Source organism: Dermacentor andersoni, chromosome 6 (assembly GCF_023375885.2).
Source record: "Dermacentor andersoni chromosome 6, qqDerAnde1_hic_scaffold, whole genome shotgun sequence".
In the NCBI taxonomy this organism is placed as follows: domain Eukaryota; kingdom Metazoa; phylum Arthropoda; class Arachnida; order Ixodida; family Ixodidae; genus Dermacentor; species Dermacentor andersoni.
The window spans coordinates 136,476,211-136,548,299 of NC_092819.1; the positions used below are offsets into that span (position 1 = coordinate 136,476,211).

At 45.6% G+C, this 72,089-nt stretch overlaps 1 protein-coding gene and 1 non-coding gene across 2 annotated transcripts; one reads left to right on the top strand and one right to left on the bottom strand.

Moving 5' to 3' along the window:
• Positions 1-12,092: 12,092 nt before the first annotated feature.
• TRNAL-CAG (transfer RNA leucine (anticodon CAG)) lies at positions 12,093-12,176 on the bottom strand. The gene has a single exon. It is a non-coding gene; the product is annotated as a tRNA-Leu (tRNA).
• A 711-nt stretch (positions 12,177-12,887) lies between these two features.
• On the top strand, positions 12,888-54,409 carry Chmp1 (charged multivesicular body protein 1). The gene is made up of 6 exons (XM_050172173.3): positions 12,888-13,111; positions 26,005-26,102; positions 27,494-27,709; positions 31,803-31,954; positions 39,878-39,953; positions 53,619-54,409. Exons 1-6 carry the CDS (start codon positions 13,093-13,095, stop codon positions 53,658-53,660), a joined length of 603 nt encoding a protein of 200 aa, XP_050028130.1. The 5' UTR covers positions 12,888-13,092; the 3' UTR covers positions 53,661-54,409.
• The last annotated feature ends 17,680 nt before the right edge of the window (positions 54,410-72,089 follow it).

Genomic DNA, 72,089 nt, shown 5'->3' on the forward strand with positions numbered 1-72,089 from the left:
CTTTCCGCCAAGTAACGCAGAACCTACAACCAACACACAAGCAACGCACGCACGATTACATGAGCAATGTTGAACAACGCGCGGTCCAGAGAATGATCACGCCGAGGACGAACACGCCACGGCGTCATAGAATACGGCGTCGCTCGGCGCCAGCATCGCGCCTTCTAAAAAATCTCTAAATAATGCTGTCCCTAGGCACCTAGGATCAGGTCACGTGAGGGATTTTTGTACGACAAATAGACGCACGCGGGAAAGTGGATGGCCAGCGAAACCCGCCGTGGTTGTTATGATGACTATCGTGTTGGTGTGCTAAGCACGAGTTCGCGGGATCGAATCGCGGCCATGGCGGCCGCGTTTCGGTGGGGTTGGAATGCGAACACACCCGTGTACTTAGATTTAGGTGCACGTTAAAGAACCCCGGCGGTCTAAATTTCCGGAGTCCCCCACTACGTCGTGTCTCATAATCAAATCGGGGTTTTGGCACGTAAAACCCCAGAATCCAATTCAATTCAACGACCAGCGAAGCTGTGTATAATGATGACTACATTGATTTAATATATGGTGATTACTATATTGATTGAATAAAGACAGACTTATCCGACTTACCGGCCGCTGCCTGGCACGCTGGAAGCGCCGGACTCGGCCAGCGATCAGACCGACCAGACAACTACCGCCATCTGTAGCAAAGTATGATGACTAGCTGAGACTTGGCACGGCCGGGCTGCGTATTTAGAATTGCTCGTAGGTACAACGGGGCGTGCCACTTTTGACGGAGCTCGACGTTTCTGCGCAGGCGCGAGTAAGAGCGGGCGCGAGAGAGAAAATCTGGGGGCTTTTGCTCCTTGAATATATGACTCAGCCTAGGCATTACGGAGGAGGTTTCTTAGATTGCGTTGTATTCGTTTGTCCCCTGACATGCCGGCATTGCCGCCGCTGGCTGCCCGCGCGGTGAGGCAGTGGGCGCGGACGCCGCTTGGTGATCGCTGTGTCTGAAGGGACAATGTTCTGACTGGTGTTTTATAAGTCGCGGGTCGAATTTTTCGTCGCACGATAGATCTGATTTTTTACAAGCACTGCTCCAGGAGGGCACATGTAACCGGCAAACGGAGGCCTCAGGAGAGCACCTGAGGTTATATTAAAGCAGGCGGCGCAGGATCTCCGGGGCACCCAAGCGGTAGCGGGGGGATCAAAGCTGGAAGCCGGGCGGCCCGTGGGTTGGGGCCGCAGAGGCCGAAGCGTGCCTGGGGGTGTTCGCATTAAACATTGGCTGTCCGCGATAGCGGACAGCCGATCTTATACTCCCCTGGCACGCGCAGGCCTCTGCGAGCCCCAACCCACGGACCAGTCCGGCTTCTAGCTTTGATATCCCCGTTGCCGCTTTGGTGTCCTGGAGGCGCCGCCAATAATGCGAAATAATGACACGTTGTTTTCATTAGTAAAAACATGATCGATTAAATATGATTGCGTCGAGCCGCCAACTTGCGATGCTAAGTTCAGCACAACCGCGCCCCGCGACTTCTGCTGGCACGGCGCGCCTAGGGACAAGCGCATACACCGCGCCCCAAGGGACTCCTCCGTAGTACCTAGGCAGAGTCGTATTTTCAAGAATCAAAACTCCCCACATTTCCTCTCTCGCACCCGCTCTCACTCGCGCATGCGCGCAAACGTCCGTCGTCTCCGCAAGTTCCACGCCCCATTGTACCTACGAGCAGTTGGAAATACGCGGCCGGGCTGCGTATCTCCAATTGCTAGTAAGTACAGCGGGTCGTGGCACTTCCGGGACCACGGACGTTTGAGCGCATGCACGAGTAATAGCGGGTGCAAGAGAGGAAATGTGGGGACTTTTGCTCCTTGAATATACGACTCTGCGTAGGTACTACGGAGGAGTTTCTTGGCGCGCGTTGTATGCGCTTGTCCCTAGGCGTGCTGGCAGAAGCCGCAGGGTGCGGTAGTGTTGAACTTAGCATCGCAAGTTGGCGGGTCGACGCACTTATATTTATTCAATCATGTTTTTACTAATGAAAACAAGGCGTCATTATTTCGCATTATTGGCGGCGCCTCCAGGACACCAAAGCGGCAACGGGGACATCAAAGCTAGAAGCCGGATTGACCCGTGGGTTGGGGATCGCAGAGGCCTGCGCGTACCACGGGAGTATAAGATCGGCTGTCCGCGATAGCGGACAGCCAATTTTTTATGCGAACACCCACTGGCACTCCTCGGCCTCCGTGGCCCCAACCCGCGGGCCGCCCTGCTTCCAGCTTTGATCCCCCCGCTACCGCTTGGGTGCCCCGGAGATCCTGCGCTGCCTGCTTTAATATAACCTCAGGTGCTCTGCTGAGGCCTTGTTGGCCGGTTACATGTGCCCTCCTGGAGCAGTGCTTGTAAAAAATGCGATCTATCGTCGCGACGAAAAAAGCGACTTTTACAACACCAGTCAGAACATTGCCCCTTCAGACACAGCGATCACCAAGCGGCGTCCGCTCCCACTGCTTCACCGCGCGAGCAGCCAGCGGCGTAGCGTATAAACTCGACCGCACTCCGCAATGCCGGCATGTCTACGGGACAAACGAATACAACGCGCACTAAGAAGCCTGCTCCGTAGTGCCTATAGGCTGAGTCATATATTCAAGGAGCAAAAGCCCCCAGATTTTCTCTCTCGCGCCCGCGCTTACTCGCGCCAGCGCAGAAACGTCGAGCGCCGTAAAAAGCGCCACGCCCCGATGTACCTACTAGCAATTGTAAAAAACGCGGCCGGGTAGAGAGGCTCGGCGCTAAATGTGCTGGAGGAGGAGGAATAAACATTTTATTTAAATAGCGGTCCGAGGTTCTTGCGGGTGGAGCCCCTGTTCTAGCTCTAGCGGCTCGTTCGGCCTGGTCCAAGGTTGCCTGCTGGCTTCCCAGGTCCTGCCGGGCCCGAGTCGCGCTTCCCACGACCTTTCAAATTCATTGCGTGTGACCAGGGGTGTGTTACCCTCTGTTAGTCTTTGTTTGCAATGCCAAGTGATGTGTTTGAGGAGTGGTGTGTCGCCGCACCAAGGACAGCAGTCATCGAACGGGCGTATTTTGCTCAGTGTGTGTATGTTTGGATATGTGTTTGTTTCTACCCGTCTCCAGTTCCTCGATTGCTAGCCTGGGGATTTAGGGTTGTGTGACGCCATCATATATCTGGCTCGTCTTTGGCTTTCGAGGATATCTCGTGGCAGCGTAGGTGTGAGGTATATACCTCCCGGGTCGCTGTGTCTGCGGCTCAGAAAATCAGTCCTCGAGCCAGGTGGTCCGCCCGTTCGCTTTCCTGTACACCTGCGTGAGCGGGACACCATGTGATCACATGATCTTTTCTAGGGTTGGTTCCTAGTAGGCCTAGGATGCTCCGAGGGAAGACATCCCTGAGAAACAGTCGGCAAGCTTCTTGCGAATCCGTGAGAACATGTGCAGATTGCCTCTTGCCCTCTGCCGCTCATATGGCTAGTGCTGCCGCTTCTGCCACGGCCACGCTCTTGGTGCAGATCGTAACCGACGTGATCGCTTGGTTCCGTCTAATGACAACCGCAGCAAATGCTCTCTGCCTGGAGGAGTAGGGACTCGCGTCTGTGTAGTACGTGTTTGGGTCGCTGCGTAACCGTTCGAGTGCCGTTGCTCTCGCTCGTCTGCGGCCGGCGTTAACCATGAGGTGCATGTTCTTGGGTATTGGGTCCGCGCGTATGCTTTCCCTGTCTTTTCTGGCTATTTGGTGCGTATCCTCCCCGCAGAATTCGGGTGCCAAGGGGTAGTGAAGCCTTCGTAGTAAAGCTTCACCTCAGGTTGTCGAGTTGAGTCTCTCTCTCTGCGCGATCAAGACTGCCGCGGCTTTTTCATCGTATGTGTTGTAAATACTCAGACTCTCCAAGAGCACTGTGCCACTGCAGTCGGGCAGGCCTAATGCAGCTTTCTATGTCATGCGTATGAGTACGTTGACCTGCTCTACTTCACATCTGCGTGAAAGCTGGTATGGCAGAGCGTACATAATGCTGCTGACGATGAAGGCTTGTACCAGTATCCTGGTGTCGTCCTCCTTCATGCCGTCCTTACTGCGGGCGATTCTGCTTATGAGTCTCGCCACGCTCCTGGTCGCGTGTTTGAGTTTGTCTAGCGTTGACGATACGCTACCCGTCCCCTGAATTAGCATTCCTAGCACCTTGAGCTCCTGCAATTGTTTGACCTGGCTTCCGCTGATCTCCAGATTGAGGACGAGGGAACGTGTCTGCCGGGTGTTTTTCAGGTCTGATTTGTATAAATTCTGATTTTTCCGGTGCGCATCTCATGCCTGCCCGCCTTACGTGTTCGTCAGTTGTGTTGGTCGCTCTTTGTATACAGTGTTTTGTCCCTGCCCGTAGGACTCTTTGATCGCCCAAAGGGTGATGTCGTCCGCATAGATGGCTATTCCAAGTTCCGGGTCTTCCTCCAACACTAGAGCCAATTTCCTCATCCCTATGGGGGAAAAGTAGTGGTAAGAGTGTAGATCCCCGTGGAGTGCCCTTGTGCGGCCATGTTAATCTTGTCCAATCTTAGGTGGCCCGGCCCTATGGACGCCGTTCTGTATTTGAGAAAACTCTGCACGTAACTGCATATCCTCACCCCACAGCCTATTTCTCGTAGGCAGGGGAGTATCGCGTCATGGGATATGTTGTCAAAGGCCTTCTGCAGGTCCAAGGCAAGCAGGATGGTTTTCATACTTCGGGATGGTGGTTTGAGAACCTCGTCCCGAAGGAGGAGGAATACATGCTGCGCGGAAACCCCATGTCGGAAACCGTACATCGAATTTGGTTGGCGTTTGTGGTCCTCTACGTATCTCCCAAGCCGTGTTTGGATGACTTTTTCGAAAAGTTTTCCAAGGCAGGAGGTTAACGAGATTGGTCGGAGTTTCTGGAACGATTTTGGTCTCCCTGGCTTAGGTATTAGAATGACCTCAGCCTTTTTCCATTCCAGCCTCCTATTTTCCAAACCTTATCGTTGAAGAGCTGCGTTAGTTTCTCTAAAGCTTCGGCGCCCAGGTTCCTGATCATGGCGTTTGGGATACGATCCGGTCCGGTCGCCGTGCCCCTCTTGAAAGCGTGTGCTGCAGCGTATAATTCTGGAAGGCAATATCGGTTCGTCTAGGGCGGGGTTAGCCGGTCCCGTGTAACCTGGTGTGGTGGTTGCGGTCACCCTTTCTCCTACGTACGTGCTTTGGAGCACGTGCGGTAGCTCCGCGTCTGAGCCTGCGTAGTTGTTAGCTGTGCACCTCAGGATAAGCGTCGTTTCTCTTCGTGTGGTTGCAGGGGTGAGCATACTGCGAATGATTGCCCACGTTTTCTTCGTGCTTAGAGTGCTGCGGAGAGGGTCGCACAAATTCCTCCAGTTCGTAGTGCACAGCTCTTGCGAGTACGCATTGACTGTCTCCGTGAGCTATGTTATGCGCTCTCTGAGTTTTCGGTTGTGCTGTTGGTTCTTCCATATTTTGGTAAGGCTTCTTCTTGCTTCCCAAAGGTGGCTCAGAATGTTGTCGACCACTGGGTTTTCCTGTGTGGTTTCAAATTGTCTGGTGACTTGTTCAGCCGCGTCTCGTAGATACCCCGTCAAGTCTCGTATCGTGTTGAGGTTTGGGGCTTCAGTTTGGCATTCCCTAAATTTGTACCAGTCTGTCAGACGTGCCATGTCTATCGGGTGTCTTTGATTCACTGCCGTTCAGGGGATTGCTCAGAGGGGCCACGATGAAAGTGCCACCAGTGAAAGCAAGGGAAACTTCGAAGAGTTCTTGAACTTGTTTGGCAAGTATGACGATGTTGTCAGAAGGAAACTGAATGGTGGAGCAGCGAAGGCGAAAGTACGTTCATCATCCGGTACAGGACCAGATCCTCGAAATTCTCAGCCACATCGCATTTAACAAATCTAAAGGGAGAGATGGAAAGCTCCAAGTGATTTTCACGTACTGTCGCTGAAACCAAAGACCTCAGCAAGACGGAACAATTATCAGTTGTAGCAAGGTGTTACATCAATGGTGCTGTCTTTTGAGAGGTTTCTTAGATTTCGCAACTCTGAGCCCTTGGATGCAAGGTCGCTCCTGGGCTACGTACGGGAAACGTTGAATCGCTACGGCATAGATACTCAGCTGTGCATTGCTCAAACATATGATGGTGCGAGGGTCAAGAGCGGTACCTCGTCCAGGCGCTGTTCAGGCAGGCAGTGCATGTCCACTGCATGAACCACCGCCTCAGCCTATGGCCATCGTGGATGTCTGCAAAATCATAAAACCGGTGAGGTATTTTTTTCTCTCTTTTAGAGTGCCTCTATGTTTTCCTGAGTAGATCTACAATTCACTCTATGTACGTAGATGTGCAGAAAAGGTTGTCTTGCCAGTGAAAGAGCTGCAGCGTCTCAGCGATACACGATGGGGCTGCCAAATAGCGGCTTGCACAGCGGCAATGAAAAGCTTTCCTGCTATCCTTGTATGTCTCGCCGAAGTCATCGCTACAAACAGCACCCGGGTAACGGAAGCTAGGGGTCTGCTTGAGCAAATGAACTTCTCGTTTCTCTTCCATTTAAACCTATTTACCAAGGTACTCAGCCGCCTTCAGGTTATTTCGGACCTATATAAAGTAGAGGCTGCAATATTAGTCAGGCATGCCTCGTGGCACAGATAGTCATTGATGAGTTCTCCGAAATGAGAAATTTCGGAAAACGCTGTCTAGAAGCAAACCTGCAGTATTTCTGAGGAGAACGGGGTGTCCCAAAGAGAACAACAGATAATAACGTGCCTTCCGCTTCATTTAGAACAGTATGCATTGAGCGAAGGATGGCCCCTTGAAGAAGATGTCTCCAGATTCAAAGGAAACATTCAGAGTCCAAGTTTTTCTACCCATTTGGACCTGATTACGGAGCTGACTAGATGGATCACGGAGAATAATGATGCAGACTGCGGTGTTAGCGCCTCCCACCCTCGGAGTGAGAATTTTATGGACACATACTTACTCAAGCCTTTCCCTGAGCCCAATGCATGCGACATCGAAAGCGTCGAGTTGTGTGCAAGCTGGTAACGAAAGTTCTTCAGCGCATCGAATCCGAAAAGAAGTGCAAGATACACTTCTGCAATTGATTGCTGTCTTGGGATAATATAAGCTAGCCTTCCACAAACTGCACAGACTAGCTGTTATCGCCGTGAAGATACCGGCATCGTCATCAACTAGCGTGCGCACACGTTTTCGTGCCTTCGAGGAACGAAGACTTATCTTCGAAGCAAGATGACGCATAACCGTCTGAGCGACCTAGCTGTGCTTGTGGTCAACCGATCTTTTGCCAATACGATAAACCTTCAGCGTGTTGTCAACATATATGATGCTGCGCACAGTAATCGACGTATAGGCCTGCACTAGTTATGCCGGTATATGCTGGGCTTTCACGGGAAAATTGTGCGGCACGGGCTTAGGACCGATAGCTATACCGATATCAGAACACCCGCTTCACCATCGAATAAATCCCGGCTGTGTTTTGTCTTGTACTGTCACAGCGCGGGGCATTGGCATCTGTGGTTATGACGACGCGTTCCTCTGTCCCAGTGATCGCTTTGAAAGAGACTACATATAGGGTGCTGTCCAAGGCTACGTCGGTGGCATAGCTTGTGTAGGGAACAGTGAATAGTCGAAGAGCTGCTTGGGTTTGGGAAACCAGTTGTACTGTATGGCCAAATGTGACACTGACTGAAATGCATGTTGCGTGCTCAATTTTTGCAGTTCTCTCCTCTCTTCTATTTGTTTTTGTTATTCTTTTCCCGTATACCTTTTTGTTGTTCTTGTTCCCATCTCCAACGTTTAGAATGACCAGCCGGCGCCGCAAGAGTGTATCAATTTTCTTATTTTTTTTTTTAATCTAGCGTGTCTTTACCGAAATTGGAATTGATATCCACATTGCTTAGAGGTGTTAGTTCTCCCTCCTGTTGTGAAATATACTATTTTGAAGATATATTGCTATCTAGTGAAGTGATTTTAGTTTGTTGCTGCTGGGTACCAGTTTCTTTTTGGTTTAGTTATTACTGTTCTTTTCTATGTGCTGCACCATGTATTAAATTTTTTTTTATTTTCTTAGCAGAATCACTGCTGTGTAAGTATGCTAAATTTTAATTTATATCGTACTGCGATACTGGAATAGCTTATTCACACTGGTGTGTTTAGAAGGCCTTCAGCCCAGTTAAACATAGTCAAAACACAACACCTAAGTTCCCTGCCTCCCTACCGCCACCCCCCCCCCCCCCCCTAATGAACTCGCTTGTCGTGGGGGCACCCTTAGCGAAAAAACCTTGGCGCCGCCCCTGGTGTTCCTACGCTAAGTACAACGCAGACCTTGGCTGCAGTGCCAACACCGAACGAATTTTCAGTGTCGCTGCTGATGCCTTCACAAGAAAAACATGGAAAATTACCGAAGAAAAATTTGAAAAGCATTTCTTAAGGACACAGCGAAAGCGCCAGCGCACTTCGTTCTACGTGCTTTATATGTTCAATGTTGATGAAAGTGGCATGAAGTAATCGATTACATTTTTAGTAATTGCTCTATTACCTTCGTGGGGCTGTCATCGGTAACCGTAATCAAGTACGTTTTTGAAAGAAGTAGTTGTAATTGTAGTCGGTTACCTTCTTTTTTCTCTGTAACGTGTACAAGTCTGGTCCTATGATACACAAAAGCCTTACCCACGCGACCTCTACTATGAGACCCACGTACCTGACCATGGATTACACAGAGTCCGGGATTGGGAGCCTGTGGGACACAAATGGGCAGTGACAGCAGCACCACTAACTTCGAGACTAAATAATAATATCCTTGTACTAACAAAAAGAAATTACGCTGCCTAAAAAATTAACAAAAACTGAGCAATGTGTTTTGCTGGGCTAGTTGTGTAGACACGAATTAAGGAAAGTAGCGCAATAAAATCAGGTTAAAAAATGACAACCATTTCATTCTGTGAAGATGGAATGGCAGCGGAAGCTGGCGTGTCAAAGCACTCAAACGAAAAGCAAAGTGCTTTCGCTGCCATTCCACCTTAACAGAGTGGGATGGTTGTTATTTTTTGCGTAGCGAGTCTGGCGTCGTTGCTCGTTCGAAATTGCCCGGTCTCGCGATTAATTGTCGTTTTCGTTCAGCATCGCGGGAACCTCCTTCGTCGGTAGTCGTTTCGCGCCGGCGCCGTTTACATTCGCGTTGCTGTTCCCTCCGGCGCTCCTCATACGCAAGTTGTTCCTCAACTGTACGAACTATACGTGTCCCCTTATGGATAATGCATGTTTTTAGCGCCAATACCTCTGCTGCGTATATACAGCGATTACCTTGACGTCACGCTATTGTTCACGGCGAGCGTTCTAATCTGTTCCGCATATTGAGATCTGCGCCGCCGCGCTGCACCAGCATGGGTTTGTTCGCTAAGTCAGCTTCTGTTGCCGGGCGCCGAAAAAGCTATGTTCTTACCCTTGTGCCCGTGGCCTCTTTGGGTCCCACGTATGAGAAGAGTAGTTTAAGGGCGCGTTACAGGTCCCAGACCCCACAGGGGCTTCGTATGTGCCATTGAGCTTGGACCCTTTCTGCACTATCACCAGGATATTTAACAGGGATAAGCGGGCTAGTTGGTGGTCGTTAATGGAATGCATCATGTAACCGCACTGAAAAACAAGGGACAAGGAAGGAACACACAAGACAGGCGCGGAACTTCAACTAAGATTTACTACGGGAAATCTCACATTTATACAAGTATCGTAATCACCTTTGCCAATCATCGGATAGCCATCACTCGACGTTGGCATGCGGGCGTGAGTGCCGCAAATTTGCTTGTAAATATTTGTATTCTTTATCACTCAATGATACTGAAGAACTGCTTACGCAGCTGCCAGATTGCATTTTTATACAGTAAGCTTCGTATATTTCACGGCTCAGTTGTGACGCAAACATCTTCAAGACTTTAGTGTCGCGGAACCTGGGCGCGCAATTACTACAGTGGCGACAATGGTCAGCCAGTTTTCCACCCCCCGCCAATCCTTCAACTCCTGCGCGGTGCTCCTGCAGTCTGACGTTTAGGCACCGTCCTGTCTGCCCTATGTAGCTATTGCCACAGGAGAGGGGTATCTGGTACACTACCCCTACTCTGCATGGGACGAACCTGTCGACGTGCTTGATATCACATTCATTTCTTTTGTTTTTACCCTGCACCATCTTGCACATGCCCGCCAGTTTCTTGGGCGCCGTGAAAACCACCGGTACTTCACATTTTGCAGCCACCTTTTTGAGACGGTGGGAGATTTGGTGGTAGTACGGGATGGTAACAGGTCTACGACGTTGTGGCTCTACGCTTGGGCGGAGCTCTGATGGGCCTCGCGCTTCCTTGGCAAGGGTTTCTAGCACCGAGGTGACCATATCATGCTGAAATCCTGCGCTGTGCAGTCTTTGCAACTGTAGGAGCACGCTATGTTGCATTTCATGCTGGCAGGACTTATCAAGAGCAGCACGCAGGCAGTTTTTTGCGATTCCCCTTTTTACAAGCTTCGAATGAGCTGACTGGTAGTTTAAAATACCTTTTTTTGATCGAGGCTGATACCTCCAGCACGCATGGGTTCCAGCAATAATAATGAAAATGTCCAGGAACTGCAGGCATCCATGTGTAGGCAACTCACAGGTGAAATTCAACCCAAACGCGCATTCTCGGGAAATTGCAAGAACACGCTCTACTGCAGCTGAACCGCCTCCCTCCCCAACCCCTTTCAAGAAAATGGCATAATCGTCAACATATCTAAATATCTTAGCCGAGTAGGCTGTGTCAATGCGTTCAGCAATTCGCTTGTCACAATATGATAAAAATATGTCACTTAATAAAGGGGCAATACATGAACCAATGCACACTCCACGCTTTTGGACGTAGTTCTTTCCTTCGAAATTAACGATGGTCGATGCCAAATAAAAATGCAGAATTTCTGCATTTTTATTTTACCAGTCAGCTCATTCGAAGCTTGTAAAAAGGGGAATCGCAAAAAACTGCCTGCGTGCTGCTCTTGATAAGTCCTGCCAGCATGAAATGCAACATAGCGTGCTCCTACAGTTGCAAAGACTGCACAGCGCAGGATTTCAGCATGATATGGTCACCTCGGTGCTAGAAACCCTTGCCAAGGAAGCGCGAGGCCCATCAGAGCTCCGCCCAAGCGTAGAGCCACAACGTCGTAGACCTGTTACCATCCCGTACTACCACCAAATCTCCCACCGTCTCAAAAAGGTGGCTGCAAAATGTGAAGTACCGGTGGTTTTCACGGCGCCCAAGAAACTGGCGGGCATGTGCAAGATGGTGCAGGGTAAAAACAAAAGAAATGAATGTGATATCAAGCACGTCGACAGGTTCGTCCCATGCAGAGTAGGGGTAGTGTACCAGATACCCCTCTCCTGTGGCAATAGCTACATAGGGCAGACAGGACGGTGCCTAAACGTCAGACTGCAGGAGCACCGCGCAGGAGTTGAAGGATTGGCGGGGGGTGGAAAACTGGCTGACCATTGTCGCCACTGTAGTAATTGCGCGCCCAGGTTCCGCGACACTAAAGTCTTGAAGATGTTTGCGTCACAACTGAGCCGTGAAATATACGAAGCTTACTGTATAAAAATGCAATCTGGCAGCTGCGTAAGCAGTTCTTCAGTATCATTGAGTGATAAAGAATACAAATATTTACAAGCAAATTTGCGGCACTCACGCCCGCATGCCAACGTCGAGTGATGGCTATCCGATGATTGGCAAAGGTGATTACGATACTTGTATAAATGTGAGATTTCCCGTAGTAAATCTTAGTTGAAGTTCCGCGCCTGTCTTGTGTGTTCCTTCCTTGTCCCTTGTTTTTCAGTGCGGTTACATGATGCATTCTATCACCAGGATCTGCCCATGATTTATTTCTGTTGGCGGATGCCGAAAAAAACTAAGGAAGGTGAGTCATATACAGCTTCCGCTGTAAATGAAAGGAGAGGGGAAGGCAGCGCTGCCCGGCAGCCTATTTTCCCCCTCGTTTATACTTTTATGCGCCACTGTTCATAAAAATCGCCTGAAAATACACGAAAAAAAAATTAATGTCAGAAGTGGGATTCGAACCCACGCCTGGAAGACCAGACTGCGACCTGAACGCAGCGCCTTGGACCGCTCGGCCATCCTGACAGAACGCAAGACGCCGCTACTCCGGCTGGTGCGACACTATGGTATCAAACGACCTGTAGTGGTCGCGGCACATTTCACCGTTGGTGCAGTACCTCGATATGGTGGTTATGACCTTTGTGTAACTCTGAAAAATGCCTTTACAGCAGCGTGGTATGACGCAGTAGGAGGTCGCTATCCCGGCTGGCCAAAGTTCTGAAGCAGGGATCACGTAATGGGTTACACGTTTCTACTGGTCATATGACATTAGAGTTAATCATTCCCTAAAAGGGAACTAAGTAGTTGCCTAGATTTTACTTCCATATCAGCCGGTCGTGTTCCATACGCCACACGGAGCTAGTAAGTGCTACTATGTACGGGTACTGGCGTTCAAGTGTACCGTAATTCCAGATCTGCTGTTTCTCTTTTTGCTGAAGGCAACCGTAGGAACGCGGGAAATTAATTACCTCACTAGCAAAAGGCGCCTTCGTCCGTCACTATTAGCGCCGTTAGACGGGTACCATTTCAAATCCGCGCCCGAGTGACGGTTGCCTTTGTGTAGCAAACGTGAATCTCGAAGGCTACGCGTTTGCACACGGCGGTGTGCACCGAAAGTGACAGTGGAGCCGTGATACGTCATGGCCGCCATGTTTTAGACTTTACTTCTGGCCACAGTTGGCCGAAAATTTAACTTCCATCCAACTATCGCTGCACTTTCGTAGCCATTGCAAGTTGCTATTTCAGCCGCTTTAGCCGTATGTTTTCGAAGCGCACGGTAACAGCAAGTTGTCACGGCTTCGCCGCTCGCTTGTTACTAAGTGTACGAAAAAGCTTAAAATTGCGTTGATTACATCGTCTTCTGTGAAGTGCTGTGCGGCGCTCCAGTTTCGCTGTGTTGTGAAACGTAAGAAACGCCTAGGAGATACTCATCGCCGAAGAAATGGCTACGGCCATGGAAAGTATCCTTTCTATGCTTTCGGTTACGTCATTCCTTTGCAATCGTAAGTTTCTGCCAGTTCGTTCAGTGGCCCGTATTGATTACGGATTGCTTCTTTTTTCGGGCGCTGTTCCGACCAAATCGCATTGTTAATGTCTTCGTAGCTTGTAAGACCGTTCGCGTCATTGGCGTAACAGTTTATCGATGTCATGGGCGTTGTATCAGATTCGTTCACGGTGACTTCACTGTTGCGTTGCCACTAGCGAAGGCGGTTCATTAAAACAAGAAACAATTTCTTCCGTTATAGACGACTGCCAGGTTGCATCACCCTACTTACCCTCGAAAACTGACACGCCAAGGATGACAAGGTTGCTTTTGACAAGGAGAGATCCACTTATCGAAACGTCGGCCGGCCTGTCTGACTTTATCCCTGTTTATTCAACTTCTGTCCCACAGTGATCAGCACACAGGCAGCCGTATGGCCTATTTGCTTGGTGATAGGCTTGTCATTGCACAGTATATTCGTGCTTGATGCTTAATTTTCCTCCTGTGATACCAAACCATGATGGTCCACACTTTCAAGTATCTGCAAACTGGTGGATACACGCAATTTAAAATTTAGTGTGCCATTAGCTAAGTAGCGAGTTCTGACAATTCACTTAATTAACATATGCTTACTCTAGTTCCCCACATTCAAGCTGAGCAGCACATTTATGTGGCTTTAAACAAGACGTGCAACGATGTTGTGACTACAGTCGAACCTGGATAAAAAAATTATTCTTGATATCAAATACACAATACTTGCTTACCTATACTCATATGCAATAACTACTGTATTTATTCTAATATAGGTTGAGCTTTTTTTTTTTTTCGGAAATGTTAAGCAAAAACGAGCTATCGACTTATACTTGTGAACAAAGCTAGCAATAGTATGAAGTATGAAAAATATAAAGCTAATGGAGTTCTCCCATTGCACTTGCTCTAAAGTCAATCTGGAGATGGCTTTAAGGAACACTGCTTATCTAATGTGCTGGACGGCGATGTGTGAGGACAATATTGTTTAGTGCCAAAGACACCTGCAAAGCATCCGACGAGGACAACTTCACTGGTAATTACAATGAGGATGCAGCTTTTGGAATGGACTAGTGAGATTCAGTGGCCAAGCTTACGTAAATACTGGTGTGTCATGTTCAAAGTTTTTCATCTTTATAAAAAGATATAGGTTAACATACATTCGAGTTAGTACTTTTTTTTTCAATTAATCAATCCGTCTATTTCTGGTTTTTGTGTACACGATACAACGAAAATAGATGGCAAGAGAAAAAGCTGCTTTGTCGGAGCTTGACTGAGCTCTAACCACACATACACCAGCAAATATACATATACAGCATTCTAAGCAAATAACTATATACAGCAGCCTAAGTTTTTCTTGCTACAGCTTCACATTAAGGACAACCATTTTGCAGAATGTATGAGTAGCATAATATGAAATATTGAAAATAATATACACACAAATATTAACAGAACCCACATTGAGACATGTATTGGGTATCATGATAAATATTATACAAACATTTTAGCATAATTAAATCAAAAAAAGTCTATTCAAGATATTAGGTTTTTCTTTACACTATACGAAGATCAAATATGTCCTTTTTCATTAGTGTTAGTATATCTACATCTCATGCGTAGCATTCACTCATTGTAAGTGGCATTCTCCGTCGAATCCTTTCTGTGCCATAATGTGTATGGGAGGAACGAATTTCAAAAGATGATTGATGCCTAAAAGGATACAACGCTGTTTTCCTTTAAATTTTCTAGGTCTAAAGACTTTTCAATTTTGCCAAATTGAGAATTCTTATACATGATTAGTAATTTGTGGATGTAAATTTCTCAGCCAATAGAATATAGAGGGGTCTACCTACATTCATGTTTTATTTATATTCAAGTAGATACGGTACCTTGTAACGAACTGGACATTGTAAATATCAAATTGGGGGAGTCCGATCCAAATGCCAAATGGTTGCTTACATGTTGCAAAACAGAGTGTTCCAGAAGTTATTTTTCTGCAATAGGTGTGCTTTCCCGGTACTGTGCTCGCATTGAGAGAAGTAGATTCAAGTGGATCTGTACCATAGGCGCTGACTAGGGGGGCTCCGGGGCCCGAGCCTGTTCCGGAGTTTTCCAGGGAAGAGCTGAGCCCCCCCTCCCCCTTCCCCCGGGCGATGGCAAAGCCTACCCCCTCCCCTCCTCTCACATCTAACGGGTCAATGCAAGAGTTTTGTCGCCCACATCATTTGAGGTTTCTTTTTACTTGCCTCGACCTTTTCTCTTAAAATTTTATTGTGGCTAATAGCTTACTGTATCATTGTTGGCGGGGACATGCACGGATTTTAATTCATACTTTGCTTTATTTCTGCAAATTCTTACAATAGGAGAACAAGCACATTAGGAGTACCAGCCATAGCTGCCTCATCCGTATTTTTTCACTTCAACATTGTTCTAAATTTCAACTGTAAACACCATGCAAATACACAACATATTTAAATATATACACAGGACAAAGTTTATTATATTTTTAAAGAGAAGGACACTGCCAATTAAACAATATTTCTAAAGGTATGTACAGCTTGTGCCTATAAAACGAATATCTTGCGGTATGTTCACTCGCTTCAAAATGCTTTGCATGCTTTTTGACCCTGAAAAAAAAAAAAAAACTGTAGGCTTTCGGGACCCCTTAGGCAGAGTCTTTTATCAACGGTGTATGAAATGTACTTGAATTATATGTGCCTCAGTATTGAATCTCTTTCCAGTAAGCAAAGCTAACAACTCAATAAAGAACTTCTAATAAACACAACATTTATTAGGGATGGAAACATTGTCACTTGCATGCAGAGGTCATAAATATATGCACAGTGTCCCAACTAACTGTCATGCACAAAGATTTAAAAAAAAAGCAATGTGTTACTTAAAAAAAACCTAGTGCATATTATTTCCAGTACAGTGGAGTAGCTGCCAGTAATACTTTAGTTACAGAGATTTAATGAGGTAATTGTAATTAATTCTGTAACTCGAGACATACTGTCATAATTATCACAGTGTCAATGGGGCATCTTGAGGCACAGCCAAGGCACATCTAACTGCGGTATATTCAGCGTTGTACTAATTGCGTACTCATTTTTTCTGACTGATAAATAAACCCTGCGAAATATGACGAATACCACAGGACTGTGCTCCCACCAGCATTATAAAGCAGCGCCCTCGAACAGGCTTCTTCCGAGTTGACCAGAACGAAATGAAGGAAATGATGAAAAAAGATATCCATCCAAGCACTCCGTACAGATGGTTAACCAGTGAAGCTGAAACCTGCGGCCCTGGTGTTTATGACTGGATTAATCCTGACACATCATGAAATGACGGCTTGGTAGGCTGCCGGATCCTTGGTACGCAGTTGGTGCTTGCACTCAGCTGCACGAGCCTGTTCTTGTGCCCGGGCTGTAACATCGGGACAGCGTCGACGAGCTCTTTCCCGATTCTGCTCGTGGCATTGCTGATCAAAAGGTGCCTGCACGACGAGTGGCCTACTCATTTCGTAGCCGGAGAGAAACTGCTACGCGCCCGCTCGGCTGTGACAGAGAGCAACGATGTGAATATTGGCGCAGCCAATCGCATGCCTCTCTTTCGTTTTTGTTTTGTTTTGTTTTGTTTTTCGTGCATTCGCATTGGGTTGCGCAGGAGGAGTTTTCAGCGTACAGGCGACAGCCGGTCGAATCGGCTAGCCATATGCAGCTTCACTGTGAAACATTGTGATTGAGCTAGTGCCTTATCTGACATGCCTCGGCCGAAGTAACACATCATGTTTGGTATTAGTAGTTGGAAACAAGCTGTGATAGCTGTTGTGTTCGCATAGGTAAAGTGCACAGGTAGTCCTTTTTTTTTGGGGGGGGGGGGGGCACAGTACCTATCACTACAAAAGCGAATTGACAATGTCAGTGCAAATGTTTAAAGGTGCGTTTTGTTTCATCCCAGTCACCGTGTCTTTCTCTAATGAGCAGAAGGTAAAAATGATCCTTGCCTTGGGAGCTGCATATGACAACAAGAGGAAGGCGGCAAATATATATCAGTCGTGGAAGTGTGGTGGTAGACCAAACGCATCGACTATCATCAGAAATGATGAAAACCTGAGACAAACTGGCAGCTTCAAGAAACAGCGGCATAGGATTCCATCTTTAGTCCTAGCCTACACACAGATGTTCTATAATTTATAGCTTCAAAGCCACAGACTAGTATGCAGGACGTGGCCTCCCAGGCAGCAATTTCCATGTCACCAGTTTGGAGGATTCTAAACAACGGCCTTTCACCTGTACCACCTTAACCAGCACCAATGCTTGGAAGATGTAAACCTGTAAAATCGTCTAGGTTTCTCGTATTGGCTCCTCACAAAAGCCTATGAGTCACCGGACTTTTTTTATGCAACATCATCTGCACAGATGAAGCCAATTTACACAGTAACGCCCAGGTAAATTTGCATAATGCACGCTATTGCAGTGACTACTGCAATGCATACTGGGTAAAGCGCAATCGGCACCACTATCGATGGTCATTCCATGTGTGGTGCGGAATTTACGCCGGTGCTATAATCAATCCCATCTTTTTCGATCACACACTGACTGGATAGTGTTATGTGGACAAAATCCTTGAAGGAGTGGTGGTACAGTGTCACATCTTCCACTTCTGTGGTATCGGCAAGATGGAGCACCAGCACACAGCAGCAGCCGAGCACGAAACTGGCTGGGTGTGACTTTTCATGCGTAATAGATTGGAAGGCACGGACCTCTAAATTGGCCGGCTAGGTCACCTGACCTCTCTCCACTCGAATTCTTTCTTTGGGGTTATGTGAAAGATCGTGCTTACATGATCCAGATGGACATCAGATGAGCTCAAGGCAAGGATAACAGATGTCTGTCATAGGATTTCAGCGTTGGTCATCATGAAAGCCAGAAAAGATGTGATAGAGTGGACTCCGTACTGCGTAGCTGCAGAAGGAGACCTATTCGAACACGTCCTCTAGGCAGCAGCTGGTGTCGAACGGCACTTACGAATTCATGATAATAAGGGCACACTGAAACCTGATGTTCTTTTTTTTTTTTTTTTTGTGCAGGATTGTCAATTCGGCTGATTCAGAAGTGGTTATTTACTTTCTTGAACTTATCGGTTTTGCCCTTTCTCAATATGAGGGTCGCTTCCCGTTCTGTTTATTTTGCTTTTATTTTATGCCGTGATCCTGCTTTTACAGCATGTATACACTCTCGTTAAAACTAAAACTGTCACTATAATTTCGCTTTGGTCCGAAGCATGTTTCTGGCACGAAATATAGCTGTGCGCACACTCTGTCGATGTGGCGCGAGCAAAGCCGGAATTTTGAAACATGCTATGCCTATTACATGGCCTTCAACATTTCACGCGTGGTCAGAGCGGCGAGAGAGAGAATAACTTTATTGAACTGGGGAAATGGGGATAGGGGATTAGGAGCTTGATGGGTGGTGCCCCAAGTCCAGGGCTCCACTGGCTTCTGCCGCTAGCCGAACGTGACCAAGAAGAGCCTTCTGCACCTTCGGGTCTGAGCTGGCGAGTTGTGCCTCCCATTGCTCCAGTGTGTTGGTTAGATTATACCTAACTAAGTAGGCATTTAAATTCGGCGGTCTATTTTGGCATCCCCATGAGATGTGGTACAAAGACGATGGTGAGTCGCTACACCACGGACAGGCACGCCCGTACATCGTTGGGAAAATTTTGCTCAATCTTAATAAATTTGGGTAGACCCCCGTTTGAATCCTGCGGAGATCTATTGCGTCTTCCCCTTGCAAAGATGTGTGGGGGGCGCCGTATTTTTGCCGCATGCCGCGCTGGTGAGCAAGAATATCGCGTGGTGCCATACGTGCCAGATCGTTATTCTCCTCCTCGCGACGGCTTCCCTGTGAAGTGGCGGGTTGTGAATGGGAGTGCGATGGTTGCTCCGCTCGGTTCGTGAGCTCTCGAGCTAGAGCGTCAGCCCTCTCATTCCCCTCCAGGCCTGCGTGTCCTGGACACCAGACCAGTCTGTATGTATTCTTGAGTTCCTTTCCCAGGAGGTGGCTAACATTGAAAGGGAGACGGCCGTTCATAAAGAAGCGGCACGCCTCCTGAGAGTCAGAGATGAGAGCGGCGAGGGACTTTTGTTATTAATGTGATCAGTCGGCCTTGAGAGGCGGATAATAAGTGACGTAAAGCGAAAAGAATAGCTGCAAAGCCGCGAAACCTGCTGTTGAGGCTCCTTCCATATCATTATCAAAGTGATGTGCTGTCTCTTCGGGTTTGCGACAGGCAATGCAGTTGCTTTCAATCAGCATATTTGAGGGCGCTGCTTTATGATGCAGGTGAGAGCGTAGTCATGGGGTATTTTTCATATTTCGTGAGGTTTGTTTGCCAGCCGGAAAAACATTGCACGCAATTAGTACGTCGCTGAAAACACAAATGTCATTTGGGGGTGCCTGCAGGTGCCTCATTGACACTTTTATAATTAGGACAGTACTTCTCGAATTAGATCATTAATTTTAATTGTCGTATTAAATTTCAGGAATGAAAGAATTACTGACGGCTACTCCACTGTACTGGAAACAGTAGGCGTTAGGTTTTCTTCGAGTTACGCAACTGCTCTTCTTCTTTAAGTGTTGGTGCATGATAGTTGGCGTACCCTGTATAATTCGCTCAGTAACCGAAATGAGGCCAAGCCGGATTCACTCGACGTCAGAATCAGCAGCAGTCATGCGCAGGAGCGCTTATACTTGGACTCACAGAAAGAAAAAAAAAAAAAAAGAAGACAGAGAGAGGCTGCAGTTTAGCTGGAAAGGTGAAACAGTATTAGTGATAGCATACGATTACACGAAGGAAGATTGCACCACCGGGAGGCGGCAGATTCTTGGTGGTGCAAGAGGACTTTTTTTCACAGGCTGTGAAATTGAACTGTCTCCTAATATGAGGTCTTGTAAATTCTCATATAAGGCCGTCACTTCAGCGAACAATTCTTCGAGGTCACACGAAATTTTGAATCTTCAAGTGCAAGAAATATACATGTATACATACACACACACACATACAGGAGGGGGGTTTGGGAAAGCTGATCAGGCCCCAGCCCCCCTCCCCCAGAAAAATGAAAACTTTCCACCTATGGTCTGCACAGTCCTGTGCAGCTTTCTTGCTTTGAACTTGGCTCGTCTACAGCATTTTAGAACATGCAAAACGGGGATGTGATCAAAGAAAAGACCTTGCATGCTGTAATGCCAACAAAGTCCACCGGGGTGGAGCAGCATGTGGCACACAGCTGGCCCAGCCTGATCCGCCACTCTCACATCGCTCAACCATGTGAATGAGGATGCCAACAAACCTTGCTGCTCCGGCTTGGCCAACTCATGGCCTCCAAGATTGCACCAGCGCTGATGTGACTGTGGAGGCCATGCCTAACTACTCCAGCCTGTGCGGTGCACCTCAATGAACGAAATATGCATGGAAAATACAATAAGACTTATGGACTTAGCTCTATGTGCACGCTAAAGACCCCCAGGTAGTTAAAATCATTCTGGAGGCCCACTCTATAGTGTAAAAGTAAAGCTCGCTGTACGACCTCTAAACACTGGTAAATTAACAGCGTTGTTGCAGACTGCTAACTGTTAACCCATGTGTTCGGCTTGTGAATATTTCCTGAGTGTGAGCTAAGTATAGGGCTTTAGTGTTTTGTTGGAAAACACGTTTACCTTACATTCTATTATACAACTACCACTAGATGAGCATAGTGATGTGAGGAAGAGCAGGCTAGTGACACATCTCACCAAATGAAATAAAATGTTTTCTGCCAAAATATATAGCTGCCACTTGAATGAAACCACAGGAAGACAGCCTGGAAACAAAGTATGGTTCCTAGAAGCTAACCAACACGTTCGCATACTAGAAGCCGCAGGAGGCCATAATCGTTAATTGGAGCACATTGATGAAACAAAGCTAACATTATGCACTTCTCACAAGCACGAACATATCAATCCAAGTTTGCTATGTGCATCCTCCTCATTACATCTGGCTGGTACAATTGGTTTAAGTAAATAGTGAGTGACAATGTGACAAACCTCTATGGGCATGCGATTGCTGTAAATCACATATTGGGTTTGAGCAGGCTTCTTATTGTATTGATTAAATTACTTAGCGAACACCTAGTGCTTCGAACAATTTATTAGACACTGTTTTACACAAAGACAAGAATTCAGACATCATGGCTTGCATGAACAATGCTCTTGTCCACCTTTTCCTGCATTTTGGGTCACAGGAAAATCTTAAGACTTAGGCGTCATTTTCTCTTTTGCTGGTGCAAAAAGGTGTGCATAAACAAAAAGGATGTAGTGTTTTTAGCTATAAAACTGTCATGCAGCTTTCATCTTATGTTTGCGAGCCCGAAGAGACAACTTGGCAAACACATCTGTGGCACTATGAGAAGTACAAGCACCAGGCAACACAACAGTACCGCACTGACTAATGCCTGCGCGTGTGCAGCCGATTCAACAGCTCCAACACAATATGGTGGCTGTGCAGCACGAGCATGGTCAAAGGCTGTCGCCACCCAGAATGGCGGGAGGTGGCGCTGACGTCTAGGCACACTAATTTTGGAGGCCACTCCTAGCTGCACCAGCCTGCGTGGCACAGCAGTGAGAGACAAGTGCAACGGCAATAATGAGCTTCTGTTTGCACGCACGTGCATTCAGCTACATGCAGTGGTGAGAAAGAACGTGGTTGCTTGACACATATCCTGCGCGGGGAGTCGAGAGTTTTGAACTTCCACACCAAATCTGCCAGACCCCACAGAAAGCAATATATTCGGCGTGCAAGAGTTGGGCCTTTCTTGCTTTCACACAAATATAGTTTGTTATATGCATTGACAGGAGTATTCTGTTTGTTGAAATGATGTTTTAAGTACATGTATTTCTACAAATATTTCAAGAGGTACTTAAACTTACTCTGTTATATCAATTATTTTCTTATATCCCATTTCATTATAATGAAGTTTTAATGTGTTCAAAACTACATGTTTCAATTGAATTAAAGTGTATTGGTTATGGACTTCACAGCAGTTGACAGCTATGCTTTTATATATGACTCTGCAGTAATACTCATTGTCTGCCCCATTTAGTTTGGGGTCGTCCTGTGAATTTCGCAGTTGGTATAGGTTACCAGCTATGTCTTTGGACAGCTGCAAGCGTTTGAAAAAAGCTTGCCCTTCTTATTGTATTATTCTTGAAAGCAACTGCTCACAATCACTGAGCATTCATAATGTGGGCATGTGACAGTTTCTTGAAATAGTGCATAAATTACAATATCTTTTGGAGACCATTGTCAACGTTAAAGTTGCACTAACCATTGATGAGTAAGAACATTTGCCCTCGAGTGGGCAACAATGCATAGGAAATGTTTTCCATAACAAGCCTTTTGAAAAGGTGGGGGGGATCAGCAGGCAACATCTGTTTGGAGTAATAAGATCTCTCTCTCTCTCTCTCTCTCTCTCTCTCTGTCTACCTATCTCTCCACGTTTTTGCATTCAGCTGCTTAGACTCACCACAACACGTGCCAGTGTTTGTAGGCCTTTCTGCAACTGAATACCTGTGTCCAAATTTTACATAAAAGCAGGTGCTCTTCCATTCCTGCTGATCAATTTTACAGCAATAGCTGTTGTAACTTTAAGCTCTTGATGTGTCCATGTGCCCATCTGTAGGCCATACCAAAAGCACTAGCTACCTTACATAATCACTGTAGTTGCTTCGGGTTTCTGCATGGAGGTTGTCTAAATGGTTCTCCAACACTCATAATGGTTGGAACTCACTAATTGTAGTAAAATAGAATTCCACTACAGGTTTATTTATGTTAACTTATTATTGCCAAGCTTGATTCTATGTTTGATATTCTAAACAGTATCATCGTCACAAAAGCAAACCTAAAATGTTACTGACAGTCTAGGGTAATAGGAACCAGAACCAGTCTAAGAGAAGCAAATGCACACTTCCATTGACCATCTTGTATAGACGGGAGGCCACACCGACTCATATCTGTTTAAATATGCTGTGTGAAATGTTCACACAATAATTTTGCTTACGTAATCTACCTGTGGCTTTTGTGTCTTTTAGTATGAAGTTGTGTAAGGCTTGTGCTTTTGTTCAGCCTCTATGAAGCTGCCTGCTGTATGAGGTGGCCAGCTTTCCCTCAAGCTGCAACTGGTATTTTTCGTAACTTTGTTATGGAGTAAATTCAGTACCACATACTGTAATTGTTTTATACCGCTTTTGGGAAGAAAGAAAGATGAGGGTCACCAAAGCAGGCATTAAGAGCCACTGTTAACAGCATAAGCCATTTCTCTACGTGACTTGAAGCTACTCACAAGGTCACCATAGCAACAAGTGATAGAAGAGGGCCTTAGAAAGAAACTATTGTGAAGGCCAAGCAGGAAAGTAGCTGCTGCCTAATAGTCACACTGAGGTTCTACTTCTCCCAGCCATAAAAATTTTTCAAGCTGGGTATTTGTTGGCATTGTCAGCTTCTATGTGGCTCCTTGCAACAAATGGCTGAACACTTCTGCAGACATGGCAGCACCCTTAGTGATGCCACCAGGCACAAACTGAGGTAGTGTATGCCTGCCTCGGTAGACCATTAACTGTTTGTTTGAATTTGTAAACTCCTTGCGATGCAACCAGCAATAATTCTGAGCTAGAGATCGATCAGTGTGATCTAAGTGCACAAACTTCAGGGGGTTGTTTCGTTCATCAGTCACCTGAGCTTTAGTAAAGCAAGTCAAGAACAGGTCTTTTGGCAAAATAGAAGCCGAGGATCTGGTATTGACAAAGAGGACAGGTGCTTCTCATTTGTCTCAACATCGACAAAAAGCCTGGTTGAATCAGAGACTGGCAGAACTAATTGACTGCCTGGACTATCATTTAATTAAAAGGCAAGCAACAGGCTATAAGGGCTGGATGACCTGCGTGCTCACTGACAATGTGCCGACAGCGACTGCAAGAAATGGCTACTGTGACACACCTAGGTAAAACATCCTTTCATGGAGTGCAGAAGCATGTTTTTCCACATACTTGGCAATTGTGCCTCGAAGCATGTCGATGACTGCACTTGAAGCAGCCAGCCTTAAACTGTTCACTGTGCCGAAACTTAGTGTTAAGTGAAGTTGCAAGACTGAGCCGTTCTTCCTTTCACTTTCTAATATTTTCTTCTAGACTTTCTCCTATCAGTCCATGTAGAACTTCTGTTTCTCTCCAATATATGTTCTCGGCAGCTATTGACGCTTATCACATCAGCTGGCATAAACACTTTTGGCTGCATGAGCAAAATGAGCATGCATTAATTTTTCATTCTCCTGCTTCTCACAACCGTAGGCTATGGAAACGATGCACAGCGGGCTGTTGGCTTCACCTGCTGGTCTTTGGTCTTATTTATCTTTTTAAACTTTATTGTGTGCCAAGTTTCATATAAAGCCCCTCAATAAACTTCAGTCATGTAATATCGATAGTGTATTGTTTCCTTTTTCTTTTTTTCCACACAGTAGTTATTGCAATAAACGCCTTGTCACACCCCCCTTTTCTTCTTGCGGTAATGTTGGCAACCCTACACATCCATGTGTTATTTGGTGCGTTTTATTCTCCTACAAGTTTACCCATGGTTTTTCTAACCTGCTATATCACTGTGAAATACAGTGAAAAAAAATTGCTGGTTGCTCAGGCTAATGCGTATGTGTAGACATACACATACATGACACTTCATCTGCCACTCTGGTTTTGTTATGATGAAATACTCTTACTTGCACAATTGTTTGCAACATAGTATGTGTGCTCAATATTGTGTTGCTGGTAGTAGCTCGTTCACATTTAAGGCACACTCAAGGCGAATACAAAGTTAAAGTGAAAAGCTAATTCTCAAAAAGGTCTAAATAAAGCATCAATATTATCGAAATGAGAGCTTAAGTAAGCGAGGAATTGAGGTAAATGTAGGACACGATTTGAGACTCTACCGGAACTTTCAAGTACTAGCCCTATGACATTGTAATGGCCCATTAAATGCTGTCACTAGTACTCAACCACTGATCACTGCATGGCAGTATAAGACTGCAGAAAATGCTACTTTCCCAATTTTATCCTGTTCGCAGAAAAAATAACTCATTGACGTTACCCTTGACAACAATGTGGATGATGAAAAGGTTTCATTTTCGCTCAACCCAGCAACGCCTGCACTTTCATGTTTTGCTGGTTTTGGTATTGCATACTGCAGTACTAGTTTTGTTCGCTCACAAAGCTCACACTAACTGCAAGCAGCAGAATATGTTACGTCCATATGATATCTTTGCTCGGTTTCTGGCCACTTTTTACGGGAAAACCCGTAGCGTCAGTTGTCTGGCACTGTTTTACTCATTGGCTGGAGTAAAGGGCAGTGATTGCATATCGGCATCACACCACCTTGCTCATGCTTTGCGTTTTGAATTTCACTAGAAGAATACAGCCCTCTCAGTCGCAATTTTGTCTGTAACTAAGTCTTGGCACGAAACAAGTGGTTAAAAGTTTCTCGAATGGTATTCTAACGGTCCACGTTGACCTAAAATCTGCCTCAAGTGTCCCTTTGAAATGTAACTGCTAATTTATTACCAAAAGGGAGCAATTCTAGGTACTGTTCAAAAATGTAACTCATCAATCACAAAAATGCAGTTCTTTACATACATGTCTGCTACAGACTGCAGTATGTTGAGTCAAACTCAGACTGTTCTTGTGAATACTTGAAAAAGGCATGCATACTGCTATGACGTCTGTCTCGGGCTCTAGCACCATTTCCTTGACGAAGTGAGCACAGAGCACCTGTTCAACCTCAAGTTTGCAGCCAAGGATCTTGAGAGGAATGCGAAAAAGTGTGAAAAGGAAGAGAAGGTGGAGAAGACCAAGCTGAAAAAGGCAAGTCATTGCTGTGACTCCTTACTGTGTGCGTTTGGCAGTTGCAATGGGCACTACCTGGCCATTGTGAGCTACAATGCATGCAGGAAGCAATAGGTTATTCATTCACTTGAGAAATAATTAAGACTAAGACACCTGAATGGCACCGAAAGCGCAGAAAAATATTCTTTGTGTCTGTTCTTCTCCTTTATCTTGTTCCTGTTTCACCGTAGCATATTGTGCTGGCAGCTAATGACACCTTTGACATTGTTATGTGGACTGATAGGGTATAGGCAAGCCTGCAGAGTTGACTTGCCAAGTCAGAGCCTAACATAGGGTGCGGATAAAAGGTTACAAATCCACTAACTAGTGTAAGCAACACAAAGGAACAGGATTTCACATATCCAAAAGCCACGGCTGTCTTGAAGGCTTTGATCAATAGCCTTGTCAGACAGGCAAATGTCATGTAACTTTGAACGAGTGCACTTTGCCGTTATTGTCATTTGCAGGTCGTCGCACCGAGAGGTTAAATGAAACTCGCTGTAGAAACACTTGTCTACGAGTGCCATTGTCAAACTCGCTTTGCCGTTTCGAAGTACACAGCCGCGATGGCAGTACTTCAAATGTACACAAAATAATACTCAGTGGACAGCTGGTGCTGATTCTGAAACCAGTATTTTTGTGATTTATAAATGTTCTAAGCATCCCTGCTTGCGAAAACAACCATTCTTTCTCTGCAAACAAAATCTGTGTTGTTTATCGTGCACCCAAGCATCACCACTGTCAAGACTTCCAAATGCGCAGGATGTCGCTTTGGTGTGGGATGCAGTGTCGTATGGTCCTCAGAATTGATTGTGTTAATGTTCCTTTTTTTGGAGTTATTACATAAAATAAGCATATAACATGCTGACTAATTTACCAGTTGACACTGCCATCAGTTCCAAATGCCACTTTCCTTTCTCGCCTAGCAGCATACCGCCAAAGTGACACTGGCTGCGGTGAAGTGCACTCACTCCAAGTGTCACTGAGTTTGCCCATCCGACTGTTGTAATTCACTGCATTCAGTCATGACACATCCGCTTCTTAGTCAGCTTAACCTAAACTAGTCTGTAAGAATAAATTTCTAAGTAAATTATCTAGCGTGCTTTGGCACTTACCGGTGAATCGCTTAGGTTTGCACTTTCATATACTGCAAAAGAAAAGAAAGAGAAATTAGAAATTTAATGTCAAGTACTCCTTCAGTACATTTGAAAGACCCAGTGCAAGTTGCGCGATAAGGGTTGCTGCACTTGCACACCTAAAACATTAGCAAACTTTCTGGCATTTTGGCACCTCAAGTCTTTGATTTCGCCATGCAGTCTGGTCGTACTCAAAAAGAGTGTCATACCCCCTATGCCACCTGGTCCACGCAGGCGATTCAAAAGAACAATCTCGAAGGTGCACGGATTCATGCGGAAAACTCGATCCGGCAGAAGAACCAGGCACTCAACTACCTCCGCATGGCATCGCGGATCGATGCCGTGGCGAGCCGTGTGCAGACGGCTGTCACCACGAAGAAGGTCACCTCGTCCATGGCGGGTGTCGTCAAGTCAATGGATGCAGCAATGAAGAGCATGAACCTGGAAAAGGTGGGCACGGTGACCAGGACTTTGCACAGCTAAAAGCATAGTAACTTGGCAACGTTGGAGATTGGTCCACTCGGTTGGTTCTTTGCGTTCTTTTAGTCTTTCATTGGCCTTGTGCCTGCTGCACACTGTGCACATCTACAGTAAGGTAGGTAGTGGAACCTGTGGATTGAATAGTTTTGCAGGGCACTTCATCTGTACCCTTTGCGTCTGCAGTCCATAAGGTTCCTGAACTGAATGGAATTCTTCAAATTGTCTGTCGCGGTGGCTAAGGGAATATGGTGCTGTTCTCCAGATCATGAGGTTACAGATCTTATTTCTGGTTTCTGGGGCCACATTCTGATGGGGGCGGAATGCAAAAACACTCACATATGCTTATGTCACATATTGAGGAATCCAAGGTAGCCAGAATCAATCCAGAGTCGTCCACTCATAGAGCGTGCATTGCCTTTGGATGTTAAAGCCTGTAGTACTTTGATTTTATTGCGATAACAATTCTAAAAACACTTGAGGTGCATTGTTGCCATCGGGCTGGCCCAGGCACAGTGAATCCTGTGTTAGAGGTCACGTAATCTGCCTTGGATGCCAAGCCAAAGGGCCAGCATGCAAGGGTGAGCCAGTAAGCCAGTAAGGCTAGCAGGTTCATGCACGCTGTCTTCCTGCAAGTCCGGTGTTGGAGGTCACTTGATCTGCTGAGAAATCTGCCGAGTACAGTCAACCTCTCTATATTGCTTTCGTAGATTATGAAAAGGGCTTTTGATTCTGTAGAGAAACCAGCAGTCTTGGAGGCTTTGAGTAATGAAGGAGTATAGGAGGCATACATGAATATCTTGGGAAATATCTGCAAAGATTCCACAGCTACCTTCGTTGTCCGCAAGAATAGTTACCTATCAAGAAAGGGGTCAGGCAAGGAGATGCAGTCTATTCACTGTATGCTTAGAAGAAGTATTCAAACTGTTAGACTGGGAAGGCTTAGGTGTGAGGATCAGTGGCAAATATCTCGGCAACCTTTGGTTTGCAGATGACATTGTCCTGTTCAGCAACACTGCAGATGAATTGCAATAAATAATTGAGGACCTTAACTGAGAAAGCTGAATATAATATTCGAAGGCGAATAAGACGAAAGTAATGTTCAGTAGCCTGGCAACGAAGCCAGAATGCATTATTGCCAGTCAGCCTCTAGAGTCTGTACAGCAGTACGTTTATCTGGGTCAGTTATTCACGGGGACCCTGACTATAAGAAGGAAATTTACAGAAGAATAAAAACGGATTGGAGTGCATACGGCAGGCATTACCAAATCCTGACTGAGAGCTTACCACTATCATTGAAAAGAAAGGTGTACAATCAATGCATTCTACTGGTGCTAACATATGGGGCAGAAACTTGGAGGTTGACAAGGAAGATCGAGAACAAGTTGAGGATTGTGCAAAGAGTGGTGGAACGAGAAATGTTACGTGTAACAATAAGAGACAGGATGAGAGCAGTGTGGGTCAGAGGGCAAATGGGGATAGCCAATATTCTGGTTGACCTTAAGAGAACAAAATGAAGCTGGGCAGGCCATGTATATGTAGAGTAGATAACGAGTGGACTTTTAGAGCTACAGAATGAGTTCCATGAGAAGGGAAACACTGTCAAGGATGGCAGAAAATTAGGTGGAGTGATGAAGTTAGGAAATCTGCAGGCACAGGTTGGAATGGGCTAGTGCAAGACGGGGGTAATTGGAGATCGCTGGGAGAGGCCTTTGTCCTGCAGTGGACACAAAGATATACTGGTGATGTTGATAATCTGCTGAGTTTTGGTGATGTTGATAGTCTGCTGAGTTTTGAAGGCACAATGCAGTCGAAATGGTGAAGGCAGTGGCAGCATGAATCGATCGCTTTAAGTCAAGCACTCCTGCCAGCACTCCTCATAATGCCTGAGTTGTGACTACAAGTGTTCGCAGTCATAGCATGAACACTGTTGATGTGCTTCTCTGGGCACGACACCACTCCTGTTAAGTTAGTAAACGAATATGGGAGCGGAACATTGTGGCATTGTGGCACTCACTCTAGCTCTCTTGGTTGTGTACGGCACTGCAATGCTGGGACACAGGAGTACCGGCACGTCACAGAGCACCAAGTGAGCTCGGTCAATTATGAAAATGACAGGATGTTCAACTCCCACGTAGTCACCTTCTGCGTCTTCACAACACACACTCCTCCTGGGAAACTAAACCAAAACTGATTTGCAGAAGAGATACTACAATAAAATATGTATGGCACTCGGAAGCTTTCCACTATTTTCTCTAGTGTCTCAATGTCCAAGACCTTCAGTCCATGCAGAAAAATGAGCAAGTCAGAAATGTACCAGTTTTTGTTTAATTGTTGGTTCCTCGACAGAAAGTAAAGTAGAAGCAGTCATTCAAATAAAGTTTCAAATTTTCGTTTGTAAATTTTTAAGAAGCCTCAAGGAAGACACTAAAGAAGAATTACTTTTGATTTTACTGCTACTTAAAAAATTAAGAAAATGTACAAAAAGCATATCCCTGCTATCAGTTTGAGCCTCTTGTTAGACTGTGCTATAGAAATACTTGTTTCTAGGTGGGCTTGAACTTAGCTGTTATGATGTCTTTGCTATGCAGTGGAGCACTAATGATCAAATCATCTTGCCTAAGGACATGTATGTCATTAAACTTCCTATTAAATCTGCACTGTGAATGCAAAAGTTAAACTTAATGCATTTGTGTAATTTATACACTTTTATTACGGTTAACAAAAGCATCTATGAAAGCTAGATTTGTGTAACTCTCATGGGATTTAAATTGCATTAGCAAATTTGTTTCTATCTCCTCTGTCTTACATCAGCAGCACAGCTTTCGGTAGCCTTGCTGCACCCTGAGCTAGCTGTAGAGCTTGTGGGTGTTGTGTCTGGCACCTCCAATAAAGAATAACGCTGTTCTCACAGCCTATGTTGAACAAGTGAAAGGTAAAAACTCGGGTAAGCTATTGTGCTGATGATATTGCCTTGCTTAGTACACAGTCCCGGAATAGAACAGCAGTTTACGATAGGTAGCAAGGCACTGGAAGTTGTAAGGGAATACATCTACTTAGGACAGGTAGTGACCGCGGATCTGGATCATGAGTCTGAAATAATCAGAAGAATAAGAATGGGCTGGGGAGCGTTTGGCTGGCATTCTCAGATCATGAACAGCAGGTTGCCATTATCCCTCAAGAGAAAAGTGTATAACAGGTGTGTCTTACCAGTAATCACGTACAAGGCAGAAACCTGGAGGCTTACGAAAAGGGTTCTACTTAAAATGAGGACGACGCAACGAGCTATGGAAAGAAGAATGATAGGTGTAACGTTAAGGGACAAGAAAATATTAGACTGGGTGAGGAAACAAACGCGAGTTAAAGAGATCTTAGTGGAAATCAAGAAAAAGAAATGGGCATGGGCAGGACATGTAATGAGGAGGGAAGATAACCGATGGTCATTAAGGGTTGCAGACTGTATTCCAAGGGAAGGGAAGCATAGCAGGGGGCGGCAGAAAGGTGGGCGGATAAGATTAAGAAGTTTGCAGGGACAACATGGCCACAATTAGTACATGACTGGGGTAGTTGGAGAAGTATGGGAGAGACCTTTTCTCTGCAGTGGGTGTAACCAGGCTGATGATGATGATGATGATGAAGAAGCTATTGTGCACGGTCAGGCTGTAGTCAGCACCTTGCTATTATTATGTCAGTGATAACTCCACGTGTTTGGCCTAATGACTTGTACATGTACATTGACAAAGCCTTAATTTTAAAAAAAGCAACTTAAGGAAGCACAAGTGAAATTGCATTCGAGATTGCAGGATCATGAAGACTCGCTGCCCCAGTTATCAAAGTATACATAAATGAAAATACTTGTTAGGTTGGGGGCTGGCAGCCAGCAAAAAAGAACTAGGTGGTTTTTCTGCAGTCAGTTTTTTTTCGCTTTGGCGAACGTTGCTCACTTCACAGTTCCATCTAGCAATTTTTGTAAGAAGCTTTGTGCATGCACAACAGCTTTGCATCCATAATCAAGAACTAACTAGCCCGAACACAACCTTTTGTTTCGTTGCTTCCTGGTGCGCAGATCTCTGGCCTGATGGACAAGTTTGAGAAGCAGTTTGAGGACCTGGACGTGCAGGCATCCTGCATGGAGGACACCATGAGCTCCACCACCACGGTCACTGCCCCACAGCACGAGGTCGAGGGCCTCATGCAGCAAGTCGCAGACGAGGCTGGGTGAGCATCTGTCAATGCATTGGAGATGTACCTCTTTTGCCTTGGGTCACTTTCCTGGCTCCTTCTAAATTAAGAGTTGCAAAGTCTGGCAACTGAAACAGAGGGCAGGAGTTATGTTTTGTTGCATGACAGGAATTTATCCCTATGTGCGTTGAGGAATAAGTTGTTTACAAGTGCCAGTGGCAAAGCTATGCGGAGGAGACATACTTTAGTTGTTCAGCAAAAATTAGCAAGATACGGACCACACAAACGAGTCATTTACAAGGGGCATTATAGGAAAGATTCAACCAGCCTTGTGCACGAAACCCCCTTCGTCAGTGCTCCCTCCCTATTTTTGGGCACGGATGTGCGCCACTGTCGAGATGTACTAGTACCAGGAAACGCTGAATGGGTCGATTGATCCCTTCTGCCACAGAAAAAAAGCGATGTCGCCTGATAAACTTTGTTCCCGTGCATTGCAAGCAGCAGCTGACAACAAGGAAGAGCATGCAAATCAAGTTTACAGGAAAAATGAAGAAAAAAAGAATATACATGAGAAGAGTGTTAGATTACACTGTCATGGTAAAAGACCACTTCAATACAAATTTGAATAAAAAGACACATCTTGTGCACCTGACACACAAAAATCACCCCCTTCAGGGTGAGGAGCTTTGCAATAGGGAAGAGTCTGAGGAAAATGAATGTGAGGATATGGATACAAGGGATAGGATAGGAGTAGGTGATCATGTGCGCTTTCTGGGACACTTGCCACTGCAATCTTGACCTGTCACCAACTATAGCACAATCAGGGATCGTCAGATTGGATGTTGTTAGACATTGCATCAGCTTACCATATACTGTTGTGTAAGGCCATGGCTCTAAATTCGGGCCTAAATACACTAGAACCTCACTCATAATTTTTAGAAAAGGAACTAGGGAAAAGACATGCTAACTGGAAAACAAACAACCCGAAGTCACTAAAACATTCGTCAGACTCGACTTCAATTGACATCTACATAACGCAAAATGTGCTGAGCCAATGCATGCTGAGCTGGTGATGCTTGGGCAAGCGGAGACGTGCTTTGTCGCTTTTTGCGCGGCGTCGGAAAGCTTACATTCAGCTTCCTCGAATCGGGTCTGGGTCCGCAGCTTCTTCGGGCGGGGCATTTTGCCGAGTAGTTTTGGCTTGCCCGCTCAGCGAGAATCGTTGCCACACGAGATGTTGATGCACGTCAAGCAGGTCAGGCCCAAGCAGCCCTAGGCATGCTTTGGCATTTCTTCTATTGCGTAGTGTTTTTAAGACAGCACAAAACAAAATTTAGTTGGTGGACGATGACGGAATACGATGACACCAGAGTGAAACAAGACACTCACTTCGCGCTGCCTGCAGCAGCAAATGGCAACACATTAGGCTTATCGTCTCCTAAACGCATGCAGTAAGCTTGCGACGGCACTACACCGCACAGCCTATGTGGTGTAGTGCAGAAGGTGGGGTTGGCGGCAAGAGCTGTGCGTGGAACACGTGATGACCCGTGGGGAGTTTTGCTGCTCCCAAAAGAAGAAACTGAGTACATGCCAGCATTTTCATGTGGCACAAGCAGCAAGTGAGTCCTGCGAGGAAGTTTCTGTGAGAGGTGCCTACTGCTCCCACTTGTGCCAGTGCTTGTTCACATGGGATCTAGTGGCCGGGAAAATGCATCATACGAATCCTGTTTGGCATTGTACTGAACATTGGTGCTGAAAAATCATGTTTTCTGGGAATGCACTAACCGACAAAAACGAAGCATAATTGTATTGAGTCACTTTTTTTGGGTTCTCAGGGATGGAAATTCTGCACTAATTGTGCCAAACCATCGAGCTACGCGAACCTGTGCCAAAACACTTAATTTCGAATGAAGTTGCCAGATTTGACAGGGTGCGCATGTTCGGTGGAGACCACACACCCATAGACATGCGTTGGCTGGCGCTTAGCCCGGCAGCTCAAGCCTAAGCTCACTGTCAGTGTCAGTTTCACTGTCACTGTCTTTGGAGTGTGGGTGTGTTCGGTGGCATAAATGTAACTAGGCCACAAGAAAGTGAAAAACCATTTTGTGTTATACAACGCATTATGAATGTTTTATAAAGGTGTTACGCATTTGCATATACAGTGAAACCTCGTTAAACCGTAGTTCGCCGGAGCTCGGAAATAGTATGTACTAAACAGTACTACCGTTTAGCCGAAATAGCACGAGCTCGCGCCCACTTACCTGTCAAAAACGGTACACGGAACTCGGAGAGAGTGTGATGAAAGGGGAAAAGAACATGCAGTATTTATTCACTTCGCGCGACAAAAGTATTATTTTCGTTTGATGCCGCGGCAGCCTAGCAGTGACGACAGCATCCTCACACTTACTGAAGCTGCGTGCCGGCTTTTCAGCCAGCCCCCTCTTCTCGGCAAACACTCGCATGGCAGATTCCTCGTTGGCGTTACGTATTCTCCATGCACGTGCGCGGTAGCGCTGCAGAAGTCGCGGAGCGCCGTTTTCATTGCGGGGTGCTGTTCTCGCCGCGACGGTTGCATTCATGAGGCTGACGTAACACGCAGCTTCTGCCACTGTCGGGCCTGAATCCCCTTGCTGTCGCTTTCTGTGTCGTCCTCATCACTGTCGCTAGTCCACACTTTGGCAACAATGGCGAAAAGTCGAACCTCGTAGCCGACATCTCTTCGCGGTCGCAGCAGCGCTGCCGAGCAACTTCGCGTTCCAAATGCCACGCACCGTAGTCAACAGCAGATCCCTGTCACGTGCCAGTGCCGACTTTTTCGTGTCACATTCGATAGCACAAACGATGTCTAATTTTTCTTCTATGCTGAGCACCCGGCATCTTTTCTATCCGAGCTTCGGAATGACGAGAATCCTCGTTTGCACGACACTACAACACTCTGGCACGGCACCAAAATAATGTTGGTGTTGATGTGGCTTCACGCGCAAACGCACAGGGCGCATGGCGGCCGTTGTTCCGATCTCTGAGGCTTGTTGTTCTGCGGGGCCGCCCGATGGAGACGACGCACCGCCATGTTTGCGTGACTAAAAGTGGAAACAATACGTGTTAACCGACACGTACGCACTAAGTTGGCATGGTTTATGCGGATACAAAACACATTATGTTCAATGGCCGCTGAGTCGGGGATTTAACTACTACTTTTAAAACGATACTGCTGTTTAAGCGGGTATGGTTTAACGAGGTTTTACTGTATGCAGACCAGCTAAAGATCATTTGAACTGGTGCTCATTTCATGGAGCACTCGGCAAGGAAAGCCACACTGAATGAATAAGCTCGCACAGTCTGCTCAGCATGTAGCTCATCAGTTTTGTCATATTATAGGGCTGTGCAAATACAGTCGAACCCACTTATCACAATATTCAAATGCCACAAAAATTCCATTGTTATAACCGATAATTGTTGTAACTGGGTTGCATGAAAAAAAAAAGTAAAAATGGATGGCGTAGCTGTTCTGAGAAAACTATAATGGCGGGGAGGCCATTTCTGCTCTCCACCACCTCCCTCCATCCGGCTTCTGAGTGTTTCTATTCATTTAACTGTTTAACTCTCCTTCCTGTGCTACGATCGAATGTCATTAACAAGCTGCAGCTGTTGGCGTTTAAGAATGGCACTGCTATAATAACTGCAAAGAGGAGCTATGGGCGGCAAGTGACATACGAAGTCCACCGTGGCATCACCTTGGTGGCCCCAAAAGGTGCCTTTTAAAGAATGCGGGAATGTTGCCGCGGCAGCATCTCAGCTTGAGAAATCCAGAAGAAAGGCTGGAACAGGCATGTACTTCCCACTGGCTTGCACGAGAAAGCCCCCATGTCCGTCAGCCTTGCTTGCTTTACGCAAAGCTTGCCGACATCCTTTTTCAAGACATCCAGGTGCTCCACATAGTGCAGCGGAAGGTCCTTAATGATAACAAGCCTCTGAGGGACAATCATCTATAGGGTCTCCCACGGGAACAATGTTGAGGCAGGCTGCCCTACCACATCAGTGCTGCTGTCATGGCCGTCAATGTCGCTATCCTATGCAAGCACGTTTGCAACGATCACCTCAGCAGTTAGAAGCACTTTGTTTCCAAATCTGTTGCCGTGTGCTTTCTTTTCACTGGCAACGTTGTGCATTGTCGATGATCAGCGGGCGGATCAGCCATCTTCCGTTTCAGTGGCGAGTCAAACGAGCGTGAGAAATCCACGTGGCCAGGAGCAACTTAATGCAATGAACAAATACAAGTGACTTAGCAAAAATGCGCAAAATGTGGGCCCAGCAAGCAATCTGGGCGCAGTGCCGGCAGCATTGACAGCACGTTGGCATGGTCCATTCGTGTTTAGGAGGGCGGTGCGGCGCAAAGCTATGAGCGCAGCTTCTTCGTGTTCGGAGGGGCGGAAGGGCGAAGAGAGAAATCGCGCGAGGCTGGCGTGCATCTCTCATGGAGAGAAGCGCATGACGGCAGTTGGGCTGTCGGGGATCGTGAAGTGGCTCGCATTTCACTTTTTCTTTTTTCGTTTCAAGGATTTTACATTCCATTACTTTTCAGCACAGACACCCAGCAGCCAGACTTCATTGTTATAACCAATAGTGCGGCATGGGGACATTGTAGTAAGCTGGTTATTTCTCCATAGAAAACATACAAAAGTTGTCGGTGCAGCTGCTTTTTATTGTTATAACCGACAGATTGTTAAAACCGGTATCTGTGTAAGTGGGTTCTACTGTACTCAAATACTTTAAATATTATCGAATAATATATTTTAATTTTCGTATTCGATTGGATACGAATATTCGAAACAAATCGAGTATATTGCTGTCTGTGCAGGAGAAAACATGGCTCTTAGTGTTTATTTCTATGTAATTTAAGAAAGCGCGTCGGATTTTGTGCTGAACTTTCCAATATTTTCATGCTGCTGTCAAAATTTTGCCTGTAATGCAAGCTTAGCCATTGGACACCTAAGTTTCACAGAAAAGCCAGCCTCTCATAGCAAGGGACTTCGGTTTGTGAAAGCGAGGGTGGACTCTTTTGCAGGTACCACACCCAATCCTGAGCTTATTTCTAGACAGAAAATGCGATGAGCTACCATATTTACTCGAATCTAGGCCGGCCCCGATTCTAAGCTGACCCCCGAATGCCTGAAGCCAGAAAAAAATTTTAAAAAACGCCAAACAGAAAAGTGAGGACAGTCTTCACAAAATGAAAACAGCGTTTATCTAATATGAAAATGCTGAGCTCACTCTATGTTATCATCGAGCTTGCACGCGGACACACGCAAGCTCATGTCCCCATGTCTATGCATGCGCAGACAGTGCAGCATGGCTTGCATGCATCAAAACGCGGCGCGATCTTGGTGAACAGCTCCTCTTTGTTATTGTGTGCTTAGTTTCCTTATCGCTGTCTCCTCGTTGCGGTGCTCACCTTGCGAGCTTCCGCAGAACTCATCTGTCGTAACTTAATAGTGTTCTGTAAGGTATACCTGTACTTCTCTCATATCGAGATTCACCAAGCTGCTCCAAAACACGTATTTACTGCTCCAAACCTGCTCTAAAGTGCCAGATTGGCTGCTCCTAGAACTACTCCAAAACTTCCTTGGCTGCTTCCATCCCTGGGTTCTGGATCCCGAACGTTGGCACTGGGAAGTCATAGCAAACTGGGTAGTATCAACGGGGTTCTGCTGTATTTAAGAAAAAAATTATTTGTGCATGGGCTGCACCTCTGTTCTATCACGCACGCATCTCATCACATGCGGTTTCGCAACATTATCTGCAGATGATACCGACTTGGTAAATGGATGTTCTTTGGTTGTAATTACAGTTGATAACCTTCTGGCGATAAGCTTGTGTTGACTTGCCTGTTAGTATCATCACTAAATTTGTTCCTCAGCTCCTCACAGTTTGTGGCAGCCATGCCCACTGGCTACAATTTGTAAATTTCCTTATGGGCCACAAAGTGATTAGTTAGGGAGCTTTAGGTCTTGCTTAGCAAAGGTAGGGTACGCAGACCGCTGGGCTTATGAAAGAGTGCAAAAAGGTGTGCAAAATAACTCCAAAGGAGTACAAAAGAATGCAAGCCGGGCATGGTGCTTTGCATACACAAAGGTCCCTTTTGGTGCCCAAACCTGTTCGTACGAAAAATATAAAACTTCCTGTTAAAAACTGAATTACTGGATTTCGTTAATTAGTCAATTATTCATTTTGATTTCTTGCGTAAGCAATGTCTACATCATAGAGTAATTCAGTTAAAGGATTATAATTGTGCCATCTGCCACAGTCGTTTTTTTTTTAACTTCTGTATAAACTAAGACGACATGCTGTATGTTTAGCATGTGGCTCTTTCTTACGGATGACAGCGTATGGCATCATGCAGTTGTTCAGAAAGGCATACCAGTATGAGTTGAAGATTGAGTGCAGAAGTTCCAAGGACTCGATATAATGTCATTTTCAAAGAGGATGAGACAAAGGGCACCAATTAAAACTGATGACACAGCAAGGAAACATATATAGTTGACAGCTGTGGATTGATACTCTAATGTACAGGAACACCAGGGTGTGTCTGCCGTCTGAATACTGTCGACTTCCATCAATTTGACCCTGGTGGGACCGACAAAACTGATCGAATTATCTGGCGTTGGGGGGGGGGGGGGGGGGGGGTCGAATTAAACAAGACGCAGAAAAAGTTCAGGCTCATAGAAATGCATGAGCATAGGCCAGGACTTACGGCTGCGATTGAGTGAACGAAAAAATCTAATTAGCCAGGGTCGAATTCAACAGAAGCCTACTGTATACACCTCATGCTTTCCCATGAACAGCCTGGTTGGTTTAATTACCAAGAGGTAGAAGTCTGTAGAAGCGATCATGAATAGCCATGACAAACAATCAGTTTGCCTTTTTCTTTCATCTTTTACAACTTGGTGCAGTGAAAATCAGTTAGTTGTCAGGAGTGCATTGTCTGCTGCGGCGTGTGTGTTCTTCTGGTGTCATAGCTGGCATGGGCTCTTCCCTCCACCTAAAATATTGAGGTTTTTGTTGTATGGTTGTACCCTGCAATAACAAAATTTAGGGAAAAGTGAAAGAATTTGCTTTTGCAGGAATTTCGTTGTTGCAGAATGAGAGCAAGGACAGGAAATGCACTACAAAAGATTCATTGTTAAAATTCCATTAGTCTATTTTGGTGAGCCTTGCTTGAGGCTATGAAACCGCATTGCCATCACATAGTGCACCTCGTATATTGCTTGTAACATTGCGAAATACGATCATTTTGCTAGGTTTCACTAACTGAGCTTCGTACGCATTGAAGTGCAATTAACAGCATTCAGGACAAAGAATGGCGCATTCTCAGTCGATCGCTTTTGCAAGATTTTGCATAACTCGGCACCTGATATCAATGCCTACGAGCCACAGCGTTATGATAAATTCTCTCATAGACTCTACGAAACTTTTGTGTTGATAAACTATATTATTAGTATATTTGCCAAAGGTTGCCATCTGAAGAGCACAAGCATATATTTCATCACCATACTGATGTATGGTGATGAAATATATGCTTGTGCTCTTCAGATGGCAACCTTTGGCAAATATACTAATAATATAGTTTATTGCCTTTTAAGTGCTTGGTTGGATAAAATCGAACCACGCACTTTATTGACAATCCTGTTGATTTCATCATTTGTGTTGTCAACAAAGGATTTCCATTGTTTCGACCGTCTATAGTACTTTTGTCTCTCTCATTTTTCTATTCTTACGGCAAATTTTTTTTTTTTTTTTTGCTTTTGCCTTTAAGCACGGACAAAAATGATGTCTTTTGTAGGATGCAATTACGATGAACTAATCCCTATTCTGTGTTGGCAGCTTAAGTTTTGTTTGTACATTCTCCTCTAGTTAACTATAACAATAATGATGTCGTGCCCTGTTTTTACTTGTCTGCAGCCTGGAGTTGAACATGGAGCTGCCTCAAGGTGTCAACAGCACCATCGGCCAATCAACAGCAGCCTCTACAGAACAGGTGCGCCTGCCAGAGACTTACTTTTGGTTGATTTACAAAGGGTTAGAAAGGTGGCCTAGCCAAATAGCAATTGTCCCATGCTTACGGTGCTGAAAAAAATGTTTTCGGTTGTGTTGCGTGCGGTCCTGTTGCCATGGGGGCGAAAAGAGTACGAACATGGAAATTGGTGACCAACATGAACCGCATGAGTACATAAAGTGGAACAATGTAGGAAAAAGACATTTGTGGTACAATCATCTGAAATTCTGTGACACTGTCTAATTGCAACAATTTGCAATTATGATGATGTCAAGGCCAAAAGCAGCAGATTGCATTTATTAGGATGGTCATCAAGTGCCAGTTGAGGCTTGCTTCAGTCTAGCGCGAGAACATCGTGCATCAGGCTCTTAAACTTCACAACTACACAGATTATTGTCCGCTGTTGAAAGAAGTGTACTATTAGTACCTTTCCATCGATTATCATTGGGATAGGGTATAGCGTCCCACAGATTAGCCTTTTCATGTGTAAATGTACATCTAGTTGGTGATATCATCCACTTCTTTCCAATAAGGGCAAAGAAATGTTCCAGGCACTACTTTATGTTCTTTACTACTGAAGTATTCTTTACTTCTGGCTAGGTGTTCCCATTAGCAGTGGACCATACTGTACATTAGGTGTTGCAGTCACGAAGTGCATTTTTTCACAGACTGTTGAAATTTTGCGCTCTTAAGTGCGTCACTCGGTAAACATTGTTTATTATGAGCTCTAAAAAGCCTCTGTTTGCAGAAGTTCAGTTACTCGCCTGATTAACTGAAATCGTCTGTACATCCTTAGTGATAAGTATGCAATGAGTCAGCACTGCTGCTTAACTGGCCAGACAGTACGTTAAGCTATGTGACATCTGTGTCAGGGATTCATCACCAGTACATTTTGAAGGGACACTGTGAGCAATGCTGATTCAGTTTAGAGAAGCAAAGCATTCTTTTGCAGCTCTGTTTTCATGGATTTGGTCGGAAAAAAAGTTATTCCCAGTGAAAATGAAAGCCAAGCACCCATTTTTAACCCTTCGAGGGTCGATATTTTTTGCCATATGCGACCGCCCAGGGTCGTTTTTTTATTTTTTTTTTATTTCAGATTTCAATTCTTCTCATGGACTTATTTCGAAAAAAATTTACTGCAATTTTTCTAGGGTGACGGTAAAGTGAGAAAAAAATATTTTTCGTTGGTATATATATACTCTTCATTCATGAATAACAACAATAAAAAAGGAAATAAACTTAGAAGAATTAAAAATTTGATGCATTTTTATACACATGGTTCAAGGCCTTGAAAATGCCCACACGAGAATATTTGGCAAGACTCAAATGTTCCTGCTCTTACACTAATACATACGCCCATAGCGTAATCGAACTGCGTAGGTGCGCGCACTCAAGAAAACTGTGTGGTTGTGTGCCCGTCAAAAAAGCACAACGTGTGACAAACTTCTGCTAATCTTCATCTTATCGCCAACCAGAGGCAATTGGTTTTCGCGAGTGTCAAAAAAAAAAAAAAAAAAGCAACGGAAACCTATGCACGGCGGCATCTTTCCTATGCACACCCCTCTGAGCACTAAACGAGCGAGAGACAGGCGGTTGCCCTTCGAGCGATTAGTAACGAGATAGCCATCAGTTTTACAAGCGAAAGAAGCTGAAACCGCCCGCGAAACAAAACACGAACCGCCGCCCGCCCATACGTGCCAATGCGCAAGCGGTAGTATATAGTCACGTGGGAGCAAACTAGCTCTAAAACAAACCATGCAACTGTAACCGAGAGAAAGAGGCACGCGAAAAAAAAATCCCTGTATTCCCACATAATGGCAGCACATGACAGAAAAGAAAAAGTTCGGAAATTGGTGCGCTTTTTAAATGTACAGACGGCGCCTTAAATATACGGCACCCACCATTTTTTTTAGTTGTTCACAGCGCCGTGTATTTACATCATTGACCCTCAAAGGGTTAAAGTTCATTTCTTTCTGGGATAGGCAAGGCTTCACAATCACATGTAGCAAAATTCTTTAAAGGGTCCCTCACCAGGTTTGGCCATTTTTAGCTGACAAGCACAGTGCATACAATGCGCCCTAACGATTGTGTCTGTTAAGAAGGGACACTGCTACTGTAACAATGTTCATCATCTTTGTCATCAATATTAATGCAACTTTGCAGTCTTCTTAAGGTATTTGTGCTGATTTTAATTATGTAAATAGTTTTGTTGTTCATCAGTTAGCTTCTATGATAATTAACATCTCACTTCTGTTGTTTAAGACCACAATAGAAAATAAATGGCAACATAAAAATGAATTGTAAGGCATGTTTAGATAGCATAAAGGAACAAAGGATAGCAAGCACGTTTTTTATCCGACCCTTTTATTTTACAGCCCATTGAATACAAGCCCACAAAATATGGCAACCATGTGGCAGGAATTGTAGCAAAATAATTATTTTCCAAAGTGAGAACAAAAAAATTTGCTTGCTATACTTCATAAAGTATGCATTAGGCTCCATTCTGCAAACAAAAATTTTAGTTCTATCTGTTCTTGATGTTAAAATATCGAGGCCTGAATATTACATGGAGCCCAAAATTTGTGTTTTGAGAAAAGTACAAAAAACAAACAGCATTAAACATGAGGGGACATGGCATCCAGAAAAAACATTTTTGATACTCGCTCTAGACATATGAAACTTTCAGGACACATCCAATCGTGAGTGCTGCTTATAAGTATGCAATTAGATTTTTTCTGTGGTCAATAAAAAAATGTTACAATTCTTCTTGTGTTCAAAATTTGGAATGTGATTTGAAACATATGTACTGCAACAACATAGCTAAAATTAAGCAGGTATGTTCCTGGATGTTCAAATACTGCAAGTTATTACTTGGATGTTTGTATCTGTACTTCAGCCAAGGTTATGAAATATTAAAGTTGTAGCTTTACAAATGTGAATTCTTGTTGGGGATTTTTACAGGATTTCAAAATATTTCAGTCTCCTAAGACACTATGTCATAGTTTTTGTGCACTCTCTGACTCGCGTGCATTCAAGGAAAAAAGGAGTTACTAGAATTGAATGAATAGAAGGGACACTGTGCTTATCCCAGAATTTCAGACAAAGAAGCTATGCTTGAGAAAAACAAGAAAAAACTTTGAAAAGAAAAATGGGAAAATATAAATTTCGAGCTCCAAACTAAAACAATAAGTACAATATAATTAAAGATGCAAAATTCTTTCGCTGATGTAGACATTAGGTGCGCGTATAGGCTCGTAACAGAATCTGGAATGCACCAACAGTGACTTATCTTCGGCGCTATCTTATCGGCTTGCCTGAACTTTGAGATAATCACCTCCTTTTTCTTGCCGTAGGAAGTAGAAACAGCTTGTGCTTCGCTTTTCATGGACGCGTGTTCGGCTTCAAACTTTTTTTAGAGAGGGCCGATTTACTGCTTACGTTCGCAATACGATGAAGAAATAAATGGCGTATCAGCGGTTTTGGAAGCAACCCACTGCTGGGAGCTCGTCTGCTAGGCCTAGTTGCCATAGCTACAGCCAATCAGAAGGTGTCTCTCAGCGAGCTGGCACACTGAGCCAATAGAAGGGCCGTGCGCATCACGAGTTTCGTGAGACCGACCCCCGATTGTTTTATGTTGGCGCTTTTTCTATGCTGTCGTCAGTGAGGACGCGAGGAACTGAAAGGTGGAACTTTGAGCTTTCGAACGATACCAAGATTGTCGCTCTCAATGCCGTATGGGAAAGACAAGAAATAGCTCCATGAAATCCGGTGTTTCTGCCCGATTTTGGGGTCGTTGTTCACTATCTGTGCTGACAAAATATTGTCACGTGGTGGTGACGTTGAAGAACACAGTAGCAATACTGTGAACGACAAAACTAACTTTTATTGGGTGAACCTGTGCCCACAAGACAGGCTACATTTATAGCACAACGATAGCGGCAAACACAGTCGGCAATCGGCGAATATCTGATCAACGGGTCAAGCGCGTCGGCTTTTATACATCAATCGTCGAATGTTCCAGACTAATCGTTGAGACCCGCGTGCCTTTCACAAAGTTCTACACCATTCGCGTCAGGTGATAAAATCAGATAACATAAGGTTCAGCGACAACAGACAGCGGATAGAAGCATCAATAACTTTCCAGAAACTTCGGATACATGCAGGCGCGTCCCGCGCTGTGCGATAACATTTGTTAGGCGACGAAACGTGGTCGCCCGATAAAGATAAGTACACGTGTCAATATTTTTTTCAGACACGTAGGGTGCGTCTTCGGGTACGTCGTTTTGATAGGGTGTAGATTAGACATTACAGATGCCGAAACATGTAGTTCCCAAAAATCTATTTTTTTTCACGATTTTTGTTTTTTGAGACCCATGTTCCCCCTTAAGTATCCCTACATGCTGCAGACAGAGCTTAAATTTCAAACCAAACGCCATTTGCCCTTATCCTCGCGGGTGCCATGCTCCCAGCTGGAGAGTTGATGACAATCGCACAAGTGCGCCTAAGTATATGGTAGTGTTGTGACATCACTCACAGTGACAAGTGACTTCAAGAATTATTCAAGGCAACATCACTGATTTGTTTAATCTGTTACTTCATTAGACTAATTGAGGTTTAGAGAAATAATATAACATACAAATCCAATGGCTGCGTGTTTCTATTTTGCTTCGTACTCTAGCAGGAGATATGTACTTCCATTTCGCCTTGTTCCCACGTCGTGCAGTTGCACGCACAGAGAACAAAATTATGTCATTTTCTACTATGTTCCAGCGCTGTGATCATGCTCTTTCATCCTCTCGTGTCTGCCTCAGTGCTCGTGATTGTGGCACTGACTTATACAGCTAATCAGGTGTTCTCATGCAGCGTTGGCAAAATTGTCCGCTGCGTTAAGCGAGACAAATGCAACAGCTCGCGCGTGAGACCATCACCAGAACTGCACCAGTCAGCAAAAATGCGTGCATGCGAGAGAGAGAGAGTGAGCGAAGGTAAGGCCTGTGACGTATCCGTCAAGCAATCCTCTGGCTCCGGTATGAGAGAACACAGGGAAGGAATTTTGCTTGCAGAGGCGAGATGGGCTAAGTGGAGAGAGTGTCTATGACGGTGGTGACGCCGGCCTCCTGAAATAGTGGGTTCGCGGCACTTCAAATATTTGTATGTCTGCTATTAAATAACAAATTTGAAAAATTGTTGCGGTAGAACACTCCTTAGACAGCATGCAACAACTTCCAGCACATAACCAAAATTTGCTATGTGGCCTGATGAGAGGCCCTTAATGCCCTATGGCAAAGTGACGTTTAAAAGAATACCGCATTGTCAGCGCCAATACATCATTGTGGTATTGCAGATTTTAAAGTGTTTTCGTCATGGGCGTGCAAACATTAAAAAATTTTGAATACTATCAAATATTATATTTTTAATATTCTATGTTTGAAACAAATCAAATATATTGCAGGCTGTGCAAAAGCAAATGGGTTTCTTAGCGTTCTTTTCTATCTAATCTAAACATATGTACCCTATTTTGTGCTGAATATTGTGGATCATCATTTGCTGCTGGGGAAATTTTGCATGTAAAGCACGCTCGGCCAATAGACATCTAAGCTTTTCGGAAAAGCCAGCTTTTCCATAGCAAGGGGCTCGTGTTTGGGGACAGCGAGGGTGCACTTGAAGCACAATGAAGGGGGATGGGGACGATTTCTCAAAAGGATCCAACCACAATAAAAATGCTCTTTTTTGGGAGTATAGGTCCAATGGGCCGATTCTCAGCAGTGCGTTCATGCGGCCTCACAATGCAAATATGCCATTTCTCTGCCCATGTCACGCCTCCGTGCAATGTATCCCATGCCTCTTACAACATGTCAAGATAGGATGGCCGATACACTACCGCAATATGTGCCTGAGTAAGACCCAAAACTTGTAGTACAGATCTCACAGGCGAAGAGCATTTTGCAATGGGCATTACCACGATGCCTGCACGCATGATGGTATGCTAGAGAGCTCAGGCATACTTGGAGTTATACAATAAAAAAAAAAATTATTCATTCGAAGCTGCCCTCTCCCATCTTCCTGTAGTATAATGTAGTATGCAGTGAAACCTTGTTAATTCGGCTTTCATTGTATTGAAAAACGGTTTCCCAATTAACTGACTGTCAAATTATTGAGGGTATCAAGAAACAATAAACAAATGCTTACTACATCAACCCACCTTTACTTACTGAATGAATGAGCAAATCCTGTTTCTATTCGGCACAAAAGCAGTGCAGAAGCTGCAGTTTTCGTCACCTTGTGACTGACTAGCCCCCGCAGCAGCAAAGGCCTCGCGACTTCCTTGACAGCGCTACTGCGGCGCACGCTTTCATCTGAGACACCCTTTTCACTGCTGCTTGTTTGTTCCAATTATTTAGTCGCCAGGGAGGTGGTTGCCCACACAGCGTTCATACATCACGATGTAGCGAATGCTCTTCACCCTCGTCAGCATTGCACCGAGTCAAAGCAAAGCTGTTTGCTACAATCGCTGCGGACAGAACTGCGGCTGCTGTTGACGAGATCGTGAATGGCGACCTTGCGGTTCTAAAGGCACACAACCAATACACACACTGAGTCAAAACGAAACTACCGTTTCCTGCAACAACTGCGGACGAAACTGTAGTTGATATTTGCGCGGTAATGGATGGTGACTAGGAAGTTTTGAAGGCACGCAGCTGACGCGTGCACCGAGTCAAAATGAAGCTACCATTTGCTACAATCGCTGCAGACAAAATCACGGTCACTATTGACACGATCATGAATAGCGACTACGCAGTTATGAAAGGAGGCAGTCGATGTATGTACTGAGTAAAAAAGAAACAACAGTTGGCTGCAGCCACTGTGGACGAAACTGTACTGTTTATCAACACGATCGTAGATGGCGACTACGCATTTATGAATGCACACGGCCGACGTGGTGGTACGCATGGGAGGCAGACGCAAGAATAAAAGCTTTAAAGGTGCAAATAGGCACAGAGTGTTCTGGTATTGCTGTCATTCACATAACTTTTCCCCTGATAATTATGGCAATGTGGACTCGGCCGCTTCGTTTCAGTTGTATGCTGGCACCATTTCTTCGTCTTTTGTGGCGCTCCACGCTCGCCGAGCTCCGAGAGAATCAACGAGAGTTTCATTGCATTAAGTGCGTACGCCTGCCGGGACCAGAGCGCAAGTCCGAATTACCTGATTTTCCTAATTAACGAGAGTCAGATTAACAAGGTTTTACTGTATCTTGCAATATATTGATGGTAGTGCTATATTTTTGCAAACGCAGTACCACGACAAACAATGAGTCAGTCAGATGTCTCATCATGAAGGAAAACAGAAGGGGCTTGCTCCAGAAGCTGTGCTGCAGAATTCCTGTTTGCATGAGACGCAAAACACCTTTCTTTTAATTGAAAAGTCAACATTCTTGCAGTTCTATTCTAAGCGACGGTCATAGCAAACAGTGCAGTATCACTTCACTTTAGTTGGGCATGAGTGAAGCTTTCTCCTTGCTCATGTGTCATTTTTGTAGTGGCACCCCCAATCCTGAGCTTATTTGCTTGACAGAAAATGCTATGAACTATGACTGGTACAGGGTCAAATGCCTCCAAGTTTGTGGGCATTTGATGATGTATAATAAGGCACAGGTTGATGAGAGCAGTCAGCTAGTGGGAATTGCTTATTTTTCCAAGTTAACATGAGTCAAATGCACAGTCCTTCAGTGTAACTGCTTAGTCTATTTTCTTACCTTTGGCAATGTATCGTAGAACCTCGTTGATGCAATCCCGTTGCATACGATTTCCCGGCACCAACGTTCACGATCGAGAACAAAAAATTCCCCAATAGAGTTACGCTGCAATAGAGTTGCTTGCAGTTACGTTAAGCAGTCAGGGTTCCTTTAATGCTATCACATTGCACTCTTAAAGGTGAAGCTTAAGTGTCCTCCAAATGTTTAGGGAGGTGCATGTTGCAGTGGGCAGGTGTCTCTGTCCCTAGGGCCGGTATAACGTAAAACTGTTCCGATCTGGACATCATCATTAGAGGAGCCTATAAGCAGGCCTTAGGACTACCCAACCACACCAGCACGGAACTTCTACTACAATTAGGTATCCACAACACGCTAGACGAGTTAATCGAGGCCCAACGTCGATCTCAACTAGAGCGGCTTATCCTCACGGAAACGGGCCGCAGCATTCTAAACAAGCTTAATATTACCTACCACCGTCAACATGGAGACAAACACCCAATACCACGCAACATTCAGCACTGGATACACACCGACCCTATTCCGAAAAACATGCACCCAGACTACAACAAAGAACGCAGCAAGGCACGAGCTACCTCCCTCATCAAAGCTTACGCCAACACCGCGGGCGTCACCTTTGTCGACGCCGCTGAGTACCAAGATGGACGGCGCTTTGCGGCGGTTACCACAGCAGGCGGCTTGCTCCGACATGCTGCCAGCATCATTACCAAAAATGCCGAGACGGCCGAGGAAGTGGCCATCGCCCTGGCCACTCTTGACCCAGCCTGTCACACCATACTGAGTGATTCTCGCGCAGCAGTCAACAACTACATCAAAGGTCGTATTTCTCATCAATCACTCCGTATCTTACGACAAGCCCCGCATTCGTCTGAAAATCAAATCACCGTCGTCTGGATCCCAGCACACGCCAGTGTTGTCCACCCGCACCTCACCAACCTCAACGAGGTTACACACTCCGTAGCACGAGGACTAGTCAACTGTGCCAGAGACGGTGCAGGTGCACCCGCAGGGCACGACCGCCTTACAACATACAACGACCTTGTAAAGTCATTTTACCTCGCAAGAATAACCTTCCCCACCCCTCACCGCAAGTTAAACAGGGCACAGGCAACCACCCTTCGCCTGTTACAGACGAATACATACCCCTCCCTCACACGCTATCACACTATATACCCCGACATCTACCCGAGCCAGACGTGCAAGGTCTGTAAAACTGAATCGGCAACACTCCCCCACATGCTATGGGAGTGCAATCATCAATGCCAAGACCTTAATCCCGTGACCCTCTCGTCGAGATGGCACGCCGCCCTGCGCAGCTCCCATCTCGACGACCAACTCTGGGCGACCCAGCAGGCCTACGAAGCGGCGAAGAGGCAAGACCTCGACGTCCCATCGTGGGAGGCGTAGGCCCAGCCGACTGAACTGCTGGTGCTCATTAAAGTTCACTCTCTCTCTCTGCTTTTATGCTCATGTGGGCAAGGCCTGAGCTGTTCTGACCTATCACAAAGCACTGGTGGTGGATTTGTAATAAAAACAGATTGGAATAGTTTGTCATACCAGGAAGTTAAGCATTAGTTGCATTGGAATCTCCCTGGTCTATTATGTAGTAATGGCTTTCAATAAACCACAGTAATTCACAACCCTGGCTCCTCCGTATGATCTGTTGGTGAAGCTCATCTCCGGGCACTTTACCTACACTGACTAGGCGGTAAAGAGAAATGTATTTATAAAAATGTCCTTGGCTTCTTCTCTAAATTTCGGACTTACTATTGCAGAAAGCATGTTCTTTTTTTTGCAGTTGTCACCACTAATTAAACACCTACAGGCACTATACCAAACGTTGCATGCACTAGAACGCTTTAGTGTCTGGGTAATCTGCTTTAAAATTCAGCTTAAGACATTACTTAAGGGGCCCTGAACCACGTTTTGTCGATGTGGAGAAAGGCATTTAAAGTGAAAATAGGCTATTTCAGAAATACTTTGCTGCAAAAAGTACTTCAATGCGTTCAGCAGAAGTGGAGTTATTGGCAATCAAACACGGCCTCCGCTGTGCTGCCATTCCTTCTTCAATGCCTTGCACTGCGAAGGCTACTGCGCAGTGGGGCGTGCCCACAACCCTCCGCCTTCTAAATGTCACCGTGGCACACTGTTCAAATTTCATTTTTGATGTTAACGTAGACGCCATGACTTCGTCTTTGATGCCTACGATGTGCTAAACGCAAGCGAAACGCAGTTGTCCTCAGCGAGCCGCAGTGCACTTAGCCAGTGGACTCGTTGCGGCACCCCACGGCGGCCGCGGTATCTACACCATGTAGCCAACCACAACTTAATGTCAGCTATCGGCCAATAGCCGTCTTAGGGCTATTGAAATGAAATGGTGTGTCTGATGACGAAATGGTGTGTCTAGAAGAGAATGAAGACAGGGCATTTTGTTGAAAAGAGAGTGTGCAGCTGCGTGCAGCGTAGCCTCTCCCAGCCGACACTGCACCATGTTGCAGCTGCTTTGGGTGACATAGGGAGGTTTTTCGTAGAAGCTGCGTGGTCAGAAAAGAGCTATCAAAGAACCCTAGTGATAGCGATAGCTCTACGCTGTCAGTGACACATATAACAACTGAAAGTCATGCTTATCTCCCAGAACCCCGTACCACTATTAGAGGGGCACCAGCGGGTAGCCCTCGCAAGGCACATACCAAGGCAATCCTGGACAATGAACAGCCGGGCTAGGCATCCAAAATTGGAGAAGTGCGGCGTACCGAAACAGTGTAGTGTATGCAGAACCTCAAACTCAAGTGAAGGCCCTTTGCATTCTTGCTCAATCTATCCCTGAAGTTTTGTTCTGAAAGCACCTCTCTGCAACACTGGAGAAATCCACATGAAAGCTACTATAGAGAGTGTAGAGGTGTCGGAAACCAAGGAATCTTACTGAAGTTCCTGCATGATGTGATGTTCAAACTATTCATATAATGGTTGTTTTGAACGTGGCCTTAGTTGTTTGACTTGTACCTCTGTCACACGGCATGTGTAATGTCTTTCACAGTAACTGATGTTCATACCGAATGTCAGTGCGGTCTTGCGTTCTCTGTCTGCACGGGTATACAAAATGGCATTCGTAATTATTGGCGATGTTTATCGGCACCTTGCACATGCAAACACTTGGTAGTCGACATGCATACTTTCCCATTGCACTTCGCCCTGCGCAAATCAGTAAGGTGGTCTTCTCCCACTTTCAGCAGCGTGCGTCTTGTCGTCAGTCTAGTACTCTTTTCGCTTCCCATTCTTCTCTGACGAAGCCGCAGAGTTGGCTTCCGTGGTTAGCAGATAGGCTTTAGCATGGCACCACTTTAAAAACAATATACAGAAATAAAAAAACAAACAGACGAGCGTTTGTAAGTATCGCTGACAAGAAATGCTAGCGTCCAGTCGGAGACTGGGAACAAAAATATAACTGCACAATCTACTTCAGCTATTAAGGTTTTAGTTGAGCGTGTTCACACTCAGCTCAGCAGCTGAGCAAAGTGAAAGCACGAATGCGCATGCGCCATCCGCTTAGGCGTAAGCGGGCTAGCAGAGCAAGGAACACGGTCTGCTTAGAAGCTGCCTGAGCGGAGCGTGCTGCACAGGGCGTTGGCTAGCGTTGGCGTCACAAAGGATTGTATTGGATGCAGAAAGCAAGCTCGCTGGCTATCGTGTGGCGTTCCCCAAGATGGCGCTTTATTTTCCACTGAATAAAATGGACCAGTAATGCATTAAAAGCTCACGTCTAGATACTTTATGGACAAATAAGTTATATATATATATATATGCATTTTACTTTATAAAAGTGATCAACGGGTGTGTATTTTTTTCTTTAGCCTTTCAGGCCAGAGGGCTCCGGAGACATACAAAAACAAAGTTCACAATAGGGGGTCAGAAAATTTAGTTATGGGAATTCATTGTACATTCTTTTTGCTTTTCTTCTTTTTACCTAGGTAGGACATTAAGCAGTTTAATAGGAATAGCTTGGTGGCGCAACCCACCGCCCCATTCCAAAAGGGACGCTTATAGCATCCATCCATCCTTCCGCTCCTCTACGCTAAACGTTTAACTAAAACGTGAAAATCGCCTGCCGCTCCGCTGTGGCTTAGCGGGGCAACTCGGAGCGGAACCTGCCATAAAGACGCTGAACTAAAACACTCTATTGTGCTGTATGTCACAAAATTATTTAAAAGTTCATAACAGCAATTATGACAACCTTTTCTGATACCATTTCGTTATAACTTAAGGATTTCGTAATTTTTTGCCAAGCCTGCCATCGAGGTTACACAAGTCGCACTTGCATGAGTTCTGGATACTCATTCAGTGGGCGAATGCCATTAGCTGTGAATGTCATTCATTATGCCCGTGTAGAAGCAACAAAAATGGCACTAAGACGTAATCTCATTCGCTGCAAATGACATTACACATGCCGTGCGACAGGAGTATTATTTATGATATTGGAAACTGCAACTTTCATCGCTGGCTTTTCCACAACCTTTGATTGTCTATGAAATGTGAAGAAATGAGCAAGTAGATAAATACGGCCAAACATAAAATGACAACCACTTCGTGTCAGCACACTTGAATAGGTGTTCAATGTAGTGGGCACGACAAGACATTTTGTACGATCACGATATGTCCATGTGGGTTCAGGCAAAGAAAACAAGCAGTTGAAGAAAATGATGGAATGTACAAAGTAAGAATGAATCCTAAATTTAGGGACACATGCACAATGAACACTTCCATGGGCCATGCACTTTTCCTGCATCAAAAAGACAAATCATTAAGTCTGTTCAGCGTGAATCTCAAAGCAGTCTCTTTAATTCATAAAGAGCACAATTCATAGGGATGTGTTAAGGCAGTTCCTACCAAATTTTAGAAAAGGAAGGACACTAGCGCTTGTTTTTGCTAACAATCCTCAGTGTATACAGTTGCCTGATAATCCAGACTTCATGAGTGCACTGTCATGATTCCCGTAGAGCTAAATTTTTTTCGCAACCAATTTTTTGAACGAGTTTAGGCCCTAAAGTTTTATTTTCTGGACTAAATCGCTCACTCTGAGCCATGCTGCCCAATCTTGAATGCTGCCATGTTGGATTTTCTGCTGGCTTGGCCAGGCTAGACTTCTAGTGGCCCACTCTGTAGCCTCCAAGATTGGGAAGCACGCGCCGCCCTTCCTTCTCAGAGGTCATGCCTGCTCTTTGGCTGGCAAAACGCTCCAGGGGATGCCACTTTTTTTTTTAATTCACTTAGTGCGAGAGTTTCGTTCGCCATTCTGTATGTGGTATGTCCACAGGGCAAGTGTCTCTTGCCAATGTTGTCGCATCTTTGTGTCTATTTGTGCGGCTTCACATTTGTGTGCTCGGCGCCACCTGCTGTGCCGTTGCGAGAGCCAAATGGTGCAAGGAAACATGGCTTGTTTCTTCGATCTGCATTGGCGGAGGTTGCTGGCGAGGTGACACTCTTATTGACTGTACACAGAGACGTCAGTCTTGCACAAATCCATGCAAAACTGATCGCCTGCGAGCATAGTATGAGGCAAGGCATCATCAGAGATTCTTTTAAGCCGCTTTCAACCTAATACTTTCTTTCTTTTTTTTTTTTTTTGACGGGTTGGGGGGGGGGGGGGGGGCTGCACAAATTTTTCAGACTGTTCTATATTTCTGACTATTTTTTGGTCCCTGCGAAGTGCAGAAAATCGGTCGGCGACTGTAGTTCAATTTTTTTTTACTCATCACACTTGGCTCCTGTTCAGGAAGCAGAGTAGTCCGCTGACCTTTCTTTTATTCATTTCTTAGCATCTTCTTGCTTATAGTACTATTGCCTGACGCACTCGTTCACTTTGTCTTGTCTCGCAGGACGAGCTCACGCAACGCCTTGCCAAACTGAGGCAGCTGTGATCGGCATCTCTGTGCTCTACAACATTTGCACACACACCACCCGAAGTTCCTGCTGCAAAGACAGTCCCATTTATCGGGTGCACCGCTTCTCCTTTTATTTTCTTTACACATATCTTTTTTTTTTCTCGTTCTTTTGCATCGAGAGCAACACAAGCTTCATCATCTAGAGGGCAGCAGTGCCGCCTCTGTTATACTGCGCCCGGACAGAGCACTTCTGGAAACATGGAACCTGGGAACCATGCTGGAGTTGCCTTTCCTGTGTAGTGCATTAAGAGCTTTTGTCTTTTTTTTTTGTGTACATAGAAAATTCTGACAGCAGCAACTAAGTGCACAGGAATATGTTTTGCCCAGCACGACCATCCTTGATGTTGATGGCTTCCTAGTGCTGAGATGAAATAAAATTAACATGCGGAGGTGGCTTCCCCCAACCAACTGCGGCATGTGCTTAGCTCAAGAGACAACTCGAAATTGTTTTTGTTCATGAAGGCTATAATGCTTACAGGCAACGTTTTCTCAACCGTGCCTGTTGGACATGCTGTGTGGTTTTGCTATTCAGTAACGATTAGCACAAGAAAACACAGGGCAGAGAAGAGAAGCATATCAATTGAGAAAGTATGATAAATAAATAAAGTGTAGTATAAGGGCCAGTAAGCCGATTTTTGTTGCCATATTTATAGGTGCTTAGATGTTTGTGGACAGCAGTTGGTGGGCATCATTTTTATGCAAATAAAAAGCTTTTGCAGGTTGTATTTCAAGGACTACTTTGCAATTTCCTTCTTAATTTTCTGGCAATTACATGTTGTTCTCGGCTACTTGTTTAATTAAGACATGTAGACATTCCATCAATGCCTGAGAAGTATATGCATATGGTCCAAGCATCCTGAGCAATAGCTTAGTAGTGCTGTTATCTGAGCAGTTTTGTCTTGATGCATTTCGTAGGAGAAGTGTGCATACAGGAAGCAAAGTGGAAGAGTTCATAAAGAATTGTATCCACATTCAACTTGCATTGAACGTGTCAGTACAACAATCTTCTATGCAATGAATCCTCAAGGTGAGACTATAATGTACACGGGAAAGCTTTAAGAAACCTAGATTCTGGCGAAATATTGTAGGCTAAAGTATTTCATGTACTTGGAGTGACTTCTGCTAGATTCAAGGGGCCACAACACCGAATTGTTTAGCTTTAATTATGTAATGCATGCTTAACCATATGTATCCCATAGCTAGCTGGCAAAGTTTGAGCCCATTCGGTGCTGTAGAGCATTTGTAATGGAATTTTTTTATTTCGCAGTTGAACCGTACACGAGTCTTTCATCACTAACTGGTGAAGAAATGAATTGCATACTGAGCTACAGCACGCTCGCATTAGTAGAGGCCAATTTTGAAGGCCATGCTTTCGTGCACTAGAAGCACCAGAAACAATTTCAAGAACACTAAATATGTCGTGGTCACTACGTGTTGCTTTGTTTCTGCATTTGCATCTCGGCGGGAAGCCCGAGAGAGTTTCTGCAGGCATCCTCTAGTTCTTGCTGCTTTTATCGCCTAAATAAAAAAATTGCAGACACAATTAAACAGTGACACTCTTGCGGCATCGTTGGGGGCAAGAGCATGCACAACAAGACGTCCGACATGATTTCGAACTGTTCCTATTGGTTCGGGCGACCCTAAACTTCCCTATGTCACACAGTGCGCACTAAAATGGCGGTCGCCATCAGTGAAATGAGCTTCAAGGCAGCAATTTCGGATTTAAATTTCCAGTTATAATGTGCTCCTAGAGCCCAGTTTTGTGTGTGCTTGTAACCGTATTAGCCCTTCCACTCTCAGTTACAATGATAAATTGAATATAGTTGGAGGACGGTGTCATGGCCCCCTTTAATGCATGCTGCCAATGTCTAATTCGAGCTTCTGGAAGGGCCACTGCATGGGGAAATATTTTTGATGGGTTCCAATGTCTCCGAAATTGAAAGTGGGCAATTATTATTGTAGCTTTCATCTTTCGGGGTCTGCTGAGCAGTCATGTACCCTATTAGGCCCTTTTATTAGCTTATAAGACACTAGAGTCACCGACGGATATTTCAGAGTCCAGTAATTCTTGATGGATATTCTGTACTTCATAAATGCACCGCCAGGGTTCCCATAGAGCTAAAGCATTTTCGCAACCGGCTTTTCAGACGAATTTAGGCCCCAAAGTTCAATTTTCTGGACTAAACCGCTTGTTCCAAGCCATGCTACTCGATCTTGGAGGCCGCAGTGTTGGATTTTCTGCTGGCTTGGCTTCCAGTGGCCCACTCAATAGCCTCACAAGATTGGAAGGCGCACCCTATCAATAGAGTGTGCGCCATCCTCCAGTCTCGGAGGCCATGCCCGCTCTACCTTTGCTGACAAAACGCTCCAGGGGATGGCACTTTTTCTTGCTTTGTTCAATCAGCGCTATTATCATCATCACTTGGTGTGAGATGTGCTTTTTGTTTCTTTTGGTTCCAACTGTTCCAGTCACCATTTTGCGCATGGTGTGTCAGCTATGAAGTGTGTGTTTGAGACGTTGTGCTCATCTTTGTGTGTGTATGTGCGGCTTCGAATTTTCTGTGCTTGGTGCCATGTTGCCAGCTCCTGTGTCATGGCGAGACTGGTGCGAAGAAAAGTGAAAAGTATGTGATGCTGACGTTGGAAAAATGTGGCTATTATTATGCTAATCCTAAAGAGTGAATGTTCCTTGGTTGATGTTGTAAAAGAATATAATCTGTCCAAGCAAACACTGTCTTGACTTTGTCAAGAACTGCCTGAAGATTTTGACCATGTTCAAAAATTCAAACAACATGAGCCAGAAGAGCAATAGCAAGAGGGTACACCCAGCCCTTGAAGGGGCTCTAAAGCTATGGCTGAAGGGAGCCTTGGCAAAGAACTTATCCGTGTCAGGAGATTTGCTTAAGCATAAAGCCGAGACATTTGTCCTCAAGATGAGCATCCAGGAGTTCAAGTTTACCAACAGATGCCTTTGGAGAGGCATGGGAATTTGTTCAAGATATTGTGCGACGAAAGTGGAGCAGTAGACAAGGCCATTGTGTCCGACTACCGTGTGACCAAATTGAAGTCCTTGCTAGAAGGATGTGCTCCTTTGGACAAATTTAATTGTGACGAGACGGGGATAATTTTCAAGACGCTGCCTGATCATACCTTCACATTTTCTGCTTAATCTTGCACAAGGGGGTAAACACAGCAAAGAAGTGATGACAGTGATGGTCGGTGCCAACGCACTCGGTACAGAAAAACTGCCACTTCTCGTAATTGGCAAAAGTGAAAAGCCCGAAGTGCTGCAGAGCGGTAAAAACCCTCCCTGTGAAATATAACAGCTACTCCAAGGCATGGATCATGCACTATTTGTTTGAAGAACACTTACGCCAACTCAACCAAAAGTTTGTGGGTGAGAAGAGGACAGTTATTTTTTTCGTAGACAATTGCGACGCGTATGGTGATGTGCCGAACCTTGAGGCCATTTGGCTGGAATTTTCGCCTCCAGATACGACAAGCATGCTGCAGCCGATGGATGGAGGCATGATCCAAAATCTCGAGGCACACTGCCGCACCCACTTGCTCGGCCCCGCTGTCCTGCGTCTTGACAGTGGGAAGAAGTGCACTGTGGACATCCTGGCAGTCATAAATGCATTGGCCGATGCGTGGAAGGCAGTAAAGTGGGTGGGGATCACACGGTGCTTTAAGCACGCAGGTTTCTGCGTTTCGGAAGCGCCTGTGGCACACGACACGGACAGCACGACCGACGGTACCAATTCAGCGGATGGAGGGGAGGACCTAATGTGTAATCTGCAAAGTGGTGGCTTGGACATTCCTGCCGCAATGACATTTGAGAACTTCGCTTGTGTTGATGGCAACGTTATACGGTGTGCAGAGCTCACGCATGATGAAATTGCGTGTCAAGCTGTCACGCAGCCAGAAAACTGCTCAGATGGTGATGATGATGACCACCCGCAACCGTCGGTGGCAGAGATCGCCAATGCGGTGACGCATTGGTGATCTGAGTGTATACGGAGACGTCACTCTAGCCCAAATGCAAGCAAATCTGATGACCTCCAAGTGTAGTATAAGGCAGGGCAGTATCAGAGATTATTTTAAGCCACTCTAAGCCTAATAAGTGTAAAATCGGTCGCCAACTGTATAGGCGCTATTAGAGGTCTTCGCAGTGGAACTCACTGGCTGGCTTGCTAAAGGTGCTCTTTCCTGGCGATATTTTTCTTTGCGAAAGGTTTTGTCTGGGGATGCAAGGGCAATTAAAAGATACCTGCAGCTTTTCTTCTCTCAAAAGCCTTCTTTTCAGTTACTTTATTTGCAACTTTATAAATAAAGTTAATTTTTGTGAAAGCAATAGGCTAGAAAATTTTTGCTAGATATCATTGTCCTTGTCTGCAGACAGAAAGGAATAGGTTGTGCTGAGCCGTGATACGCCAATCGAAGAGAACGAAATTATGCCTCGTCACATTCGACATGGCACGAGAGTGCACGAGTAAGTTACATCAAGGACCCAAAGGCTCCGCCTGGTTGTTCGCAGCGGTTAAGGCTTTCTACACCATAGTCTACAATAATTGTAAATTGCTTTACGCATCTCGGCTTGCGGCCCTGCACAAGGCTTTTTGGAACTGGTCCACTGCTTCCCTGATTGGTAAACTGGAGATGTATGGAAATGCCAGTAAAACAACAGAGTTCTGAAAGGTGCAGCCTTGCTAAGAAGCATTAATCCACCGTTAAACAGTTACAACTGCACTTTATTAAGGGAGCACCGACACAACATATTCGATTTGTGCTTACTTTTCTTTTCCATTAATGGAAGCCACAAATCCTCTAAACATAAAAAAAAATGTACTGTTAAGCATCAGACCACCCCAAATAAGTTTATATAATGCTTGTTTCTATGAACCAGTTTCAGCACCAAGGACATAGACGTATCATGACTATAGGCCAAAACTTTAGGCAAAGTGCTTACATTCTTTTTCTTATGTCTTTATTGTGCCTGTTTAACATATTAAGCACAAATTATGGGTGTGGAAACATTTTATTGGCACTTTCATTGTGCCTATAAATGCTTATTTTACTCTTGGTTTCTATATAGTAGAATCTCGTTAATTAAAACTCCAAGTGGAGCAGAAATTTATAGAAATAAAGTTGAATTTGAACTAAGAGCTCCGTTAAATATGGCGCCCGATCACTTGCACGGTAGAGCAAGCAAAACCAAAACCATCACTGGGCTAGATTTGAAAAAGACTTTGTCTTTCTACCATTGGCATGCGACGACGTGGGCTGGAGAAGTCGAGGTTCCGTATAAAGTCCAAGTGCAATAACATCGCACCTCATTTACTGTGGGTGTGAGGGTTAGCCAAAAAGAATGGTGGTTTGATGCATGGCGTCCTTCTCCGTGCCCAGTGTTGGAGGTGTGATCAAGCACCCACTAGAAGAGGGGAACACACTCTATGGGAGTCGGCCACAGGTGAGCACGCTAAGAGGGAGGAGACAGAAAGAGAATGATGTGGATCGGAAAGCAAACAGGAATAGCTGATATTCTAGTCGACATTAAGAAAAAAAAATGGAGCTGTGTAGGGCAGGTAACCGATAGACCATTAAAGTTACACAATGGGTGCCAAGAGAATGTAAGCGCAGTCGAAAATGGCAGAAAATAGGTGGGGTGATAAAATTAGAAAATTTGCAGGTGCAAGTTGGAATTGGCTAGCACAAGACGGAACATTGGAGATAGGTGGGAGAGGCCTTATTCCTGCAGTAGACATATGATAGGATGGTGATGATGAAGAGGGGGCACATGGTATCGTGATCAAGCATGCATTAGGAGGCTCCTTCCTACTCCTTTTAAGCTGGACGGATACGTGCATGTCGCTCTGCTTGCTCTGGCTCGCTATCAACGTCCCGCCCGTCTTTTCTCATCATTTTTGGCGCACGCAACATTACGGTTGCTAGTGACGCATTGAAGCTTCACCTTTCGCTCGAATTTGTCTGAAGAATGGTCCATGGGAGCGACAAATTTTTTTTCGAATAACTGCTGGGCCATTTCTTTTAGTTTGAATTCACAGCAGTTTTTCTCTAGTTAGATACATAGGCCTTTACCGGGATCAACAGAGCAGTTCAAATTATCCGTCAGATTGAATTAAGAGATTTCCAATTATATCCAGATTTTACTGAATTACATTTTCAGAGCCTGAATATGCCCTTTTCTATGTTTTGTTCTAGTCTTATTTTACCTCACCCCATGGCATATAAAGACATGTGCCCATGGTACGGAGCAACACCAACACTCTTTCACATCACATGGGAGTGTGCTGAACATGGAGAATATGAAATAAACAGCACATGGAACGAATGGGAAGCGCTGCTGTCTAGCCTGCCCTGGAAGATCAGCTACGACTGATCCAATGAGCTGAGCAGATGGCCCGTGCCACTGGGGCGTTGGAATAGGGGCACCAACCTGCCGCACAAGCTCTGTTTTTTGCCCCCGCCCCCTACTTCCTCTGGGGAACTGGAGTAAGAGCCCATCCAGGTTCTGTATATAACAAAGTTTTTCTGCTAATACTACTACTACTACTACTACAGTGTTATCACTGTAGTAGTAGGATTTTTGCGTCGATAATTGACGCAGAAACGCCAGGTACCATCTTTCTGTTTCACGAGGACGATAGGCGAAGCCCAAGGGCTGGCTGATGGCCCGATGACCCCTTTGCGGAGCATTTTGTCCACTTCTGATTGGATGACTCGACGTTCAGCATGCGATACACGATAGGGATGCCGACGAATAGAATTCGTGTCTCCAGTGTTTATACGGTGGTGAACAACAGATGTTTGGCCTAATGGCCTGTCGCCGAAATCAAAGATGTCACTGTACGATTCAAGCGGGAGTCGTATGTCCATGGCCTGTGCAGAGGTGAGGTCAGGTGCAATAATTTTCGCGAAGTAACCCGTTACGGAAACAGAGCTGTCAGCTGCAACTGGCGCTAATAAGCCACTCTCGGCATTCAAACTCTCAATGTCAAATTCGCAACCACTAGAAACGCTGGCCAAGAACATGCCGGCCGGAAGCACTTGAGCGAACAGGCTAAAATTAAAAATCAGTAGAACGACATCGTTATTAGCAACCGTGACCAACGTATGTGGAACAGCTACGTTCCGGTTCAAAAGCACATTGATGATGGGGTGAAGCACATATTCACCGTCGGGAACCTGTGGCTGGGCGGTCAAAGTGACATAAGTAATTGCCTAGAGTGACAGACGCACATCTTGAAGCGAGCACAAGCGCGGTGGGGCGGTACTCGGAGCATCGGCGAGTTGAGGCAGTTTAACTGAAGAGCGCCGGTCGCGCAGTCGATGAGAGCAGAATGAGTGGATAAAAAGTCCAATCCAAGGATAACGTCATGAGAGCAGTTGTCGATCGCAGCAAAAACAGAACTAGGGCGGCCGGCTATAATTAAACGCGCAGTACACATTCCAAGAACAACCAGCACGCCGCCGTCAGCCACACGAAGCACTCGGGCAGCTGCTGGCGTGAGGACCTTCTTTAAACGTCTACGTAGGCTAGCACTCATCACAGATACCTGGGCCGCTATCTTGTACACGTTCGAAAAGCCGACGTTCGATTTCAGCTCACGCGATTGGACTAGATTGGCCAAAACCGCGATATAGGCATAGCCTGGACAATCGCGCGAGGCGAAATCGAACGTCGGCTTTTCGAACATGTACAAGATAGCGGCCCTGGGCTCCAGCGTCGACGAGTGCTTGGACAGGTACGCCGTCTATTTTGACGTCAATTACACTTCTACTTGTGGACACAGACAGAGGATTTTCTGCAGTAGTCAGCAATGCAGCACCACCTCTGAGGGCTGCATTTCCTATTTTTCCGAAAGGGTGCGGTCAAAAGTCGCTGGGGACGAAAGGCGACGTGGCTGCGGCGAATGGGAAGATGGGCGACGTGTTTGCAGTGAACGAGACTGGTGTCTGCGCGGCAATGGTGAGCGGCTGTACCAAGTGTTCCGAGCAGAGTTGTCAGCGCTCTTAGACTCGGCGGTGGGCGAAACATTGCGAGCATTTCCATCAAGACGGCTCAGGTTGGTGGGCGTGTGAGGTGTTGCGGGCCACAAGTTGCGACAGTATTGTGTGACATGACCAATGTGGCGACAGGTGAAACATGCCGGCTGGTCGTCCACAGCTTTCCACTGAGTTGGGTTGCAATAACACGGAGAGAAGCGTCGGGGTGGAGCGAAAATTGTAGAAGGGCGTTCGTTTGCTCTGGGATTGGCGACAGCACACACAGACTAAACCAATGTTTTCAAGTTCCTGGCGAACGATGGCTTGTACGAGGCGAACTGAAAATGTGGTAGCATCAGGGCTTTGCGAACAGAAAGCTGCGGGCGCCATCGCATCCAGTTCACGTCTAACGATTCGCACCACGTCCTCTGATGGCGACGCATGCTACTGTGCAAGGTGATCTTCACACGTCGACGTTGCAGCAGTATTGGGAACAATGGGAAGTCTGGCGAATGGTTGTAAAACGCGTCGACTTTTGGCCTGCTCGAATTTTCGGCACTCTTTAATGATTGCATCAACTGCAGAGCAGCTCTTGCACATGAGCAGATTAAACGAGTCGTCAGCAATGCCCTTAAGCACGTGCCCGAGCTTCTCAGCTTCTGTCCCCCATGTCGTGATCGGCTTTACGACAAAGTGCCAGCACGTCCTGGATGTACGAGACACAGGACTCCGTGGCTGATTGGGCACGGGAGGCCAGTTCCTGCTTTGCGCAAATTTTACAGCCGGCTGGTTTGCCAAACAACTCTGTCAATTTCTCTTTGCATTGGTCCCAGCTGGTTAGCTCCTCTTCGTGGTTTTCGTACCACACCTTTGCCGTGCCTATTAGGTAGAACAACAGGTTACCTAGCATAAGCGTAGGGTCCCATCTGTTGATTCCACTCACGCGTTCATACATGGCCACCCACTTTTCAACGTCGGCGCCATTGGTCCCGCAGAAAGTTCCAGGATCCTTGGGTTGCTCAACGACAACCGAAGGTGACCGCGACGTGGCATGCGACAGTGACATAGGAGGCGACGACGACATTGATCCCGAGTGCTCGCCGTCATTCATGCTGCGAATGGTGACGCGATGTCCACTGCGGAGCTCCGTTTCCAGCCGTGGTACCCCGCACCTCTCACCAATATGTTACGGGGATGTTGGGAGTATAGAAGATTGTATATACAATATATATATATATGTATGTATATATATATATATATATATGTATATATATATATATATATATATATATATATATATATATATATATATATACAAAATGAGTCGGAGTAGTTAAGATGGCTGACCACCAACACGCAGCAGCCAACGTCCCGCGATCTTCTTCCTCTCTTCTTTCATTCTTTCGTAACAATATACATATATATATATATATATATATATATATATATATATATTCACTGTTTGAGCTGTGAAGCACAAGCGCAATGTATAAGGAGAACGGGCGTGAAGGCAACCGTTGCTTCATCATTTCCATAGAGCCGCTTTACATATCTAGATATTGAATAATAAAGTGCGTTCTAGAAGCTGCTTTTCGAAGCAATTCATTCACCTAACTTCAATGTCGCTAAAATGTCCCAAATGTTTTGTCATGTTGAAAAAAAAAAAAGTCACCGGCCGCTAAATAGAAAATTTCTTGCTAAACGGGCAAGAAAGCCGTTAAACGTAGTCAACAAAATGGCTACACTCCCGTCGCAGCCTGCACCCCTCGTGTAAGCACAACGTATTATGGTCACGGTAACTTCGCTTCTATGCCTGTATAGTGGGCGAATTCGAAAGAAAGGTTCGGTTTTACTCCACACTCACTCCGCGATTAGCACAATACGTGGTTGCGGTAATGACATGCTGACGAACGACTGTTGAAACACTCAAGGCGAGGTTCTCCCTTAACCTTGTTCGAGGAGGATCGCTAACAAAGTCCGCTATAGTTTGTGTGTGCTGCAACACTCGAAGATCTTTGGTGCCCACTGGATCGTCGATTACTTTAGCAAAGTGAGTGGCAATCAGTCACACGAAATTCTCCGCCAATGTCGATTTCCACATGGCATGGTATATGGAGATTTTTGGCTAGAAATATACAACTTCTACTAGGTTGCAAATGCTCAAAACTATATACTTACCCGTAGAGCAATCTTGGGACAGTATGGGGACCGCTCGGTACGACGGGCGCACTCCTCTCCTAATCCATGGCTGTCCATGACCGGCGTTCGCGTTGTCGTGACGTGTATATGACCGGCTTCTGTAGAAGTCCCGCCATTTTAACGGTTTTATAGTGCTACGAACTCTTCCACCAAGGTCTGTGCCTTGAACTTCACGAAAACACTACATCTTTCAGAACAAGCATCTGGCATAGCGACAAATAGTGAAAGATGCTTGTTCAGATGCCCTGGATGCCCCTCTCGTGTCCGGTGATGTCACAGTTCATGACAACACTGACAAAGCAGAATGCTTCAACACCTACTTCTGTTCCGTTTTCACTCCTGCAACAATGCCTCCTGCGGACGAGCTAACGCTACTCGAAACGACTAGGGACATGAATGATGTTGTAATCAGCATGCGCGGCATCGAATCGTTGCTTTGAGTGCTCGACACTTCTAAAGCCTGTGGAGCGGATGACTTACCCAACAGGGAGTTCAAATCATCCGCTGAACACCTTTCGAAGTACTTGAAATTAATTTTTGACAAGTCGCTGCTCGAAGCCTCCCTGCCTGATGACTGGAAAACAGGTATTGTGGTCCCTGTTCATAAGTCTGGCCCTAGAAGCAACGTTTCAAACTATCGTGCAATATCACTGACATCCATCGCATGTAAAATACTAGAGCATATTATATGCACGAGCATTGTAGCTAATTTGAATACTAATTCTATTATTACTTCCTCCCAACATAGCTTTCGTAAGGGGTTTTCTTGTATTACATAGTTGTTAGAATTCACAAATGATATTGCTTTCTACTTTGGATAAACGGCTTTTAGTTGAATGTATCTTTCTCGATTTCAGAAAGGCTTTCGACACGGTACCCCATTCACTGCTCATAGAAAAAATGAGTAAATATAAAATTCATCCGCAGGTAGTCTCATGGGTTACGGAATATCTTACCCTGCGTCGGCAGGTCGTGGTTTTAAACAGGATTCAGTCGCGCCCGCAAGAAGTTACATCCGGTGTACCCCAGGGCTCTGTCCTGGGGCCTTTACTTATTTATTTTATGTAAATGATATTGGCGAAGGTCTGACATCATAGCTAAGGCTGTTTGCAGATGACTGCGTGTTATATAGGGTGACTAGCAGCATGGATGATGCCAGTCTGATTCAGGAAGACCTCAATCTAATTAGTAAATGGTGCACTAAGTGGCGCATGCAGATAAACCTAACCAAAATAGTCAACATGACATTAACTCGAAAGAAGAACTCTATAAATTTCTCTTACACCTTGAATAACAATTTTACACCTAAAGTAACACAGTTTAAATACCTGGGTGTTTGGTACACCCTACCATTATCATGGCAGAAACAGGTTAACTATGTAACCACTAAGGCAGGGAAATTCTAGGTTTTCTTCGTAAACTCCAGAGCATTCAGCACGTCTACATGAGAGCTGCTATACAAAACGTACGTAAGGTCCATCCTTGAGTACACCTGTGTAGTGTGGGACCCTCCGACGGCACGTGACATTGATAAACTTGAGAGGGTACAGAATCTAGGTGTGCGGTACGTGTCAGGTCGATACAAAGTTAATTTCAGCGTTACGAGTACTAAGGAAGAGTTTAAATGGGATACCTTGGAGGTACGATGCAGAAGGCTGCAACTGAAGCTTTTCCATTCCATATACTAAGGTACAATTGGTATGGAAAGGGATAAATATATAATGCCGCCTCATTACCGATCACAACGCGTGGACCATGCGCTGAAGGTACGAGAAGTTCCATGCTAGACAGAACTGCATAAGAATTCATTTTTTTCCAAGAACTATACAAGAATGGAATAGGTTACCTGCCGGTGTCGTCAACGTCGTGTAAAGTGATGTATTTTTTGCCCTGTTGAAGTCACTCACTCTGTAACTTCTGTTAAGCTTTTGTTGGTCTTTTCCTTTCCTCCCACGTCAGGCAAAAAAAAGACTTTTGTGAACGTTTCTAAGGGTTTTATAAAACCTTCCCCCCCACTGTAATGCCTTTTGGCACCTGTGGGTACTGAATAACTAACTAAATAAATAAATAAATAAACAAACAATCAAACAAACAAATAAATAGTAGCTGAACTGAATATGCACAGAACTCAGTGAGAAAATCGAACTGCAGAATATTTTAGCTCGATGTCTCCGCTTCTTAGGTAGTACGGTTTGTGGCTGGTAGAAAGAAGCTGCTGATCTTTTTCTGGGGGCCAGTCATTGCATGTAAGGCTCTACTCGATAGAAAAGAGTGAATAAATCAGTAATTGAGAGATATGTGTTGATTGATAAAACAAGAGCTTGGATGGTTATCGGGATGCCAGGTGCTGCTTTCATTTCTTTAACCTAGCGAAGTAATTGTAATACTTGAGATCACGGCCGATCCGCAGGTCAGTATTAATTTATTTTATACATATATTTTTATTTAATTTTTATTTATTTATTTATTTATTTATTTATTTATTTATTTATTTATTTATTTATTTATTTATTTGTTTGTTTATTTATCAGAGCACCCACAGTCCCTGCGTGGCACTACATTGCGGAAAGGGGGATGGGGTATATCCGGCAATAATAACTAAGAGAAGGAGGTGAAACAACCCACTGAGGAGAAAATACAGTACAATCGACGAATACACATTTGGAAACCAGTAAACAAAAAGCTGAACAATATATTGAACACGTTGGCCATAGCAACAATGTTAAAAAATGAGAAAAAAAATGAATATAACATATACACAACATGGACATAAAAACTACACAGCTATAGCACCAAAAGCATCGTACACGCAAGAATCAAGAAAATTTACAAAGTTGAACGAAACAGCTAGATCACTTCATTGTGCTGAAAGCTAGACCAAGGGTCTTCTCCTTTCTTTTTTTCTGTTTCTTTATTATTATTTTTTTTCGCTGAGGGGTCACCTATGCGAATAAATGGTTGACGCGCGCATGCCCGATGTTAGGACGCAATTTCTTCTCTACTATAGCGTTAGCTAGCTTTAGCAAAGGCTTGCATTCGTTACTTCTCTAAAACGTGGACGATTATCAATCGCGCAAACAAGCAAATACCATTGTTAATTGAATGTAGTTTCGTGATGACCGTAGCACATATAACGGCCCGTAGTGTTCGCACAGTAGTACGAATTCAATGAAAATCACTCACTGTGAACGTCCCGGAGTCTTCTGGTAGCAGCAACTGGTCGATTCTCGTTGTAAAATGCGTGGGAATAGAAGATGCACCTCGGCCGAGGTTTACGCATGCGCGGGAGTGATGATTGTGATTGTTCCGATGCGTTCTTCCGACGGGGCAGATAGCACACCAGTTTCCAAGAAAGCAGTTCGCTAAATCTCCGAGGCGCAGATCTTAAGTTCATGTATATGACAGTGACAAGAACTTTATTAGAGTGTCCTGAGGAACTTGATTGGGGGGAACCGAAGGCTCCCCGATCAAGTTGGTGGCTCCGGCCACAACGGGACAGGGAGGTGGTGACTCTCCGCGACGTCGCGGGCCCTCTGGACGGCCTGTAGTTGGTTTGTGAAATCCCAACTCTTCAGCCAGGCGTCCCATTTGGACTTGTTATGAAAGTCGGAGCCCGCGTTGTACGGGCACAGCCAGAGCATGTGGTGGAAGGAGCAGCACGCGTGACCGCATTTGGAGCACGATTGCGGGAAGTTCGGGTCTATCCAACTAAGCGCTCTCGGGGTGAGGTAGGATCTCGTCTGTAAAAGCCTGAAAGTAACAGCCTGAGCCCTGTTCAGTTTCGAGCTGGGGGGAGGGAATTTCCTCCTGCTGTGTCTGTAGTGTGACGTAATTTCGTGAAAGGTCGTAAGATTATCTTCGAAGGGGCAATCCTGTGGGAGAGCCGGACCGTTAGCTCGGGCGCGGTTCGTGAATTCACGCGCCAGGCAGTTGGCCCGCTCGTTAGGGTTGCAACCCGCTTGGTTAGTTACATCGTTCACGTGCGCCGGGAACCACGCTATGGTATGACCTCCAGTGTCTTCTCGCGTAATAATACGAAAGGATCTGTTGACGATGTCGGCTGCCTGTTTACAAACTAGAGCGGACGAGAAAGCCCTGACCGCCGTGCGCGAGTCGGAGAAAATGGTCGCCGGGCCTTTTGCGGCTTGAAGAGCCAAGGCTATCGCGGTTTCCTCCGCCTCGTTCGCGTGTTTAGCGTAGGTTGATGCGGCGCTGATAAGTGTTCCGCGCGCGTCAACGACCGTGATTGCAAACCTGTCTTTGCTGCCATATTTGGCGGCGTCGACGAAGAATGCATCTGCCCCGTAAGGATCAATTCGTTGAAGGATGGTTCTAGCCCGCGCTCTTCTGCGACCTTCGTTATATATTGGGTGGATGTTCCTCGGTACGGGCTCAACCTTTATACCTTCAAAGGCTAATTTAGACAGGGGGTGTCTGTCGAGCGGTGCCTGTATAGGGAGTTGATCAGCTTCATCAAGAATTTTGATTCCCGGCTTAGGTGACGAAAGCCTGGAGATCTGTGCAATAAACTGTGCTTCAATTAATTCGTCTGTGGTATTGTGAATTCCGAGTTCAAGTAGTTTTAGTGTGCTAGCGAATTGTGGAATACCGAGTATTCTTTTGATGCCGTACCTGGTGAGCGTGTCGAGTTTGTTCTTTTCAATTTTGCTCCATTTGAGGTACGGTGCCGTGTAAGTAATGTGACTGTTGAAGAAAGCTTGGAAGACCCTGAGTAGGTTGTCCTCCTTGAGTCCCCTCCGTTTGCTTGCTATTCTAGTTATGAGTCTTTGTATATTTTTCGCCTGCGTACCCAGCTTGTTTAGAGCTTCTGCATTACAGCCTTTGGCGTTGATTAAAAGTCCTAAAATTTTGATGGAGTTCACCCTCGGAATGGGGTGCCCTTCTCGTGTTGTAATTTCGACTGGCAGCATTTCCAGAGGCTCGAGGTTCCTAACGCCCTGCCTCGACTGTCTTTAGAGGAGGAGTTCAAATTTGGTCGGTGACAGCTTGATACCCGTGCATGTAAGAAATTCTTCCGTTACATCTATGGCCGCCTGGAGAGATTGCTCTAGATCAGCCAGAGATCCCCCCGGGGACCAGATTGTGATATCGTCTGCATAGATTGCGTAGCCTATTTTTGGGAGTGCGGCCAGCCTTTTGGAGAGTTTATGCATGGCGATATTAAATAGTAGCGGGGATAGGACCGAGCCCTGAGGGGTTCCGCAGTTGCCCAGTTCGTAAGGACCGCCCGAGATCGTGCCCAGTCGAAGGAACGCTTTCCTTTCTGATAGGAACGAGAGAGTGAAACTAAAGAATTGGTCGCTCAGTGGCTATGGTGTTAGGCTGCTGAGCACGAGGTCGCGGGATCGAATCCCGGCCACGGCGGCCGCATTTCGATGGGGGCGAAATGCGAAAACACCCGTGTACTTAGATTTAGGTGCACGTTAAAGAACCCCAGGTGGTCGAAATTTCCGGAGTCTCCCACTACGGCGTGCCTCATAATCAGAAAGTGGTTTTGGCACGTAAAACCCCATAATTTTTTAAACTAAAGAATTTTCGCCCTAGGTTGAGATGGGAAATTTCGTTCAAGATGTGTTCGTGAGCCACCTTATCAAAGGCCTTAGCGAGGTCAAGTGCAATGATACCTCGTACGTCCCGCGTCTCGTTATCGAATATAGATCTTTTCAGGAGGAGCATTGCGTCCTGTGTGGAGAGTGCCTTTCTAAAACCTATTAGATTATGCCTAAATAGTTCGTGGTTTTCTACGTGTTCGACGATTCAATTGTGTACTGCATGTTCTGCCACTTTGCAAATGCGCGATGTTAGAGAGATGGGACGCAGCTTATTTATGTGCGGAGGTTTCCCCGGTTTGGGGACGAGCACCACCTTGGCGGTGCGCCATTCCGACGGGACCTGCACCGAGCTCCACACCTCGTTTATCTCTGCCGTTAGGATTTCGATGGCCTTGAAGTCCAGGTTCCGGAGGAGCTTGTTGGTGACCCCGTCTGGCCCCGGGGCCGATCTTCCGTTTAGGTTGAAGAGTACGTCTCTGATTTCTGAACTCGTAAAAGGTTCGTCTAATTCTGGCCTGTCTAGCCCCGTGTAAACCGCTCTCGCGCTTATGCCTCGCGAATCTCCTTCCTTGACGGGTAGGTAAGTTCGCGCCAGGTCGTTGACAATTACATCGTTTGTGAGGCCCGAGGTGACCTAGCTGCTTATGTATGAGCCTATCGACGGCGAGATTTAGCGCATTCCGGGACTGTTTGTCGTTTAGGAGGCTTTTAAGCAGATTCCACTTACTAACTCTTCTCATGCGACCGTCCGTTTCGTTGTACGTTTCGTTCCACTGTTGCAGGGCCAGTTTCTTGGAATAACACTCTATTTCCTTGTTTAGTGACGTTAGTTTTGCTCGTAGTCGGCGATTTAATTTCTGTATCTTCCACCTCTCTCCAAGAGCGTGTTTAGCCTCCAGCTGGGAGATGCGCTAACCGCGAGTCCATTTTGGGAACTTCAAGTTCTGTGCTAATTTCTTTGGTCGCGTTTTTGACGGCCTGTTTAAGATTGGTAATTAGTTCTTTGAAAGATTCGCTTGAGGGGGGCCGTTTCGGCTCGAATTTTCCGGAAAAGATGCCAATCGACGTATTCGTATTTCATGTATATGAAAAAATATTCTTTCGGAGTGACTTATCTTGCAGAGTATTGACTAAGGAAGCTCATGAGGTGCTGCCAACTTTATTGCGAGACAGCTAGCGAGCGATCCGTCGGGCACTCATTTTTGTACGATGCGCTTTGCGCCTCTTTCCCGCGCAATTTCGCCTCCACCAGTGGCAACGCTTGCAGCCTAATCCAAAGGCAAAACAAGAAAAGGAGAAAGCACCGACCAGCGTTGTTTCTATGTCCCAAACCTTGAAATACGCAAGAAGCACGTTCAGGTTAGGTCTTCAACCATGAGGCACCGCGCTTCAAAGAATTACGATATTAACTGTCTCTGGACATGGCAATAAGAAAAAAGAAAAAGAAAGGTGCTACACATACAGAACCTCCATAGGTTTGGACCTTTCGTTCCAAGAAACACAAGTGCCAATACTTTCGAGCAGGCTTTCGATGAGGGGGGGGGAGGGGGAGCAAAGCAATAAATAATGCCGCGTCTTGAAGCCTGAACACTATACAGTTCGAATAGCAGCAGTTCCTTTTTCGTAATAAACGATTGGCGCTATTTTCCCACACATTTTCATTTCCATCATTCGCAATGCTCACAGCTTATTCCAAAAGCTAAAAAGAAAACAAATTGAAGAAAAACATCGGTCCCAAATATCGCGACGCGCGCAAGGAACACATTCCGCGTAGGTCCTCAACAAAGCATAATTGTTTCTTAGGATTCGGACCTTAAATCTTTCTTGGTGCATTAATAACAGAAAAAGAGCTAAAAAGTAGAGGACCTCCAGAGGTCTGGACCATTGGTTCAAGAGACCCGGCGACTCAAATGCTTTAGTCGGCCTTTCGACGGGGAAAGAATGGAAAGGAAAAAGGAAAGAAAGCAACAGTGCATTTCAAAGCACCGCAGTTCAAACCCTTGTTACGTTTCGCCTACAACGCGCGGTAATGCCGGCGCGGATGCAACGGACGCCGGGGCTTCGTTCAAAGCGGCGGACATTTTGGCCCGTTCGACGCCGCCGCAACGCCTCCCCGCCAAGCGTGTCCAGGCGTGTTTCAGTGCCACGTGTCTTCGTATGTGCGTGTGTGTGTGTGTGCCCACGCTTGTCAAAGCGCGGCAGCCGGGGAGCGGAGCTCCCCAAGTGAGGTGCCAGGAGGTCTGTCCGTCGGCGGGTTGGCGATGCGTCACTACACTCGGCTCACCATGTCTCTCGGCTCGACCGTGCGCGCCGTCGTGGGCTCATGCTCCGCCGTCGCGTGGGCTCATCCCGTGACCTTCCTTCTGGCCCGCGACGCCGAGAGTATAAGAGCAGCTGCCCCCGGACGCCAGGAGAGAGGCTCCGATTTCTTCTGTTGAGTTACGTGCTCTCCCGTCTCTCCACTTCGGTCGACCTGACCGGCCGCTCTTTTGCTATGTTAGAATAAACAAGTTGTTCTGTTACCAGTCTTCTCTTGCTTTGCCGGGACCTTCGGATGCTGCCAGTGCCCCAGGCCGCCAGGCCAACGCTACCCTTGGGGCTTGCGACCCATTCGCAATAACGGGCG

What these genes read in the sequence shown, in the direction of transcription:
- Chmp1 (XM_050172173.3), top strand. An exon ending in AGAAGACCAAGCTGAAAAAG is followed by an intron (nt 26,103 to 27,493) that starts GCAAGTCATTGC and finishes TGGTCCACGCAG; the next exon opens with GCGATTCAAAAGAACAATCT. An exon ending in AGAGCATGAACCTGGAAAAG is followed by an intron (nt 27,710 to 31,802) that starts GTGGGCACGGTG and finishes CCTGGTGCGCAG; the next exon opens with ATCTCTGGCCTGATGGACAA.